This window comes from Primulina eburnea, chromosome 9 (genome assembly GCF_022965805.1).
Source record: "Primulina eburnea isolate SZY01 chromosome 9, ASM2296580v1, whole genome shotgun sequence".
Taxonomy (NCBI): domain Eukaryota; kingdom Viridiplantae; phylum Streptophyta; class Magnoliopsida; order Lamiales; family Gesneriaceae; genus Primulina; species Primulina eburnea.
The window spans coordinates 3,177,746-3,249,834 of NC_133109.1; the positions used below are offsets into that span (position 1 = coordinate 3,177,746).

At 40.9% G+C, this 72,089-nt stretch overlaps 2 protein-coding genes and 1 pseudogene across 2 annotated transcripts; 1 reads left to right on the forward strand and 2 right to left on the reverse strand.

Annotated features, from left to right (window-relative positions):
* LOC140842131 (rhicadhesin receptor-like) overlaps positions 1–2,065 on the reverse strand; it is a 3,542-nt pseudogene extending 1,477 nt beyond the window's left edge.
* Positions 2,066–7,403: 5,338 nt separating this feature from the next.
* LOC140842132 (uncharacterized) lies at positions 7,404–9,058 on the reverse strand. The gene is made up of 4 exons (XM_073209942.1): positions 9,048–9,058; positions 8,395–8,901; positions 7,982–8,318; positions 7,404–7,925 (listed from the first exon to the last, which is right to left on the reverse strand). Exons 1-4 carry the CDS (start codon positions 9,056–9,058, stop codon positions 7,404–7,406), a joined length of 1,377 nt encoding a protein of 458 aa, XP_073066043.1.
* Positions 9,059–26,464: 17,406 nt separating this feature from the next.
* Positions 26,465–38,801, forward strand: LOC140842133 (uncharacterized). The gene is made up of 5 exons (XM_073209943.1): positions 26,465–26,531; positions 27,070–27,466; positions 27,548–28,019; positions 38,068–38,523; positions 38,568–38,801. The coding sequence occupies exons 1-5, from the start codon at positions 26,465–26,467 to the stop codon at positions 38,799–38,801; spliced, it is 1,626 nt and encodes a 541-aa protein (XP_073066044.1).
* The last annotated feature ends 33,288 nt before the right edge of the window (positions 38,802–72,089 follow it).

Genomic DNA, 72,089 nt, shown 5'->3' on the forward strand with positions numbered 1-72,089 from the left:
TAAAATATACAAATAATTTCACAAAGTAAATTCAATAAACCACATATTATTAGTGCAACAAATTTTTTTTGGGTGCATGCAACTATTCAAGATGCATTATTGAGGAAGAATTGGCTCAATTATTCTGAATAATATAATGTTATGTTCCCTATTTAGGCAATAATTATATACTATATTTTATAAACAAATCGAGATGATGATTTATACCAGAGGCGAGATCAGCATCACATATATCTTGAAGCATGTCCGGGTCGGCAGAAACTCTTCCGGTGACCAAGATTATAGCTGATGTGATCCGGGTGAAATGGGTAAAAACTAAGTGGGCAATTTACCGAATCAGATCAATAATTTGTTATTTTAGGGAATTTGGGTGAAGATAGTGGCTTCAATCGTGACCTGCAAACAATGAAAGGAACTCGTGAATGGACGCCGGAGGAGTGTTCGGCGTAACCAGTCCGATGCTAAAGTCAGCAGGTTTTCAAATGAACACAAGCAATATTTAAGAGAAAATATGTAAATGCTTGAGAGTTCAAGGATTTCAGAATCTGTAAATGACATTAATACCTGCTATTTATAGTAGAAAATGGGGTAGGTACCTTGTTTCTAGCACCACCTACTAAATATGATAAGTCGGCTGCCCATACTATAGCTTCTGATGACTTTTAGAACACTCCAACTCCAAGTTGTTCTGACAGATTAGACAGTCCGTATCAATCACACTCGAGTGTAATGCAATTTTCGAGGTGGCTCGAGTGGCAAGGAACCCGGGTATTATCTTGAGAGCCGGGGCTACTAATAATGATTCCCGGTAAGAGAAGTGCCCATGTGATAGTATGGGGGCCCGGGTTATGTCCTGCCCAGGAAGAGAAGAAAAGGCCCGGGCTATGGGAAAGGTACCCGGCCTATTAGCTCTTATATGGGCTACCCAATTAATGTCCCGGGTCGATCCATGATCCGTATCCTTATGAGGGTATCACCACCCATCCATAAAATAGTCGGGCTAGAGTCTGACTCGCTGTGCCAATCAGTCATACTTGTTTTTCCATACATAATAATTTAAAATGCGTGGGAGCATCAAGGGCTTCAAATGTTCCAAAGATGAAATGATATGCCGGGTTCTAATATCGCCTGGGCTCAAGATAATATGCTGGGACCTCATATCTCCCGGTCTTAATATAAGATGCCAGGGCCTCATATCTCCCGGGCTTAAGACAAGATGTCGGGGCCTCATATCTCCCGGGCTTAAGAACTTTGTCGTTTAGTATTCTCGGGTAATAATACCATGCAATAATGATGTGTGCCCTTTTATTCTAACGGTCGAAAACGTTTCGCATTCCGAGAAGCCGATAAGGCTGACACTTTAATAATTGTGTGTGTCCTTTCGTATTCCCGAACAACTTCATAGATCCATCCTAGTCATCCAATTTGATTTAGATCAACGGTGGAGATTGATTCCCACCCTTTATAAATAGTAGCTAACCTATTTTCAAAAAACCACATACAAAGTCAAATCTTCGGCGAAGCCCTTGCAATTTGTTTTCTCGAAGCTCCGACGCACAAAATCCCCTTCTCCGGCAAACTCCAAGTTCCTATCCACCCCCTACTACCGTTCTTCTTCAAAACTCGTACGTTTTCTATTCATCAGAATGTCTAATTCAACTTCTTCTACTTCCGGAGCAAATGCACGATGCTCGCCTAGCGACGAGTCTACCGCGATGCGCTCCGACTCTCCCTCCTCTCCTCCTCGCCATTCTATCACCCAACCTTCCAAAAAGCCATTGGCCTACCAAACAAAACCCTTTTCTTCAAAACCCTCTTATGCTGGCCCTTCCCGAGCTCTTGCAAAGAGCAAGGGCAAGGGCAAAGCCCGGGCTCTGAGGTTCTGGGATCTATCCCTTCCAATTTTTCCATTCTGATCCCCGATCCCTCTGATCGGGTGGATCACCCACCCACCGGCTATACTATCTTTTTCCGGGATCAAGTCAGAAATGGTCTCCGGTTCCCCCTTCCCTCTTTTTATATTGACGTCGCCAAATTTTTTGGTGTACCCATTAACCAACTTCATCTCAATTCTTTCAGGATTATAGCCTCGGCCTATGTCCTTTTCAAAATGAACAATCTTCTCATCAACCCTCTCATTTTGCACTATTACTTTTCTTGCCGCCTCGGGGATAACACATTTTCCCCGACTTCCCGGCTAAATGCCCGATTCTTTGATGATATCCCTTCCTCTCAGAAGGGTTGGAAAGGAAGATACTTTTATATTCAACTCCCGGGTCCTCTTCTCTGTCTCACCGGCTTCCTTCCCTCTCTTCCCCCATAACCTGCCCTTTCCTGGGCTTAAAATTTGAAGAGTTTTATACCCAAAGCCAAAACTTGGTAGAGCGCAAAAATATTCTTCTTCCATCCTTATCTCTCAGGAGAATTTATTTGCCTACCGGTTGAGTGCTCGGGCTGAGGACCCCTTGGACTGGGTGATTGATGAGGTGGCGGGCTCGGGCTCTCAACCTGGTAATTCTCTTCTCTGTCTCTTTAGTCTCTTAGTCTGCTCATTTTAATTTTTTCATAACCCTATCATCTTCTTTATGCAGATAACTCAGAGATACATGCAGCTTTTGCCAAGAAACAGGCAGCCGAGAAGGCAGCCCAAGAGTAGAAGATGGCAGCTCGCCGAGAAGCTGCTGAAGAAGAAAAAAGGCGGGCCGAGGAGGAGGCTGCCTTGCGACCTGAAACCGCCCGGGCTAATGTGTAACGTACCGTACTTTTCATACTTAAAATTTGCGGAAAAATTAAAAATTTTCTTGAATGTAAGAATGCTTTCAACGTCTGCCATAAAATAACTCAACCAAGTCCCCCATAAGACATGGTTGCTCAAAATAGCTTAAATAAAGTTTTCTCACGAAAGGTGTGCTCAAAGTATTTCTCTCGAAACAAGAAATCAGAGTAAATTATCATTTGCGTAAAAACACAAACTTTGCGGTCCTCGGGTTAGCCTCCCGCTCAGTCCAAGCCTGCCCCTTGGTCGCCACCTCCTGTCTCCACATCAACATACTCACCTGCATCGATCAAGTATAGTGAGTCTAAAGACTCAACACGTATAAACTGGAATAACGAGTACTATGTAATAAAATCGCATGCAACTTTAAAATAGGACATACATAACTTGAAACTTGAACTTGCATAATAAACTTGAACATACGTACGTACATAACTAGACGTGCCATCAACATAAACTTTCATAAACATACTGCATACTTGAACATACATAACTTCATCATTTTGCGTAGAGGCATGTTTCAAAGAAAGTGACCCATAACATAATAAATGCCTAATCAGACAAACCACAGTACTGGGCAGACAGGGACGTATCCACTGCCACATACATGAGATCCCCGTTCATAATTTAACGGGCTGGTTGGTCCCCGTTCATAATTTAACGCTTTCTAACCTTGATCTAACCCATTAATAATTTAACGGGCGGATTGGTCCCCATTCATAATTTAACGCTTTCCAATCCTAACATAAATTGGTCAAAAGACATTTAGCATACCTCCAAAAACTTAAAATATTTTCTTTGCACGTCATCATACTTACTTGGCGTTGAGGGATTCGTTGGATCTCGTTTGGGGCCGCTACTGCACATACTAACATGAATTTAAAAACTTAACTTGCATGTCTTAGACGTAGGTACTCGAGCTCACCACCAAAGTGAATAAATAGCTTATGACATTCTAGTTCGCTCCGGACTTGATCTCGTTTAATCATTGTACTAAACCATGACATGAAAACCCAAAACAAATCCTATATTTTTATATATATAAATTTTAACCATCATACTAAGCCATGATATAGAACCCCGAAGAAAATCCCTAAGGAAATTTTTTTTAAGAGGGGTACACGGACCCCGTGTAGGGGTCCGTGTACGGGTCCGGGTAGGCTCCGGAAATTCGTATTTTTGAAGGAAAAAGGACACGGACTCCGTGCCGGGGTCCGGGAAAGGGTCGGGGTACCCTCTGTCTTTGCAAATTCACGAAAACCCACTAACATAATCTTTCACCCCTTTCAATCCAAGCCTAAAGACCATGAACCAACACCTCGAGACTCATCTAGGATGTTATTACATTGATTCAAACCCGTAAAAACGCCCCAAACGTCCCTAAGCATCAACAATTAATTCCAACACAACAATAACCCGTAATTAGGCATCGTTTCGCTTCCTACGACTTCTATTACATCCCAAGCCAATCACGACCCAAACGAACCACCAAATAACACCTAAATACATCTCGTAACATATCTAAATGCAGTAGCACAAGCCCGGCGATGTCCAACGAAGCCTGCAACAAATAAACTTCAAGAACACAATTTTCGTAAAAATCGCAGTTTGAGCAGTCCCACGAAAAACGCCATAACTCACTCAATTTTCATCCAAAAATCTCGAATTTTATATCAAATCGAAAAATCAAATATTTCTACAATTTCTTTGTTGAAAGTTTTCTCAAAATCTCGACTCAAAATTCGCAGTTTCAACAAGAACAGTAAAAACGTAAATTTCAGATCTAAAAAGGGTTTAAAAAGCGATTTAAACATGATTGCTCAAACTTCTACACAACATACACATGGTTTTACGCATAAATAACAACGCACGCATAATATGACATGATCGATGCATCAAGAACAGAATATATGTGCCTTTTGATGATAAACTTTACCGAAACGACGATACCGATGCGGGAACGGAGCGAGGCATGATCCGGGACGAACGTGAAACGATTTCTTTGAAGAAAACTCAACATAACTTTGCTGGAAATTTAGAGGGTAAGGGGCGGCTGCTTATGCTTGAGGAACCCTAGGTTTTTCTCTTCTAAAAATTATGAGAATGAATGTGTGTGGGTGTGAAATATCGTGTATTGTGTGGGTGTAAGTGGTGTGCGTGTGTTTGGGTAGATGATTAGGGCCAAAATTGTTCTTAGTTAACCATTAACAAGGTAAATAAAAAGGCTAATTAAAATGTCACTTAAAAATGTTAATTAAAATGCTAATGAAATGCTAACTCACTATAATTTTTACAAAATCTCTTAAATAAAATAAACACACACTAATTTTTATAAAATTCTCTAATTAGCACAATGAAATACACAATGCTAATTTTAAAAGCTTTTAAATTCTAAAATCACTAAATACATAAATTAGGCTTCTAAAATGCTAAAAATTTAAATAACTCTTTTAAAATGCCCCAACCATAACATAAAATAAAATACCATATTTTAAAAATGCCACAATCGTCGTCGATCTCTTTTCCTCGTTCCCGAGTCGAATCATCGCCTGAAACATGAAACTCAAGGAAAACGTTTTAATATGCACCCACTAAACACATAATAATTTAAAATAATGAAAATTCATAAATCATGAATTAAAACACAATTTAATGAGATAAACATGCATTAAACTCATTTAATTAAATACGTGAGGAATTTAATAACTTGCACGCACGTGTTCATGTGGACCTCAAATTTTCGGGACGTCACATAATGCCTCCCGAGATCAAGAAGAGCCCGGTTCTCGGGTGGTGACTGAGACTTCGGAAGATGCTGAAGACTTGGTTCCTCTCAGACAGAGGAAATAAAAAGCTGTCACCGAACCGGACCTGGTTATTCTTGAGGCCTCACCGGAGGGTGGCCAGGGCACTTCTCGGTCCTCCCAGCCACATTCCCTCCACCAACAATCCACTGAAGAACCCGGTCAGGAGCTCCCTCAAACTGATCAGTCTTCTCAGGCTAATATATTTTTTGAGGGGGCTACTGCTACTGGAATTAAGCGCCTTAAGCAGATACTCATCCCTGCTGAGGAAGAATTCTTGAAAAGCACTCCTGTGAGTACCCGATTTCTGGAAGGTTCAAACCGGCTCCTGTGTGTAAGTTTCTTCTTTTCTTCTCTCTCTTTTTTTAACTCTTTTTGTAAAGGCTGCCCAGATGATAGTCTCGGCTTTCGAGGAGGTGGCTGCAGTGACCATGAAAAAAGGTCAGTAGGCCCGGGCGGCTCAAGAAATTCATGACCAACTACAACGAGAGATTGCCCGAGCTCAAAACTTCACGAGGAGAAAACCGTCGGTCTGCAGGCTTCCTTGGATATGGCCAATCAACAATTGGCCTCAACTCAGATTGCCCGGGATGAAGGCCTGGCCCGGGAGGAGGCCTCTCAGAGGCAGATTGCCTTCCTGGACTCACGAGTTTGCTATCTCGAGGATGAAGCCAGCACGCAGCAACATTGGGCCGTTATGGCTGAGGATAAGCTCGGGCTCTTGCAGCTGTCTCAAGAAGAGTGGCGGACAGTCTTCCTCCAATCATCAGAATTTCAAGAGGCTGTTGAAAACAAGTCTTACAAATACTTCAAAGTCGTCTTTGAAAAATGCCAGGAACAATTTGAGGAAGAGGGCCTAATCCCGGTAGGCGAAGAGGGCTTCCCGGACATAGACAAAGCCATCGACTATCTTCCTAAGGACGATGCTGTTGACAAGGAGGTTGAGAAGGCTCCTGAAGAGGCCGAGGAGCAATCCATTCCAGTAGATTTAGAATAGGATTGTAATTTTTGTTTTTTTTTCTTCTGTAATTCTTGGCCTCCGGGCTTTCTTTAATGAAATTTTCTTTTCCTTCCACTGACCCTTAATAATGTATTGATAAATCTTCCAAAACCCGGTAATATGATTATTTAAAAAAACAGAAATTTTTCGAAGTGTTGAGAACTAACCGGGAACCTTATTGAGTAACCGGGCTAATAAGCTTTTGAATCCAAATAACAATCCTTGTATTTTAATAAGTGCCCGAGGTATAGGCCCTTTAAGTCAAGGCACAAAGACTTGCATTGTATGATCGGCTAGAATAGAGAAACCATGGGCCGGGAATTGTGTCTCGGGACTTGGAAGTGGTCGGGTTAGAGTACCCAGAGCCAGTGTATTTGTGCCCTGGGCTTTCAATTGATCGAGGCGTGTTTCCCCGACACCATGGACTTTTGATTGATCGAGGTGTGGTTTCCCGAGCCAGGGTGTTTGTGCCCTGGGCTTTTGATTGATCGAGGTGTGGTTCCCCGAGCTAGGGTGTTTGTGCCCTGTGGTTCCCCGAGCCAGGGTGTTTGTGCCCTGGGCTTTTGATTGATCGAGGTGTGGTTCCATGAGCCAGGGTGTTCGTGCCCTGGGCTTTTGATTTGTCTGGGGCTTCGTATCTCCCGGGTGAAGACATAATAAATAAAGAATCAATGCTTTTCTGAGGGAATAGATATTTCATTATATATTCCAATAAATCACTGTTACGTGTAATACTTCTTTAAATGAAATACATTCCAAGGCCTTTTGATAGAATGTCCTTGAGCATCCTCTAGATAAAAAGATCCTGAGCTAACCCTCCGGGTTATTCTGTAAGTTCCTTCCCACCGAGCTTCCAGTTTTCCGACATCCCAGCTTGATTGACTTTTTTCATGACTAGATCCCCTACTTGAAAATCTCGGACTCGGACTTTCTTGTTGTACATTTTCATAACCCAGCTTCTGTATGCTTCTATTCGAATCATTGCTCGATCTCTCCTTTCTTCTACCAAATCCAACTCCATGGCCCGGTTCTGTTCATTGCTTTCCGGGTACGATTCTACCCGGGAAGAAGTTTGTCCGATCTCAACTTGTAAGACTGCTTCAGAACCGTATACCAAGCTGAAGGGTGTTTCTTGAGTACGTGCCCGGGGAGTTGTTCTATATGCCCAGAGAATACTGGGCAATTCTTCCACCCAGTCCTTTCTTTTGCCTTGTAGCTGGGTTTTCAATGCTTGTACAATAATTCTATTGACAACTTCTGTTTGGCCATTACTTTGAGGGTAGGCAACAAAAGTAAAAGATTGAGTAATCTTTATTTCCTGGCACCAAGATGTAATCTCCCTTCCCTGGAATTGTCTCCATTATCTCAAATCAGCCTTATGGGTACTCCAAACCGGCATACTATGTTCTTCCACAAAAACTTTAAAACTTCTTGTTCAGTGATCTTAGCCAATGGCTCAGCTTCTACCCATTTAGAAAAATAGTCCACAGCCACCAGCAAGAATTTCTTCTGACCCCGGGCAATAGGAAAAGGGCCAACAATGTCCATATCCCATTGGTCAAAAGGACAAGATGCCCAGATAGACTTCATAGCCTTCGCAGGTATGGACCACTCGGGCAGCATCTTGGCTAAGAGTTGGCCACAAGAACCCGACAAGCATTGTCGTCCGGGCCAAAGATATTCCTCCGATATGCTCAGCGCAACACTCTTCATGAATCTCCTGGAGGACATACTCCACCTATCCCTCAGATAAACATTTCAATAAAGGCCACTAAAATGATCTCATTTACAAAACATTGTTTAAGAGAACAAACCTGGGAGCTTGTCTCTTGATTTTTTGAGCTCGGGCTTTGTCTTCTGGTAATTCATTTGTTGTAATGAATTTGATTAAGGATGTCAACCAGGAGTCTTCAGGTGCTGGTATTGTCTCTTCATATGTGGAGAGAATTAACCGAGAAACATGTAGCAATTCCCGGGTACTGGCTTCTGATATAGAAGGAGCAATTTTAGCCAAAGAATCTGCTTCATTATTCTCCTCCCGGGGTATTTGTTCCATACCCCAATCCATAAAAACTTCTAATTTGGTTTTGATGAGTTGTAGATATTTGTGCATCCTGTCATCCTTAGCTTCATACACACCCTTGATCTGCTGGGTAATTAATTGGGAATCAGAATACAAGATAATCCGGGAAGCTCCAACCTCACGAGCAGCTTGGATACCAGCAAGGACAGCTTCATACTCGGCCTCATTATTGGTTACCCGAGAATCAATCCTTAAAGCAATCTTAATTTTTTCTCCTGGGGGGATATTATCACAACCCCTACTCCACACCCAGCAAGGTTAGACGCCCCATCCACAAACACTCTCCATACTTCCTCTTCATCGGGCTGGACCATCTCGGATAAAAAATCTGACAAAGCCTGTACTTTGATGGCCACCCGGGGTTTGTACTTGATATCATATTACCCTAATTCCATCGCCCACTTGATCATCCGCCCGGCTACCTCTGAATGAGTCATAATTCTCTCCAAAGGGCTATTAGTGAGTACTATGATCTGATGAGATAGGAAGTATGGTCGCAGCTTCCTGGCGGTCACAACCAAGGCCAGTTCAATCTTCTCTACTTCACTGTATCAAAGCTCGGGGCTTCTGAGAGCATTACTGACATAGTAGACAGGCCTCTGGTCAGGGCCTTCTTCTTTCATTAGTACCGAGCTGACATCATACTCTGTGGTAGATAAATAAACAAACAGCTTTTCCTCGAGCTCGGGCTTTACCAAGACAGGGAGCTCGGCCAGATGCTTCTTCAAGTCTTGGAATGCTTTCTCATATTTGTCATCCCATCCAAATTGCTGAGCCTTCCTCAGGACTTGAAAGAAAGGATAACTTCTGTGTGCTGACCGGGATACAAATCGTGACAAGGAAGCAATCCTCCCGGTCAGCTTCTGTACTTCTTTGATAGATCGGGGAGATGACATGCTTAACACAGACTTGATTTTTTCCTGATTTACTTCAATCCCTCGGTCTGTCACTATGAACCCCAAGAACTTGCCACTCTTTACACCAAAGATACATTTGGCAGGATTGAGCTTGATCCCATAATGCCTTAGAGTGGCAAAAGTCTCTTCCAAATCAGCAATGAAGTCTGCAACCTCTTTAGATTTACCCAGGATATCATCCACATATACCTCCACATTCCGGCCTAGTTTCTTCTCAAATACTATGTTCATGAGACGTTGGTAATTAGCCCCTACATTCTTCAACCCAAAAGGCATTACAATATAACAAAATATACCTCTCGAGGTGATGAAGCTGGCTTTATCTTGATCATTCTTGGTCAAGAGGATTTGATGATACCCCTGGTAAGCGTCCATGAAACTCAGCAGTTCAAAGCCCGAGATGGAATCCACCAGTGGTCAATCCTCGGCAAAGGATAATGATCCTTAGGACATGCTTTGTTGAGATCACGGAAGTCCACGTACATCCTCCATTTCCCAGTGGATTTAGGCACCAAAACCACATTCGAGAGCCATGTAGGAAATTGGATTTCCCGAATGTGGCCGGCCTTTAACAGATCTTTCACCTGTTCATTAATAACTTTGTCATTTTCAGGACCAAAATGCCTCTTCTTTTGTTTCACCGGGTGAGATCCCGGGAGAATATTCAGTTGATGCTCAGATATCAGGGGTGAAATCCTTGTCAACTCCTGTTGGGACCAGGAAAACACATGAATATTAGCTTTTAACCAATTAATTAAACTGACCCGGGTGGATGGATTGAGGTCTCGAGCCACCCGGATCTGCTGGCCTGGTCCAACTTCTACAGCTTCCGGTTCTTCCTCGGCCACAAAATGTACATCTGCCTTCTCCACTACTCTGCCTCCTACTTCCCGAATTCTTGCCCTCTTCCCCTCCCTCCTGGTTTTTAGTGCCCAAATTCAGTACACGTATAACCCATGCATTTATTTAATTATTGAAGCATGTATTTAATTTTAAAGCGAGTCCTACTAGTGCATGATTTATGAAAATGCATTATTTTAAATTATTCATATTTATGTGATGCACATTAAAATATTTTTCGAGTTTCATGTTTCAGGCGATTATTCGAGGCGGGAGTGAGGAAAAGACCCGGTGACGATTTTTGGCAATTTAAAGGATGTTATTTTATTTTAAGTTGAGGATGAGACATTTTAAATAACTTATTAGCTTTTAGCATTTTAAAGCCTAAGTTATTTATTTCAGTGAGTTTAGAATTTTAAAACTTTTAAATTTTAGCAAGTGTGCTTTTTATTTTAAATAGGGACTTGGCTTGTGGTGAGGTTTAACATTTCAATTAGCCTTTTTATTAGCACTTTTAATTAATATTTTTAATTGTGTAATTAAGCCATTTAATTCCCTAATTAAACACAAAAACTCACGCACACACACTTTTACACACACTAAATAGCGGCTAACACAAACACACAAAAGTTTTCAATTTAGTTTTTATATTTTTGAGAAGAGAAATATTAGGGTTCTTAGTCCATAGAGCATCCGCCCCCTCCCTCTGAAATTCCAGTAAATTTTTGTTGGTTTCTTTCAAAGAAAATCGAGCCATTATCGTTCCGGATCAAGCCTCGCGCCGTCTCCGCTTCGATATCGCCGTTTCGGTAAAGTTTATCATCAAAAGGCATGTATAATCTCTCTTTTGCTGCGTCGATCATGTCATATTATGTGTTGCGTTATTTTATGCGTAAAATTCATGTATGATGTTCATAGTTTGAGCGGATAATTGATTGGGTCGATTTTGAAGGAAAATTTTTAGATCTAAATCATGTTTTTACTGTTCTTATTAAAACTGTGAATTTTCGGTCGAGATTTTGAGAAAACTTTCAACGGCAAAATTGTAGAACATTTTGATACTTCGATTCGATATAAAATTCGAAATATTTGGATAAAAATTGAGTGAGTTATGATGTTTTTCGTGGGACTGCTCAAACTGCGTTTTCAGAAACTATTGATGTTGATGCGTTCTTGAGATTTTATTGTTGCAGGCTTCGTTGGGGATCGAAGGATGATCGTGGCTGCGTCTAGGTATGCTTAGTATGATGTTGGGTTGTTATTTGATAGGACGTGTAGTGTCGATAGGCAATTGAATCAATTTAAGTCGTAGGAAATGTTTCGGTGTCAATTGCCACGTTTTTCTTTGAATTGTATGTGTCGTAGGGTGAACATCGTTGCTTTGGGTGTTTGTACGATATTGGTTTGATGTTATGGCATGCTAGGATGGTTCTCGAGGTGTCGATTTATGGTACGTGCAATCGAGTCTAGGATGATAAGCATTGCGTGTTCAGAATTTTTGTGAATTTCAGATTTGCGTGGGTACACGGATTCTTACCCAGACCTCTACACGGGGTTCGTGCCTTTGTTCTTCCGGAGTGCCTTTTTCCAGAGTCTACACGGACCCCTACACGGACCTAAGCACGGGGTCCGTGTCTCCCCTTTTCTGCACACACATTGTTCAGTACCTACACGGACCCGGAGCCGGACCTGGGCACGGGGTCCTGTACTTCATGTTTTTGGGAAATTTTTATAGTATGCTTTGAGGTTTGATGTTATGATTTAGTAAAATGATTTACAAGGTCGAGTAATGGGAATTTTAGAACGTCCTAAGGAGTTGAATGAACTTGTAAGTAAGTATGATTAATACGTCTAAGTTATGCAAGTTAAGCATGTAAATATATGAATAGTATGTGCAGCAATGGCCCCGATCGAAGTCCAACGAATCCCTCAATGCCAAGTAAGTATATTGACGTGCAAGAAAATATTTTAAGTTTTTTAGGTATGCTAAATGTCTTGTGACCAAATTATGTTTAGGATTGAAAAGCGTTAAATTATGAACGGGGACCAATCCGCCCGTTAAATTATGAGCGGGTTAGATCGAGGTTGGAAAGCGTTAAATTATGAACGGGGATCAACCAGCCCGTTAAATTATGAATGGGGATCTCATGTATGTGACAGTGGATACGTCTCTGTCAGCCCAGTACTGTGGTTTGTTTGATCAGACATTTATTATGTTATGGGTCACTTGCTTTGAAACATGCCTCTACGCAAAATAAAGTCATGTATGTTTAAGTACGTTTAGTTATGCAAGCATGTTTATGAAAGCTTTCAAGTTAGAGCACGTCTATGTATATACGTATGTTCAAGTTACGTTATGCAAGTTCAAGTTTTAGTATATACGCTCTATTTTAAAGTTGCATGTGGTTTTATTACGTAATACTCGTTATTTCGGTTTATACGTGTTGAGTCTTTAGACTCAGTAGACTTGATCGATGCAGGTGAGTATGTTGATGAGGAGACAGGAGGTGGCAACCAAGGGGCAGGCTTGGACTGAGCAGGAGGCTAACCCGAGGACCGCAATGTTTATGTTTTTATGCAAATGTTGATTTACTCTTATTTCATGTTTTGAGGAAAACACTTTGAGCAAACCTTTTGTGAGCAAATTTTATTGTAGTTATTTTGAACAACCATGTCTTATGGGGGACTTGGTTGAGATATTTTATGGTAAACTTTGAAGGTTATTTTATGTTTAAGAAAATTTTAATTTTTCCGCAAATTTTGAGTGGTAAAAGTATGGTACGTTACAGTTGGTATCAGAGCTGTGTTCTTGTAAAGGGTTACACCTACCGCCAGTCGCAAGAAGCTCACGAAGTCACACCTCAAGTCTGTAAGTTTTAAAGTTTTGAATTATGTGATGTAGTAAGCATCAAATCATGTTTTCATCATGCTTACATGTAAAGTTCAAAGTACGTGCATCTTATGTTTTTGTACTACATTCATGCATGTTGGGTTTACGTGTTGGGTAATTTACTGGAACAGTATGCCTCCTTGACGTGTGATTAACCGGGAAGCCAGGGAGGAGGACAGAGAGCCTCGAGTTGAGGAGAGGGCCAATCCTCCACCACCTCCACCTCCAGATATGCAGGCGCAGATGCTTGTGGGTATGGCGCACCTCTTCGCACAGTTTGCGGGGAACCAGGCTGCAGCAGAAGGTGCAGGGGCGAGGCCCCAGCCAGAGGCGGTGTATGAACGGTTTAGGAGGATGAGCCCAAAGGAGTTTGCGGGTACCACTGACCCGATGGTAGCTGAGGGATGGATCAAGTCCATCGAGGTAATTTTCGACTTTATGGAGCTGACAGATGCTGACAAGGTCTGTTGTGCCACTTTCTTATTGACTGGAGACGCTAGACTATGGTGGGAGAGTGCGTCAGTGGCAGTCAATTTGCAGGTGCTGCCTTGGAATGGTTTCAAGGAGGTCTTCTACTCCAAGTACTTCACGGAAGAGATACGATCCCGATTGACTAGAGAATTCTTGACGTTGCGTCAAGGAGACAGCAGCGTGGCAGAATTCGTCATGAAGTTTGAGAGGTGGTGTTACTTTGTACCCCTGATTTCGAATGATGCCCAGGAAAACCTGAGGCATTTTATGGATGGTTTGCGGCCGATCTTGCGCCGTGATGTGAGGGTAGCTGGCCCTACTACATATGCAATTGCCGTTTCTAGGGCTTTGGTGATAGAGCAAGACCAGCGAGATATCGAGGCGGACAGGTTGGGCAAGAGGCCCTACCAGACACCACCGCAGCCGCAGCATCAGCATCAGCGACCGCAGCACAAGAGGCCTTACCAGGGGCCACCAGGGAAGAAACCTTACCAGGGACCGCCGAAGGGCAAGGGTCCAATTCAGCAGCAAGGAGCACCTCAGAAGCCCGTTATTTTCACAGTGTGTCCTAAGTGCAAACGCTAGCACCCAGGGCAATGCTTATATGGATCAGGCAAGTGCTTCAAGTGTGGAGCTAGTGACCACATGCTAAAGCAGCGCCCACAGTGGCAGCAGCCGACTCAGGGCAGAGTATTCGCCATGCATACGCAGGAGGCAAATCCAGACACGACCTTACTGATCGGTAAACTTTTCTACCTAAGCCCAGTATTATTTTGCCTTGCATGTGGAATTTTTATTTGGGATTATTAGTGTGCTAGTGATATTTTGTGTGACTTGGGATATTGAGTTCTATTATGCTTTAGGTTACTGTTTGAATGTTGGGGATATAAGTTTTGTGTTGTGCTAACGCATCTCAGGAAACATTTTTATTAAGAGATTAACCACAACCGCACTGTTAGACTCAGGAGCCACTCACTCCTTCGTATTGGAGACTTTTGCTAATCATTTGGACCTCAAATCCATTGACCTAGACATGAATTTTTCAGTGACAGTCCCATCAGGGGAAGAGTTAGCTATCAGTGTGGTCAGAGATATCGATTTAGAACTACATGGCCACCTAGTATATGCAGATTTAATCATATTGCCGATGCCAGAATTCGACATCATATTGGGAATGGACTGGCTGACTAAGAACATAGTTCTTATTGACTTTCAGAAGAGATCAGTGCTAGTCAGACCATTGGGCATGGAGCAGTTTCTTTTTGAGCCAGCCAGATTGAGGAGTTTCCCGCGAGTGATCTCTTGCATGCAGGCACGGAGACTCATTTCGAAGGGGTGTCAGGCCTTCTTGGCCAGCGTCATCTCAGCACCGGACGTGCCCACTCTTTCTATATCAGGGGTGCCAGTAGTCAGAGATTTCCCAGACGTCTTTCCAGACGACGTCGCAGGCCTTCCACCAGATAGAGAGGTGGAATTTGCAATCGATCTCGTACCAGGCATCGTGCCAATCTCTAACGCACCGTACAGATTAGCTCCAGCAGAAATGTTAGAACTCAAGCAGCAGATTCAGGAGCTCTTAGACAAGGAGTTTATCCGCCCGAGTTTCTCACCGTGGGGCGCACCAGTGCTCTTTGTGAAAAAGAAAGACGGAAGCATGAGACTGTGCATCGATTATCGTGAGCTGAACAAGGTAACGATCAAGAATAAGTACCCGTTGCCTAGAATCGAAGACTTGTTTGATCAGTTGCAGGGAGCTACCGTGTTCTCTAAGATAGATCTTCGATCAGGATATCATCAGCTGAAAGTGAAAGATGCAGATGTCCACAAGACAGCTTTCAGGACCCGATATGGACATTACGAGTTCTTGGTGATGCCATTTGGGTTGACAAATGCTCCAGCAATTTTCATGGATCTCATGAACTGAGTATTTCAGCCGTTCCTCGATCAGTTCTTCATAGTATTCATTGACGACATCCTTATATACTTGAAGAGCCATGAGGAGCACAGCCAGCACTTGAGGACAGTTTTACAGGTTTTGCAGAGTCACAAGTTATTTGCGAAGTTCAGTAAGTACGAGTTTTGGTTGCAGAAGGTAGCGTTTTTGGGGCTTATAGTAACTAGCAGTGGCATCGAAATGGATCCAGCAAAGGTAGCAGCCGTTAAGGAATGGGTTGAACCAAAGAATGCATCATAAATCCGCAGTTTTCTGGGTTTAGCCGGTTACTACCGTAAGTTCATTCAGGGATTTTCATCCATAGCAGTGCCACTCACTTCACTAACCAAGAAAAATGCTAAGTTTGTGTGGAGTGAAGACTGTCAGAAGATCTTCGATACTTTGAAGCAATCTCTTATTTCAGCACCAGTGTTAGCCATGCCGACAGGACAAGGTGATATTGTGCTATATACCGATGCATCTAAGCTCGGGCTAGACGCAGTGTTGATGCAGCAGGGTCGAGTTATAGCTTATGCTTCCAGGCAGTTGAAGGTGCATGAGAAGAATTACCCGACACATGATTTGGAATTAGCCACAGTCGCCTCTGCGTTGAAGATTTGGAGACACTATCTATACGGTAAGAAATGTCAGATTTTCACCGACCACAAGAGTCTCAAATATTTCTTCACGCAGAAAGAGCTGAATATGAGACAGAGACGGTGGTTGGAACTTTTGAAAGATTACGACTGCGAAATTAGCTACCATCCGGGGAAGGCTAATGTTGTCGCAGACGCTTTGAGCATAAAAGTGGCAGTTGTCGCTCAGTTGTCAGCTCAGAGACCGCTTCAGTCGGAGATTCAGAGATTTGGTCTAGATATTTATCGTGAGGGCAAAGCTCCTAAACTGTCTAATCTGATAGTCAAATCTGGGTTGCTAGACCGTATCCGAGCAGGTCAGTCTTCAGATGAGCAGTTACAGAAATGGAGACTGAAAGATGAATCCAAGGGCAGTGTTTTGTACACGGTTTCAGACGGCATTGTGAGATACAGAGGTAGAATGTGGGTGCCTAGTGTTGGTTCGATCAGACATGATATTTTAACAGAGGCACACACATCTCCGTATTCCATTCACCCAGGAGGCACCAAGATGTACAAAGACCTACAGATATTATATTGGTGGCTAGGGATGAAGCGAGACACTCGTAGATTCGTATCAGAATGTCTCACTTGCCAGCAAGTAAAAGCTGAACATCAGAGGCCAGCAGGATTGGTTAAGCCACTCCCCATTCCCGAGTGGAAGTGGGAGAACATTACTATGGATTTTGTGGTTGGGTTGCCGAGATCAGTCAGAGGATCGAATTCTATTTGGGTTATAGTGGACCGACTCACTAAATCAGCGCATTTTCTACCAGTGAAGACGACTTTCTCCATGACGCAGTATGCAGAGCTTTATATCAGGGAGATAGTCCGTCTGCATGGGTTCCCAGTCTCGATTGTGTCCGACAGGGACACGAGGTTCACCTCGTCCTTCTGGAAGAGCTTACACGCAGCCATGGGAACGAAGTTGCTTTTCAGTACAGCTTTTCACCCGCAGACAGACGGTCAGTCTGAGCGAGTGATTCAGATTTTAGAGGATTTGCTGAGAGCTTGCATGATTGATTTTCAAGGAACTTGGGATTCTAGAATACCTCTAGTGGAGTTCACATACAACAACAGCTTCCAAGCATCTATTGTTATGGCTCCCTATGAGGCGTTGTACGGGAGGAAGTGCAGATCACCAGTTCATTGGGATGAAGTTGGTGAGAGAGCAGAACTTGGTCCAGAGATAGTTCAACAGACTGCAGACGTGATGGTCAAGATTCGTGACAGAATGAAGACTGTCCAAAGCCGTCAAAAGAGCTATGCCGATAAAAGGAGAAGAGATCTCGAGTTTGCCGTAGGAGATCACGTTTTTATAAAGATAGCACCTATGAAGGGTGTTATGAGATTTGGGAAAAGAGGCAAGCTAAGTCCGAGGTTCATTTGACCGTTTGAGATTCTTGACAGAGTTGGGACACTAGCCTATCGTGTAGCCCTTCCGCCGAATCTGGCCGGGGTACACCATGTGTTCCACGTCTCAATGCTGAGGAAATATCTAGCCAATCCTTCGCATATTCTGAGCTATGAGCCGTTGCAGCTCTCTCCAGACCTGTCTTATGAGGAGAAACCGATTCAAATCCTAGACAGGCAAGAGCGTAGGCTCCAGAACAAAGTTACTAAGCTAGTCAAAGTTCGGTGGCTAAACCAATCAGTGGAAGAAGCCACATGGGAGTCAGAGGCAGATATGAGACTTCGCTACCGGAGTTGTTCGGTAAGACTTAATTTCGAGGACGAAATTTTTATAAGTGGAGGAGGAACTGTAGTGCCCAAATTCAGCACACGTATAACCCATGCATTTATTTAATTGTTGAAGCATGTATTTAATTTTAAAGCGAGTCCTAGTAGTGCATGATTTATGAAAATACATTATTTTAAATTATTCATGTTTATGTGATGCACATTAAAATATTTTTCGAGTTTCATGTTTCAGGCGATTATTCGAGGCGGGAGTGATGAAAAGACCCGGTGACGATTTTTGGCAATTTAAAGGATGGTATTTTATTTTAAGTTGAGGATGTGGTATTTTAAATTACTTATTAGCTTTTAGCATTTTAAAGCCTAAGTTATTTATTTGAGTGAGTTTAGAATTTTAAAAGTTTAGCAAGTGTGCTTTTTATTTTAAATTAGAGACTTGGCTTGTGGTGAGGTTTAACATTTTAATTAGCCTTTTTATAGCACTTTTAATTAATATTTTTAATTGTGTAATTAAGCTATTTAATTCCCTAATTAAACACAAAAACTCACGCACACACACTTTTACACACACTAAATAGCTGCTTACACACACACACAAGTTTTCAATTCAGTTTTTATATTTTTGAGAAGAGAAATATTAGGGTTCTTAGTCCATAGAGCAGCCGCCCCCTCCCTCTGAAATTCTAACAAATTTTCGTTGGTTTCTTTCAAAGAAAATCGAGCCACCATCGTCTCGGATCAAGCCTCACGCCGCCGCTTCGATAACGCCATTTCGTTAAAGTTTATCATCAAAAGGCACGTATAATTTCTCTTTTGCTGTGTCAATCATGTCATATTATTTGTTGCGTTATTTTATGCGTAAAATTCATGTATGATGTTCATAGTTTGAGTGGATAATTGATTGGGTCGATTTTGAAGGAAAGTTTTTATATCTAAATCACGTTTTTATTGTTCTTATTAAAATTGCGAATTTTCGGTCGAGATTTTGAGAAAACTTTCAACGGCAAAATTGTAGAACATTTTGATACTTCGATTCGATATAAAATTCGAAATATTTGGATAAAAATTGAGTGAGTTATGATGTTTTTCGTGGTTCTGCTCAAACTGCGTTTTTCAGAAACTATTGATGTTGATGCGTTCTTGAGATTTTATTGTTGCAGGCTTCGTTGGGATCGACGGATGATCGTGGCTGCGTCTAGGTATGCTTAGTATGATGTTGGGTTGTTATTTGATAGGACGTGTAGTGTCGATAGGCAATTGAATCAATTTAAGTCGTAGGAAACGTTTCGGTGCCAATTGCCACGTTTTTCTTTGAATTATATGTGTCGTAGGGTGAACATCGTTGCTTTGAGTGTTTGTACGATTTTGGTTTGATTTTATGGCATGCTAGGATGGGTCTCGGGATGTCGATTCATGGTACGTGCAATCGAGTCTAGGATGATAAGCATTGCGTGTTCAGAATTTTCGTGAATTTCAGATTTACGCGGGTACATGGACCCTTACCCAGACCTCTACACGGGGTCCGTGCCTTTGTTCTTCCGGAGTGCCTTTTTTCAGAGTCTACACGATCCCTACACGGACCTAAGCACGGGGTCCGTGTCTCCCTTTTTCTGCACACACATTGTTCAGTACCTACACGGACCCGGAGCCGGACCTGGGCACGGGGTCCGTGTACTTCATGTTTTTGGGAAAAATTTTTATAGTATGCTTTGAGGTTTGATGTCATGGTTTAGTACAATGATTTACAAGGTCGAGTCATGGGAATTTTAGAACGTCCTAAGGAGTTGAATGAACTTGTAAGTAAGTATGATTAATACGTCTAAGTTATGCAAGTTAAGCATGTAAATTTCTGAATAGTATGTGCAGCAATGGCCCCGATCGAAGTCCAACGAATCCCTCAACGCCAAGTAAGTATGTTGACGTGCAAGAAAATATTTTAAGGTTTTGAGGTATGCTAAATGTCTTGTGACCAAATTATGTTTAGGATTGGAAAGCGTTAAATTATGAACGGGGACCAATCCGCCCGTTAAATTATGAGCGGGTTAGATCGAGGTTGGAAAGCGTTAATTTATGAACGGGGACCAACCAGCCCGTTAAATTATGAATGGGGATCTCATGTATGTGGCAGTGGATACGTCCCTGTCAGCCCAGTACAGTGGTTTGTCTGATCAGGCGTTTATTATGTTATGAGTCATTTGCTTTGAAACATGGCTCTACGCAAAATAAAGTCTTGTATGTTTAAGTACGTTGAAACATGCCTCTACGCAAAATAAAGTCTTGTATGTTTAAGTACGTTTAGTTATGCAAGAATGTTTATGAAAGCTTTCAAGTTATAGCACGTCTATGTATGTACGTATGTTCAAGTTACGTTATGCAAGTTCAAGTTTTAGTATGTACGTTCTATTTTAAAGTTGCATGTGGTTTTATTATGTAATACTCGTTATTCCGGTTTATACGTGTTGAGTCTTTAGACTCACTAGACTTGATCGATGCATGTGAGTATGTTGATGAGGAGACAGGAGGTGGCGACCAAGGGGCAGGCTTGGACTGAGTGGGAGGCTAACCCGAGGACCGCAATGTTTATTTTTTTATGCAAATGTTAATTTACTCTGATTTCATGTTTTGAGGGAAACACTTTGAGCAAACCTTTTGTAAGAAAATTTTATTGTAGTTATTTTGAACAACCATGTCTTATGGGGGACTTGGTTGAGATATTTTATGGCAAACTTTGAAGGTTATTTTATGTTTAAGAAAATTTTAATTTTTTCGCAAATTTTGAGTGGTAAAAGTATGGTACGTTACATGGTTTTTCTTTGATCAGCCCGAACTGCTTCCACATAGCATTTTTGCGAGGAGGGCTGATCTCCCCGGACTCCCATAGGAAATTTGATCTTTTGATGGTAGCTGGATGCCACGGCCCTCAATTCATTCATAGCCGGCCTCACTAAAATGATGTTATACGATGACGGGGAGTCCATTACAGTGAATGAGGTCATCACTATCCTTTTAAGATCTTGGGAGCCCAAAGTTAATGGCAAAACAATCTCTCCTTCCGGGTAAACCACATGGCCAGCAAAGACAAAAAAAGACAGTCTCTATAGCTTTCAAATGATAACCCTGCAAATCCATCTGCATAAAGGCATCTTTAAAAGTAACATTGACAGAACTGCCCGAGTCCACGAAGACTCTCAGAATATCGTAATTGGCTACCCTAGCTTGGATAACCAGGGCGTCATTATGGGGTAGATTCACCCCCTTTAAATCTTCCGGGCCAAAACTGATTATCACCTCATTTCTCCTCGCCCCTTCCACTTCCATACAGTCCCTCCTACTCATTGACTTCCTCGCCCAATTGGAGTCTCTATCAGTGGAGCCTCTTGATATCATTTTAATCAATTCCATGGCAGGGGACGAATTCTTCTTTCTCTCGGGCTCTTGCTCTCTCTTTTTTCCGAGATCATTTCTCGGGGCTTCCCTTGAATCTTCCCGGGCACTGGGTCCTGGTTGCTGAGGTGTCCAAGGTGGACCTCTCGACCTTTTACTAGACTGATTATGCCCCGGGATGGTAGGAGGAACATAATATCTATTCAAAGTCTTTCACTCCCTGGTATTATGAAAACAGACTCCATGAAGAGTACAGAACCCATTCTTCTCGAGCATAGTGAACTGCTGTGATGGCGGCAAATCTCTGCTACACTCCTGGATCTCCCGATCCCGGCTGATCTTCAAGGGCACGTGCTGAGAAAAATGCCCCTTATTACTCCTCCTATGTCCCCTCTCCTCGGGCTTTACCACCCGGTCTCTCCTCTCCTTCCTTCCCGCTTCACTCTTCTGTTTTTGGAATTCCTCCATGTTAATATATTTTTCTACCCGGGATAACAAGTCTTCGAAATCCCCGGGCACTTTTTGGTCAAAGATCTGAAAAACTCACCCTCCCTCGAGCCTTGAGTGAAGACAGTTGTCTTGGTTTCGGTGGCACAAGTAGGAAAATCCAAAGCCACTCTATTAAATCTTCTTATATAAGCCCTCAAACTCTTTTCCGAGCTTTGCTTGACCTGAAAAAGACTAGATGCAGTCTTCTTGTATTTCTTGCTGCTGCTAAAATGGTGTGAGAACAGCTTCTGGAATTCTTTGTAGGAATTGATACTTTGAGGGGCCTACCCCTCAAACCATCTCTGAGCAGAATCCACCAGTGTTTTCAGGAACACCTTACACTTGATTCGATCAATGTAACAGTGTAACATGGCTATATTTTCAAATTTGGCCAAGCGCTCGTCCGGGTCTGCATTTCCATCGTAATCCTTTACTTTGGCTGACTTGAAGCTCCCGGGAAGAGGTTCCCGGACAATGGCTTCAGTAAATGGGCATCCCTTAGCAACTGCTCGAGAAGTACTCCGGCTTTCCAATTTCCCTTCCAAGACTTTCATCTTCTGTCTCAATTCCAACAGCTCTTCCACTATAGTTGGGGATTTAGACCCGACACTAGATTCATCATCCTCCTCTCTCACTTCTTCCTCCTCCCTTGGATGTGAGGCCGAGTGAGAAGAATCTCTCCGGGTCCTGGCTTTATCCACCGCCTCGGATATCATTCTAGCCAACTCATCCGGGGACATGGTGATGAGATTGGGTCCCGTGGGAGGAGCACTACCACCTTGTCCTGAAGTACCGGCATCATCCCTAGGAGCCCAGAAATTATTCTGGTTAGTCCTTCTTGTTGGAGCCATATCAACGCCTTAGTCTCAATTTCCCACAGACGGCGCCAATGATGTGATCCGGGTGAAATGGGTAAGAACTAAGTGGGCAATTTACCGAATCAGATCAATAATTTGATATTTTAGGGAAATTGGGTGAAGATAGTGGCTTCAATCGTGACCAGCAAACAATGAAAGGAACTGGTGAATGGGCGCCGGAAGAGTGTCCGGCGTAACCAGTCCGATGCTAAAGTCAGCAGGTTTTCAGATGAACACAAGCAATATTTAAGAGAAAATATGTAAATGCTTGAGAGTTCCAGGATTTCAGAATCTGTAAATGACATTAATACCTGCTATTTATAGTAGAAAATGGGGTAGGTATCTTGTTTCTAGCGCCACCTAATAAATATGGTAAGTCGGCTGCCCATACTATAGCTTCTGATGACTTTTAGAACACTCCAACTCCATGTTGTTCTGACAGATTAGACATCCTGTATCAATCACACTCGAGTGTAATGCAAATTTCGAGGTGGCTCAAGTGGCAAGGAACCCGGGTATTATCTTGAGAGCCCGGGCTATTAATAATTATTCCCGGTAAGAGACGTGCCGGGGTAATAGTATGGGGGCCCGGGTTATGTCCTGCCTAGGAAGAGAAGAAAAGGCCCGGGCTATGAGAAAGGTACCCGGCCTATAAGCTCTGAGATCGGCTACCCAATTAATGTTCCGGGTCGATCCATGACCCGTATCCTTATGGGGGTATCAATAGCCATTATTGCTAGCATTCTACAGGCGGCGGCGACGGCCATGGTGAAAGAGATGAAGTGGGATATATTAGTTGGGAAGATTAAGGATGTTTGAAAAGCTGAGAAGTGGATGAGATTATTTATAGGTGGGAGGAGGTTTAAAGTCTTCCTGAGGTCCTATTTTAAGAATTTTGATTTTTCATGTCTAAATGTATTTTATATCGTTAAATTGAATTAAATAAACTCTTTTTCTTTTTCTTTTTAATCGGACATAATTTTAATATAATTGGATGTACAAAGTTTTTGACTTTTTTTTCTATTTTTAATTATATCAATTTAGTTAATTTTATGAGAGAGTAAGTTTCCATTGAGGTGGTCTCACATATATCACTACAAAAAAAAAAGAGAGGCTAACGACGGTTTAGTGGCCCGTAACTGGAGGTCGCGTCGCCTTCTATCACCGACGATTTTTCAATAACCGATATAAATTAACGACGGTTTTGTTGAAAAATTCCATAGCTAATTTAGAGACTGTTATATACAAACCGTCGCTAATTTAAGCGACGGTTTAGTTAAACCGTCGCTGATGGAAAGCGATGATTTTTGAAAAAACTGTCGCTTAAAGAAGCGACGGTTTTTAATCAACCGCTAAAATTCATAAATAAAATACTACGCTAAAATTCATAAATAAAATACTACGCAAAAATTAAAATTAAATATTAAATTTTCTGTAAAAAAAAACGCTTTAAAAACCTAACATGCGCGAAGATATGCAGATCCACGTAACGCTGGAAGATCACACCAACGAGCAAATCTACAAATTAATACGAAAAAATATTAGCACAAAGTAAAAAAAAATCGAAATTGCGAAAAAATTGATAGAGTTTCGCTACTACTAGAGAAGAAAGGCGAAATTCGCTGAAGAAAATATTCGCGAACCTCGGTATATACAGAATCATAGCAACGGTTTTTACTACTAGAGAAGAAAGGCGAAAATCGCTGAAGAAAATGTTCGCGAACCTCGGTATATACAGAATCATAGCGATGGTTTTTAGTCAAACCGTTGCTAATAGCGACGGTTTGTGCACAACCGTCGCCGATCTAGATATGCGATGGTAGTCGAAAATCGTCGCTGAATATTGTGACGGTCTTGTATTATACCATTGCACATGGCGACGAGTAAAAAACACGTCGTCTAATATGGCGACGGACTTAAATATACACGTCGCCAAAGGCTAAGGTCGAAAAACTCGTCGCACAAAATGGCGACGGGTTTTTTCAAACAGTCGCAATGTTAGCGACGGTTTTTGATAAACCGTTGCTTACTTTAGTAGGCGACGATTTTATTAAAAACCGTCGCTACTAAAGAGAAGGTTTAACAAAAATCGTCGCTATAATTGCGATGGTTTATCCTATAACCGTCGCTAATCCAACCGTTTTTTTTTTGTAGTGTATATATCCCTATTCTCTGAGATGAAACCAATTGTCCATACTTGTCGTAGAAAATAATACTTTTAACATAAATAATAATAATTTTTTACGAGTCAAGTTGGGTTGGATATTATCTCACAGAATTAATTTGTAAGGTAATTTTATAAGAATTTTTTGTTCTTGTCTAAATAACCATTTGTTGAATTAAATATACGAATTTAAATTTTTCAATAATTGAATGTGGAAGTAAAATATATGGTAGACGTGTAGAAAATATATACTACGTTTTTGTTTTTATAATCGGAAAAAGCACGAAACTTGCCGTATTGACCCGAGAATCGGATCAAGTCCGAAAGAATAAAATGCGGAAGATTAATCAATCGTGGAACCTTCCATTTGAATTTCATTTGATTGCTTTACAAGAATTTACCAGATCCCATGTTGAAGTTTCCAATTATTTTTTCCTCACATAATAAATTTTTAAAATTTAATTATAATTTTATAAAAATATAAGTTCCAACCAATTAAATTTTTTAAAAATAATTTAAGGTAAATCCGAAGGAGATATTTTTTTGTGTACACTTCATTGGAATATGGAGAAATGCTTTTGTAGGACCGAGCGCTTGTCGCTTTATCAAAAGTTATAGCTAGTGGTAATGGTGCAACTCAAATCTTTTAAACCGCAAAGCAGCTCAAGCACCACGGTTCGATGGCTCTACCAAGCAGAGACAATTATTGTCCACAACAATCTATCCCTCAATAATTGCACTCTTTGCAGTCAATGAGAATATATCGAACCCGTAACCTAGCTTGGCTCGCATACCAATTGTAGTACCGCGTGCTTTCCGCTTTACCAAAAGTTATAGCTAGTGGTAATGGTGCAACTCAAATCTTTTAAATCGCTCAGCAGCTCAAGCACCACGGTTCGATCGCTCTACCAAACAGAAACAATTATTGCATCCAATAGCTTTGTATAATAGATGAAAATGCATGATTTCAGATTTTATTTTTTAAAAATAAAATCATAGATTCGACTCTGTCAAAATGTATATAAATTTAATAAATTTAATTAACTTGTGTGTTTTTTTATTTAATTAAAATAAAATAGATGATTTTTCAATTAACCTTCCAGCTTGCATTTGGAAGTCCAATAACATCTATATACGTAGATTAAATCAAATCATACTATATGTGAAAAAATACGAATGGTAATTAACATTCATTGAACGAGGGATTCAATTAATTACACGTTAAAAAAATAATAAAAGATAAAAATGGATTATTTATTGATCATCACTTTTATAAAATTCTGTTGGGAAAATTTTGACAAGTTATGATTCTTTTTAATCCAAACTGATGAAATTGTAATCTAATAGATAGAGGTCACTTTAGCGGCGTTCATATAGATGTTCATAATAGGTTCAATGAATATCAAAAACACGCACACACACACACACACACACACACACACACACACACATATATATATATATATATATATATATATATATATATATATAATTGGTTATTTTTAAATAATATGTGATAACCCATGGATGGACCCACTATCCCTGGCTCATCCCTAGCTCAAATGGAAGACACTCCCATCAAGGGCTCAGGTATTCTCCTATAAATATCAGGTTTGAGTGTTCAGTTGATTCATTTAATATATAATTTTCAGCAGCATCTTTAGCTGCTCCCCTCATATAACCTCAATCACTGACTTGAGCGTCGGAGGGGCTACGCCAGGACACCCTCCTGGCCCCCCTTCTAACGAACTTATTCGTAATTTCAGGCTCAAGGTAATTTCGGAACCTGCGTCTGGATTAGTGACACTTGCTGGGATCGGATCCTAAATTCTCCGTGAGTATCACTTGGCGCCGTCTGTGGGAAATCTTGAGTTGAGGCGTAGAGATGGTAGGCAAGAGAGGGAGTAGAAGAGCTAGCTCAGCATCATCGCGTCTTCAGAGGGGAATCGAACAATCTCATGTTGAGACAAGACATGAACAACCGCATCTTGAGACGAGACATGAACAACCTCGTCAAGAGACAAGAGCCGAGCAGCCCCTTCACGAGACAAGGGTCGAGCAAACCCGTCCCAATGAGAATGTGAGGAACTTGACCTAGAACAGTTGGGCCAATTTATCACCCGGACAGTGGATGAGGCCGCGAAGAGGAATCAAGAGTCTATGTTTGCAGACGAGCAGACCGCTCGCCAGGAGCGAAAGGTGAATGTGGAGGGCCACCAGAACCGGGTTGAAGAGACGCATCCCCTCCGAAGTGGGGAAGTTAGTGAGATAGGGGAGATGTGGAAGGAAATACAGATGTTGAGGCAATGGTTGGGAAGCAGAGCGCCGACACCCAAGAGAGAAAATCCTTTTTCACTAGCTATTTTAGAAGAAGGGCTTCCTCCAAATTTTCGACAGTCGAATGTGGGAGACTACGATGGACATACTGACCCCAAGGAACACTTGGGGAGGTTTGAGAATGCGGCCATGTTACATCAATATTCAGATGGGGTCAGGTGCAGGGTGTTTCTGGGCACGTTGATGAGGTCAGCTCAGCAATGATTTAACACCTTGCAGCCCAAATCCATATGATCTTTTGAGGATTTTTCCGCCATTTTCTTGCACAGATTCGCTAGCAGCAAAAAACACCAAAAAAACTATTTGAGCTTGTTCGTGGTGAAACAACAAGAAGCTGAAACTTTGCGAGAGTTTGTCCAGCGTTTCAACAACGCAGCGCTGGAGATACCAGCAGCCACTCCTGATATCATGACAAGTGTCTTTACCCAGGGACTTAGAGAAATAGAGTTCTTTAAATCGTTAGTGAAGAAACCTCCATCAAGTTATGATGATCTGTTATCTCGGGCGGAAAAATATGTAAATCTTGAAGATGCCCAACGGCATAAGAGGATGAAGCAGTGGCCTGGGGGAATTAGATTTGAGGGAGCGGAAAGAGGAGGTAGAAAGAGAGGCGAAGGCGAGAGGGAGGATGATAAGGCTAGGGGCAGAGGACTATTGTCATCCCATGTTCCTCTGGATGGGAGTCGTGACAAAGTGATGGAAGTGAGGGAGCCCGATGGGAGGTGGGAGAAGTCGCAAAGGGTTGAGTGCAGTGCTAGATTGACTTCGCGGGATAGATGTAAGGCTCGAGAATTATCAGTTCATTGATGTTAGACTTGTAGAGATAAGAATGCATGAATTATGAGATTTTGAGCAGCAGAGCCGAAGCCACACCGCACCCGCGGTACAAGAAGGACCGCACCCGCGGTGCATTGATAAAAATTGGTGAAATGTGCGAAGCAACACCGCACCCGCGGTGCGCACAAGACCGCACCCGCGGTGATGCAAGCGCCGCACCCACAGTGATCGAGATTCAGAAAATATTCTGGCTGCCGAGAGCTCAGCGCACCCGCGCTCTTACACTGCCGCACCCGCGGTGCTGCATGCGAAAATCCACCTTTGATTTTAATGTTGACACATGGCATGTATATATATATACCTAAGCTGCTGAGTCTTCATTCTTATTCAGATGGAGAGAGAGAGCCGAGAGCAAGCCTTGTTCCTTCAAGCTTTTTCATTGTAGATTTGAGATTGTGCAAGATTTGTTCATCTAATTTTAATTCCGAGCCCGGATTTGTGATCCTTGCATCGTTGGCTACGAAAGGATGTAAGTATATCTCATTTCCAGCATGTTTTGAAAATTATGTGTTGGAAGAATTCAGATTTGACATAGATTATGTGTTCTTGATATTTTAAGCGTCGTAGAAACGTAAACAGATCGAATTTCAGACGCCGTATGCTATTGGTTCGATTTTCAGCATGTATTATTGAAGAGTATGTCGATTTTCAGAGTTGGAAGGGATCATGTCATTGATATTGTGATATTGATGAGATTATGATATTGTATTATGTTGAGACTGAGTTGACCGGTACCGAGAATTACGCTGTTATGCCGTCAATTTGTATCGAGATTTATTATTGATTGGAATATGTGTTGCTTTGAGTTAGAGATTGATATTGTGTGTCTACATATTGCCATTTCAGATTTGAAGTGACAGGTTTGACATTTGATTCGAGATCTCGACAGACAGTGCGACAAGAAAGGTATAATTCATGTGGTCTTGGGATTGCACAACTCGATTCAGATTTGATACGAGTTTTCCTAAATCACATACTAGATTGTTATTACATTGATTATGTAATGTCTTGTTTATTGATTTATATTCGAGTCTTGAGATAGGAGATATTGGCAGATTTGCCAAAACTAGACGTTTCGGTGTATCGACGCATAGGAGCAGATTTGCTATATGTGTAGACCCTCGATACAGAGTTGACCGAAGTCTAGGAATAAGACGTACCGTTACCCCGAGTGGTTGGGTAGGTGACAGACCGTCTTATTCACACCGGGATCCCTAGATTAGAAATGAGTCGAGTCAAGAATTTTATGTGAATACAGATTTGTATTCCTTTGCATGTTTTAGATTTTAATTCATGTTATTCGATTTATGCTATGCTTTTGTACATGATTTATTACATTGGATGCATACATGTTTTATACTGGGATTTGTTCTCACCGGAGTTATCCGGCTGTTGTCGTGTCTGTATGTGTGCATGGCAACAGGTGGGGCAGGATCAGGGTCACGACGAGGAAGAGAGAGTTGATAGCGTGGAGATCTCGGGCGTGGAAGATTCCTAGTTCCTACTAGACTTGTAGCATTTATGTTTGTAGTTGTCATTAAACACTAGTGTATGTTTGTACGCACAGACTTGTATGTACATTACGTTGTTTAATTTCTATCGAGACATTTGATGCTTTCGTTAATACATTTGAATTAATGTTAAAAGCAAATTTTTGACCCACATTTTCGAACAAAGATCCAATTAAATCCCAAAAGAATTGGTTTAGAGCCCGGGTCCCCACAACAGGTGGTATCAGAGCAGTATGTTCTGTAGACTGAGATAGAGTAGAATGAGCGGGGTAGATTGAGTCATCTTCCTTGCTTATATCATGCTAGCATGTCATGATTTATTGATTTCCCTATTATATGTTGTTGTATTATCTGAATTGATTTACAGCATTTCAAGCTTGAATCAGAACCGATTCTCGATCAGAGTCTATGATCAGAGAAGGGCTGAGACAGATGATATTGATTGTGTACTAATCAGTTTGATAATCAGATTTATGCCGCCTAGACGTATACCACAGCCAGAGCAGGGTAGCACGTCTGGTGCACAGATGGATGTTACCGCTACGCCGATGGAGACCTTATTGAAGAGATTTCAGTCTTTTCATCCGCCTACCCTGAAGGGCACAGAGAGTGCAGTAGAGTGCGAGAGCTGGCTTGATGATATCGAGATGTTATTTGAGTCTTTGGCATATACCGATGAACGACGTGTGAAACTGATAGGGCATCAGATGCAAGAGGTTGCCAAGAGCTGGTGGTTGACGACGAAGAGAGCCTTGGAACACCGAGGCATTGATATCACGTGGAAAGTTTTCAAAGATGAGTTCTATCAGCGCTTCTTCCCCGTCTCTTACCGGAAAGATAAGGGAGCTGAATTTGCGAATCTTAGACAGGGACAGTGGAACATCGAGGAGTATGTCGCGAAATTTTCTGCCTTGCTACGATTTGCACCGCATGTGGCCGGGAACGACGAGGCAGTGGCCGATCAGTTCATCAACGGATTGAATCCGGATGTTTTTACGTTGGTGAACACGGGACGGCCTAACACTTTTTCAGAGGCACTGAACTGAGCGAAGGGAGCAGAGGCTGGCTTGATCAGGCAGCGAGGAGCTTCCTACGGTGTGCAGGGGCAGAGACCGCCACAGTCCACGACCGTACAGTTTCCACCACCTCCTCCTCGTTTTGACAGTGGAGCTAGTGGTAGTGGCAAGAAGGAATTTCTAAAGGCTAAGGGCAAACAGTTTAAGAAATCCGGGAGCAGCTCATCGAGTTCGAGTGGATCTCGACAGAGAGGTCAGGGTTCAGATTATAGTGGCGCATACTGTGGTTCGTGCGGAGGGCGACATACCACGGAGCAGTGTCAAGGAGTTCTGGGACGCTGCAACATCTGCAGACAGCAGGGGCATTTCGCCAGAGTGTGCCCACAGAGGAGTTCTCAGCGATTCCAGAGTGCAGGATCGTCTGCTGCAGTGCCACAGATGGAGAGACAGGCATCTTCTGTACACTCTTTTCAGCCACCCTCCACACAGACCCAGCAGAGACCAGGAGGTAGTCAGACTGTGATTCAGCCTCCCAGACAGCAGGCACGTGTTTTTGCCCTGACAGAGGAGCAGGCGCAGGAGGCGCCAGATGACGTCATTGCAGGTAGCTGTTTTCTTTGCGGTTATCCTGCATATGTGTTGATTGACACATGTGCATCTCATACATTCATATCTGAACATTTTGCTTTGAGACATTCATTGCCTGTTAAGTCGATGTCTACAGTAGTGTCTATAGCTTCTCCGTTGGGAAGTGGTTTGATATCTGTGACTACTGTTCGACACTGTATGCTTCAGTTTGAGGGGCATGAGATTGATCTTGATTGTGTAGTACTTGGTTTGGCTGATTTTGATTGTATAGTTGGCATAGATATGTTGACCAAGTACAGGGCCACTGTAGATTGTTTCCACAAGATTGTCAGATTCAGACCCGACATGACAGATGAGTGGAAATTCTACGGCAAGGGTTCCAGATCTCGGATTCCCTTAGTATCTGCTCTGACTATGAGTAGATTGCTTCAGAGAGGAGCAGAGGGATTTCTCGTATATTCAGTAGATCTACTGAAGTCGAGCCCAGCATTGGCAGATTTGCCAGTGGTTTGTGAGTTTGCAGATGTTTTTCCTGATGAGATTCCAGGGTTGCCTCCAATTCGAGAGGTTGATTTCAGCATAGATCTTATGCCCGGTTCTGTTCCTATTTCGAGAGCTCCGTATAGGATGGCGCCGATAGAGCTGAAAGAATTGAAAGCACAGTTGGAGGATCTTCTGTCCAAGGGATATATCAGACCCAGTGTATCTCCTTGGGGTGCTCCGGTGCTTTTCGTTCGAAAGAAAGATGGCTCGATGCGATTATGTATTGATTACAGACAGCTGAATAAGGCAACAGTGAAGAACAAGTATCCTTTGCCTCGCATCGACGACTTGTTTGATCAGCTACAGGGATCCTCGGTATACTCGAAGATTGATTTGAGATCAGGGTATCATCAGCTCAGAGTTAGAGACGTTGATATTCCGAAGACTGCATTCCGAACCAGGTATGGACATTACGAGTTTGTTGTTATGCCTTTCGGTTTGACGAATGCACCTGCGGTGTTTATGAGTTTGATGAACTGCATTTTTCAGAGATATTTAGATGATTTTGTGATTGTGTTTATTGACGACATTTTGGTGTATTCGAAGAGTTTGACTGAGCATGCAGATCACCTGAGGATTGTATTGAAGACTTTGAGAAATGAGCGGTTGTATGCCAAACTGTCCAAGTGTGAATTCTGGCTGCGACAGGTTGTCTTCTTGGGGCACATCATATCTGGAGATGGTATTGCGGTAGATCCGAGTAAAGTTGAGGCTGTTATCAGTTGGCCGAGACCGACTTCTGTGCCTGAGATACGCAGTTTCATGGGTCTAGCTGGGTATTATCGACGTTTTGTCCGAGATTTCTCCAGTATAGCGAAGCCTATCACCCAGTTGACACAGAAGAACATGCCATTTGTGTGGTCAGAAGATTGTGAAGCCAGTTTTGTAGAGCTGAAGAAGAGACTGACTAGTGCGCCTGTCTTGACGATTCCTTCAGGTACAGGTGAATTCGTTGTATATTGCGATGCATCTCACAGAGGGCTAGGATGTGTTCTTATGCAGCGAGGGCACGTGATAGCGTACGCATCTAGACAGTTGAAGCCGCACGAGACCCGTTATCCGATTCATGATCTTGAATTGGCGGCGATTGTTTTTACACTCAAGATCTGGCGTCATTATCTGTATGGCGAGAAGTTTGAGATTTATTCCGATCATAAGAGCCTGAAGTATCTCTTTTCTCAGTCAGAGTTGAATATGAGGCAGCGACGATGGCTTGATCTACTGAAAGATTTTGATTGCGAGATCAAGTACCATCCAGGAAAGTCAAATGCAGTGGCAGACGCCTTGAGTCGAAAGGTATGTGCTCTTTCCTTGTCGACTGTAGGTGTATCGAATTTAGTAGAAGATTGTTGCTTGTCCGGATTGACATTTGATACAGATAGTAGACCGTTGCGACTTGCTGCGATTCAGATTGAACCAGACTTGATTATAAGGAACAAAGAAGCACAGAGAACCGATCCGAGTGTGCAGAGATCGATTGATATGGTCAGAGCTGGACACATCTCAGAATATCAGGTTAGAAATTCTGTTCTGTATGTGAATAACCGTCTAGTGGTGCCAGATGTTCAGATTTGAAACGACAGATCATGTCAGAGGCACACTGTAGTCGGTTCAGCATTCATCCTGGAGGCAGGAAAATGTACAATGATTTGAAGACGCAATTCTGGTGGAAGCAGATGAAGACAGATATTGCAGAATTTTTGTCTAGATGTCTGAATTGCCAACAGGTGAAGGCCGAGAGGAAGAAGCCCGGAGGTTTACTTCAGAGTTTGTCTGTTCCTGAATGGAAATGGGACCACATTTCCATGGACTTCGTGACGAAGTTACCTCGATCTTCGCGGGGCTGTGATTCGATTTGGGTCATCATTGACAGACTGACCAAATCGGCTTGCTTTATTCCGTACAGAATGACCTATCGACACGATCAGATGGCAGAGTTGTATGTCAGAGAGGTCGTCAGACTGCACGGTGTGCCGAAGTCGATCGTATCAGATCGTGATCCACGATTCACTTCTCATTTTTGAGATCACCTGAGGATTGTATTGAAGACTTTGAGAAATGAGCGGTTGTATGCCAAACTGTCCAAGTGTGAATTCTGGCTGCGACAGGTTGTCTTCTTGGGGCACATCATATCTGGAGATGGTATTGCGGTAGATCCGAGTAAAGTTGAGGCTGTTATCAGTTGGCCGAGACCGACTTCTGTGCCTGAGATACGCAGTTTCATGGGTCTAGCTGGGTATTATCGACGTTTTGTCCGAGATTTCTCCAGTATAGCGAAGCCTATCACCCAGTTGACACAGAAGAACATGCCATTTGTGTGGTCAGAAGATTGTGAAGCCAGTTTTGTAGAGCTGAAGAAGAGACTGACTAGTGCGCCTGTCTTGACGATTCCTTCAGGTACAGGTGAATTCGTTGTATATTGCGATGCATCTCACAGAGGGCTAGGATGTGTTCTTATGCAGCGAGGGCACGTGATAGCGTACGCATCTAGACAGTTGAAGCCGCACGAGACCCGTTATCCGATTCATGATCTTGAATTGGCGGCGATTGTTTTTACACTCAAGATCTGGCGTCATTATCTGTATGGCGAGAAGTTTGAGATTTATTCCGATCATAAGAGCCTGAAGTATCTCTTTTCTCAGTCAGAGTTGAATATGAGGCAGCGACGATGGCTTGATCTACTGAAAGATTTTGATTGCGAGATCAAGTACCATCCAGGAAAGTCAAATGCAGTGGCAGACGCCTTGAGTCGAAAGGTATGTGCTCTTTCCTTGTCGACTGTAGGTGTATCGAATTTAGTAGAAGATTGTTGCTTGTCCGGATTGACATTTGATACAGATAGTAGACCGTTGCGACTTGCTGCGATTCAGATTGAACCAGACTTGATTATAAGGAACAAAGAAGCACAGAGAACCGATCCGAGTGTGCAGAGATCGATTGATATGGTCAGAGCTGGACACATCTCAGAATATCAGGTTAGAAATTCTGTTCTGTATGTGAATAACCGTCTAGTGGTGCCAGATGTTTCAGATTTGAAACGACAGATCATGTCAGAGGCACACTGTAGTCGGTTCAGCATTCATCCTGGAGGCAGGAAAATGTACAATGATTTGAAGACGCAATTCTGGTGGAAGCAGATGAAGACAGATATTGCAGAATTTTTGTCTAGATGTCTGAATTGCCAACAGGTGAAGGCCGAGAGGAAGAAGCCCGGAGGTTTACTTCAGAGTTTGTCTGTTCCTGAATGGAAATGGGACCACATTTCCATGGACTTCGTGACGAAGTTACCTCGATCTTCGCGGGGCTGTGATTCGATTTGGGTCATCATTGACAGACTGACCAAATCGGCTTGCTTTATTCCGTACAGAATGACCTATCGACACGATCAGATGGCAGAGTTGTATGTCAGAGAGGTCGTCAGACTGCACGGTGTGCCGAAGTCGATCGTATCAGATCGTGATCCACGATTCACTTCTCATTTTTGGAACAGTTTGCAGCTAGATTTGGGTACGACTTTACACCTGACCACTGCTTATCATCCCCAGACAGACGGACAGTCAGAGCGGACTATCCAGACTTTAGAGGACATGCTGAGAGCTGTAGTACTAGACTTTGGTACTAGTTGGCAAGATTCATTGCCGTTGTGTGAGTTTTCATACAACAACAGCTATCAGACTAGCATTGAGATGGCACCGTTCGAAGCGTTATACGGAAAGAAGTGCAGATCTCCGTTGTACTGGGATGATATTTCTGAGGTACCAGAGTTGGGGCCTGATATGATTCGTGATATGACTGAGAAAGTGAAGAACATTCAGAAGAGAATGAAGACGGCACAGGATAGGCAAGCGAAATACGCCAATATCAGACGCAGACCGTTAGTGTTTGATCAGGGAGACAGAGTATTTTTGAAGATTTCACCTTTCAGAGGCGTTGTCAGATTTGGCAAGCGTGGGAAGTTGTCTCCTAGATACGTCGGTCCGTACGAGATCCTTGAGAAGATTGGCGATCGAGCTTATAGACTTGCTCTTCCTCCTTCATTATCTGGCATTCACGATGTTTTTCATGTATCGATGTTGCGCAGATATGTGCCAGATGATTCTCATGTCATTCAACCTGACGAAGCCGAGTTAGATCATACTCTGAGCTATGTGGAAAAACCGATACAGATTCTGGATCGGAAAGAAAAGAAGCTTAGAACCAAGACCATTCCACTTGTGAAGGTTCAATGGAGTCGTCATGGCATCAAGGAAGCAACTTGGGAGACAGAGTCTGAGATGAGACAGAGGCATCCCGATCTATTTATATGATGTGAGTCTTTCTTCCCATTGTGACTTTACAGTTTCGTATATACTTGCATTATTATTTGCTCATGAGTTCGAGGACGAACTCTTGTCTAAGAGGGGGAGAAATGTAAGGCTCGAGAATTATCAGTTCATTGATGTTAGACTTGTAGAGATAAGAATGCATGAATTATGAGATTTTGAGCAGCAGGGCCGAAGCCACACCGCACCCGCGGTACAAGAAGGACCGCACCCGCGGTGCATTGATAAAAATTGGTGAAATGTGCGAAGCAACACCGCACCCGCGGTGCGCACAAGACCGCACCCGCGGTGGTGAGACCGCACCCGCGGTGATGCAAGCGCCGCACCCGCGGTGATCGAGATTCAGAAAATATTCTGGCTGCCGAGAGCTCAGCGCACCCGCGCTCTTACACTGCCGCACCCGCGGTGCTGCATGCGAAGTGCCACCTTTGATTTTAATGTTGACACATGGCATGTATATATATATACCTAAGCTGCTGAGTCTTCATTCTTATTCAGATGGAGAGAGAGAGCCGAGAGCAAGCCTTGTTCCTTCAAGCTTTTTCATTGTAGATTTGAGATTGTGCAAGATTTGTTCATCTAATTTTAATTCCGAGCCCGGATTTGTGATCCTTGCATCGTTGGCTACGAAAGGATGTAATTATATCTCATTTCCAGCATGTTTTGAAAATTATGTGTTGGAAGAATTCAGATTTGACATAGATTATGTGTTCTTGATATTTTAAGCGTCGTAGAAACGTAAACAGATCGAATTTCAGACGCCGTATGCTATTGGTTCGATTTTCAGCATGTATTATTGAAGAGTATGTCGATTTTCAGAGTTGGAAGGGATCATGTCATTGATATTGTGATATTGATGAGATTATGATATTGTATTATGTTGAGACTGAGTTGACCGGTACCGAGAATTACGCTGTTATGCCGTCAATTTGTATCGAGATTTATTATTGATTGGAATATGTGTTGCTTTGAGTTAGAGATTAATATTGTGTATCTACATATTGCCATTTCAGATTTGAAGTGACAGGTTTGACATTTGATTCGAGATCTCGACAGACAGTGCGACAAGAAAGGTATAATTCATGTGGTCTTGGGATTGCACAACTCGATTCAGATTTGATACGAGTTTCCCTAAATCACATACTAGATTGTTATTACATTGATTATGTAATGTCTTGTTTATTGATTTATATTCGAGTCTTGAGATAGGAGATATTGGCAGATTTGCCAAAACTAGACGTTTCGGTGTATCGACGCATAGGAGCAGATTTGCTATATGTGTAGACCCTCGATACAGAGTTGACAGGAATAAGACGTACCGTTACCCCGAGTGGTTGGGTAGGTGACAGACCGTCTTATTCACACCGGGATCCCTAGATTAGAAATGAGTCGAGTCAAGAATTTTATGTGAATACAGATTTGTATTCCTTTGCATGTTTTAGATTTTAATTCATGTTATTCGATTTATGCTATGCTTTTGTACATGATTTATTACATTGCATGCATACATGTTTTATACTGGGATTTGTTCTCACCGGAGTTATCCGGCTGTTGTCGTGTCTGTATGTGTGCATGGCAACATGTGGGGCAGGATCAGGGTCACGACGAGGAAGAGAGAGTTGATAGCGTGGAGATCTCGGGCGTGGAAGATTCCTAGTGTTTCCTACTAGACTTGTAGCATTTATGTTTGTAGTTGTCATTAAACACTAGTGTATGTTTGTACGCACAGACTTGTATGTACATTACGTTGTTTAATTTCTATCGAGACATTTGATGCTTTCGTTAATACATTTGAATTAATGTTAAAAGCAAATTTTTGACCCACATTTTCGAACAAAGATCCAATTAAATCCCAAAAGAATTGGTTTAGAGCCCGGGTCCCCACAATAGACGAGAAGGATCTTCATCCAGGAGTCGAGAGAGGTCTCGCTCGTTCCCTAAGTGTGTTCAAGGCCCTCCATGGATAAATCAGAGGATTGAGGAGCAGAGAGGGAAAGGTCGAGGTCAAGATATCCCTCAAGAGCCCGTCGAACCGAGGAGAAGAATGAATGAGGATAACCACCATACGAGAGGAATGATTCATATGATCTCGGGGGATGCTACTGATGGAGACTCTGGGCGAGCTCGGAAGACACATGGGAGAAGGTTGGAGAACTTTGAGATATCTAGGGGTGGAGACTTACCACAAGACCCCGTCATCAGCTTTGTGCCGGAAGACCTCCGAGGCATTGTGACTCCACATAACGATGCCTTGATGGTGACGGACACCATTAGCAATTATGATGTGGTGATGATATTTATTGATAATCAAAGCTCCATAAATGTCTTGTTCAAGAGCACGTTGGATCAAATGAAGGTGGAGGATTCGAGTTTGATCCGGTCTCCACCCCGCTGTATGGGTTTGCAGGACACGCCATCCCGCCTTTGGGTCAGATTTTTCTTTCCCTATCCTTGGGGACTGATCCTCATCAGGTAACAAAAATGATAGCCTTCACCATGGTGGATACTCCATCAGCGCATAATGAAATTCTAGGACGGCCAGCCCTGAATGATTTTAGAGCTCTAGCTTCCACTTGTCATCAGAAGCTTAAGTTTCCTGTGAGAAAAGGAGTTGGAGTCTTGTGCGGGGACCAAAAAGTCGAGTGTCGGTGTTATGAAGGGGTAGTGAGGGAGGAGGGAAAGGAATGCGCGTGGAGGTTAACATGATTAGAAATAGAAGAAGTGGGTGACTTGGTTCTGTTCAAGGTGCAAGAAGAGCAGATGGAAAGTTGGACCTAGAGTGGGAGGGTCTTTTCAGCTGGGTGACTTCTGTTCTGTTCAAGCTGCAAGAAGAGCCCCCGAGCGCTCGCCCAGATGGAAAGTTGGACCTACTTTCTCATCTTCGCTTTCACTTGAAGATTCTTCAGAAATGGATTTTTCAGATTCTGATTCAGCCCATTGGCCTTTATCTTCTTCTGCAACTAAGACTCGCTGACTTTTCTTTTTGATGAATCTTTTGTTGTCTTTACCTCGTCTTCTGTCACTCGATTTCTTTTCATCGTTTATTGGCCTGTTGCATTCTCCAATAAAGTGTCCTTTCTTTCCACAGTTAAAACAAGCTTGATCATCATCAGTATGGTCCTTGTTAAAACGAGGTTTATTCATTTATGATTGATTTTTCGCATAAATTTACTGAATTTTTTAACGAATAAAGACATGGCTTCATTACTTAATTGCTCTGCCGATTTCTTACTTGAGGAATCTTCGACCGGAAGAGTCACTATAGTAGCTGGCAATGCCTTCGTCTGTTGAGATGTGGATGGATCTTCTTCAGTTCGTATACCAAGTTCAAACTCATAGGCTTTAAGGTCAGCAAAGAGATCATGAAGTTCCAGTTTATTCAAGTCTTTGGATTCTCGCATTGCAGTAGTCTTTACGTCCCATTCTCTGGGAAGAGCTCGCATAACTTTTAGAGCAATTTCACGGTTAGAATACTCTTTTCCTAATGAAGTGAGTTCGATGATAATACTGCTGAACCGTTCGTCAAATTCTGCCAGAGTTTCTCCTGGCTTCATCTTTGCATTATCAAAATTTTGGATGGCAACGGTCAGCTTGTTTTATTTCGTTTGGTCGTTGCTTTCACATAGTTGAGTCAGCTTTTCCCATTTCCTTGGCAGTAGTGCATGTTTTGATCTTGGCAAACATATTTTTTTCCAAGGTTTTGTAGAGGATATCTTTTGCAACACTGTCCAGGTTTGCTTTCTTTTTATCCTCAGCTGTCCATTCAGATATGTGCTTTTCGACCATCTGAGTTACACCTTCGGTAGTGGCAGCAGCTGTGTTTCTTTCAAGATTTTCATTGGCCCATCAGTAATGATATACCACATGTCGTCATCTTGGGCTGCTAGATGTGCCTGCATACGAATCTTCCAATCATCATAATCTTCTTTAGAGAACATATGAATTTTATTGAAAGATGCTATAAGTGTTCAAAAGTTATCAATGTTTGAGAAAAACCCCGCTATGATATTACTTGTTAGGATCGGGAAAAATTTAGAGGGGGGTGAATGAACTCTTTCAAATTTTTGAATACGAGTTTGATTTCAACAGTTTTTAGGCGGTTGAAAACGTCTTCTCAAACGGTTGAGAATGTGAACCACTATTAAGTGCGGAAAACGATTCACAATCTTCTTTACAAATAAAAACACAATATCAGGCTTGAAGTAATGAATAAAGACTAGACAGATAAATGATTGCAGAAAGTAATATGACTCAGATTTGTTGTGGATGTTCGGAGAATGAATACTCCTACATCACCTCTTCTTCCTCCTTAGGAAGGATTTCACTAAAAGACTTTGACTTTACAAACTTCTTGTAACAACCCACTCAAATCAGGACTTATCACACAGCCTGTTTTGGAACTCTTAATGATCACTTTACACTTCTGGTTATTTAAGAACACCTAGTTCACCAGATATCAAAGCTGAAACAAATAACCAAAGGGTTAATGGTATGAGTAAAAGGTTTTGATTTAGAAGCACGAAAATGATCCTTAAATGATCAGATAAATTTCACTTTTTGTGTGTGCTGAATTAAGCGATGGAGTATATGAACTTTGAAGAGCGCTCTAAGATCTTTTTGAATATGCAAGCGAGTTGTGATGTTGCAGCTAAGAATCCCCGAGGTTTTAGCTAGCATATTCTTCCGTTAATATACACGATTTTTTAACGGTCGGAAAGGACATAACCAACGTTAACCTGATCTTCTGTTCAGACGTGTTATTGTCGATATGTTGTGTGAGAACCCAAATTTTTTGGCCCGTAATTAATTAAATATAGACATGTATAAGAATTTATTTTCGAGTTATAATAAATTCGAAAATATAAATAATACATGGAATTCAAAATTCAGTGTAAGATATACGATAAATAAGGCTGGATATCAATCAAATTTGGAAAGAAATTTTACATACAAAGTAGATTTTCTCAACATGGAAGCATATCAATATTTATGGAATGATTATTTCGAATTTATGGAAGGAGCATCTCCAAATTATGGAAAGATATCAATCAAATTATGGTAAGATTTTTACCACCCCTCTATAAATAGCAGGACCTCCATTCAAATTTCACACCTTAATTTTCGAGTTTTCTCTCTATATTTTCGAAATTCCTCTCCAAAATTCTGCAAGAGTCATCAAAGTTCTGTCCACGTTCAGAAATTCGTTTCTCTCGCTCGGTTGTTCGGAATCCGATCTCCACCGTTCAGAAGATGCTTCCATATGTTTGAATAACATATCCAAATTTCGTCCAAATCGAACGGTTAGTTTTTCATTTATAGCCTTCGTAAGAAAATTTCTCAGATTTTAGGCGAGAAACAACATACCTACGGTTTTTTCGTCCATAAGCAGGATAAAACGACTTCAAACTCGATCTCCACCGTTCATAACTTAACTAACGTACTTGATAACGTACTGTAAAAGTTTGAGCCCGATCCAATGGTTCAATAAGGTGCAAGGAATTTTACAAGATGGATGATTTTTCGGTAGAGGTTCTGTTGCGTTTTCGTAACATTATTCTTCTATGGTTTTTGAGTTCTTCACGTTTTCTTCAAGTCTAAGGTAAGTGGGCTGTTTTAAATCTTGAAATTTCGGTTTTATGCATATAAAAGTTCTGTTTTTGGTTTTAATATTCGGTCGAGCTCCGTCTCCCGTCTATACGTTTTCACGAAATTTGATACGTGTATGTGTTGACACTGTGAGGATTCCCTGAAAATGGATGGAATTCCAACATATGACCCTTAACGGTGGGATAGAACCATTTTATGGCATCGCCCCCTTAGAGGATTAAAACTTAGGGACTGACGTCAGTAAACCATGAAGGGTGAAAAATCGCAGTGTTGTTTATGATATGAGTATGATGTTACGATTATGCAAAAGTATTCTGTATTTATATGTGGTTTTCGAAAATGTTGTAAAATTGTTATGTTGTGTTCAATATCCCCCACTTGCTTAGTATTTCCCAAAATACTCACCCCTTACTCTACCCTCCCAGATAAATCAGAAGAAGAAATAGAGAAAGAAGAATCGAACGCAAGTTTTTGGACTGATAGTGGGTGCATGAAGAATTTTAATTAAGAATATATTATTGTTAGTTTCTAATCCAAGATATAAACGCTTCCGCAGATTTTTATCGTTTCAGATGTACTATTGTAAAAACGATTCCATTTTTATGGTATTTATGATGTATAAACTGGTTTTGGTGTATACTGTACTACGAGGCTTGTTTTTGAGCAATTATGTGATTGTTGAATAACGCCGGTGTTAAATAACCCCGGTCTCGGGGCGTGACATTTAAGTGGTATCAGAGCCGCCAGGTTCATAATCTAGTTGGGAAGAAAAAAAATCGATCAGATTATGGAAAAACGACGATGCAGTCCTCTCCGAAATGGCCCAACAAGTAATATTCACCACTTTCTCATGAGGCGTGGTTCGAAAACGTGAAAATCTTCGTTTAAGACCTCCGAAATCGCGTTTTTGCTGTTTTAGGAAAATTTCGTAGAACTCATAACTTTTCGTAAGAAACTCAGAATTTAATTCTGTCAACTGTTCTAGAATCCTCTCAACGTATTCTTTCTATCCATGGGTCAATGTACAAACTTTCTACTATTGTAAAATTTCTCGAAAAATCACGTTCAACATGTTTCTTGAAATACTTGTCGAAATTTTATGGAATTGTATTAGGGGGACAATTAGTATTTGTCTATATTTTTGGGAATCTACCTATCACAGATGATTTGAGTTAAGCTTCTGATTTAAGAAAATAAATTTGACTCGAGGATGATAAGTTATTTATGAAAACTAATATGAGAAAAATTGATATAAGAATTATATCATAAGTTTTGGGTATTGTACTATAGAAGTTGACTCTGTGTCGATAGTTAATTGTGTGAGCAATATGTTTGGGTTATTAAGAATATTAAGCGATAATTTTAAATATGTAGGACATTGGAATATCTTGTGAGAAAATATCTTCAGGTCAAGGAATTTATATTATTTTGGGATAACAAGTAGGCTACGACCTTACGTAAATAAAATAAGTTATGAGATATTGATGGGTATTAAGTAAATCATAGTACAATAAGTTTTGACTTTTATGGTACTAAGAATTATTCAAAGAGAATGACATTCAATGAAATCCTTTGTTTTAGAGTGTGATAGGCTCGTGATATTGATGAAAGTAAAATTTAGTAAAAATTATTATTATTATTATTTGAGGTAACAACTAGGTTATAATTTTCGGGATTTAAGTCAATAAGCTATAGATCGATACTGAGTTAAGTTCAATATTCTATATGGCTTTTAATTTTTGAGATAATGATCGTGATAATTTCAAGATAAGATAAAAATTAGTATAAATTAACATATGTTTAATGCCGACTTCATTCAACTCACTCCGGTAGATTTCGACGACATCTTAAGAATGAATCGGTTATCTAAGAGCCTTGCAAAATAGTAGATGGCCAGAGTAAGAATGTCAAAATCTGAACTCCGAACCAAGAAGAAATCAGGTACCATGGCGATACCAAGGAACATAAATACATTTTCGGTTACCCAGACTTGAAAAGTCATAATATTGGGAAAAGAAGTTTACTAGCAATGGTGAACAAAGTGCAAGAAGGAGATGAGCTGAAGTTGGAAGATATTCCAGTAATACGAAATATTTCGGACATTTTTCCAGAAAGGCTTCTTGGAATGTTCTCGGACTAAAAAGTATAGTTTGAGATAAATTTGGTACCGATGATGCACTATCTTCAATACACTATATCGAATGGCTCCAGATGAACTCAAGGAGCTAAAAATAACAACTTCAAGATTTGTTAGACAAAAAGCAGATTAGGCCAAGTGCATTCTCCTTGGGAGCTAAAGTCCTATTTGTAAGGAAGAAAGATGGAAGTATGAGATTGTGTATAGATTATCGAGAACTCTATAAGATCACAATCAAGAATAAATATATTCTTTCAATAATAGATGGTCTTTTTGATCAATTTAAATGAGCTATAGTCTTCTCCAAGCTTGACCTGAGGACTTGCTATCATCAACTATAGGTCATAGCAGAAGATATCCCCAAGACAGCCTTTCGAACCAGGTATGGGTATTATGAATTCACAGTGATGCCTTTTGGTCTGACCAACGCACCGGCAGCATTCATGGATCTGATGAACATGGTATTCAAGCCATTCTTGGATCAATTCATAGTGGTATTCATCGATGATATCCTCGTCTATTCCCCTGAAAAGACGAGCCATGAAGAGCACCTTCACCTTGCTCTGCAAATCTTGAGAGAGAATAAGCTCTATGCGAAGTTCAGCAAGTGTGAATTCTGGCTAAAGAGTATGTCATTTCTGGGACACATAATCTCGAGAGAAGGAGCGTCAGTGGATCCAAGGAAGGTAGAGGCGATTACTGAGTGGCCAAGACTGAAGAACGCCACCGATATCAGAAGCTTTCTTGGACTGGCAGGTTACTATCGGAAGTTTGTCGAAGGATTCTCCTCGATAGCCGTACCACTGACGAAGCTCACACAGAAGAATTCTAAATTCATCTGGAATGATGATTGTGAGAAGAGTTTCCAGACATTTGAAAGAGAAACTCACATCCACGCCAGTGTTGATCCTCCCCGCAGAGAATAAAGATTTCACTATCTACAGTGACGCCTCTAAGGACTGTCTAGGATGCGTACTCATGCAAGAAGGAAGGGTTATCGCTTACGCATCAAGGCAGTTGAAACCGTACGAGCAGAACAACCCTACTCATGATCTGGAACTAGCAGCGGTTGTCTTCGTCTTAAAGATATGGAGGCACTATCTCTATGGAGCTAAATGTGAAATCTTCACAGAACATCAGAGCCTCAAGTACTTGTTCACCCAAAAGGAGCTGAATATGAGGCAAAGGCGATGGATCGAACTTCTAAAGGACTATGACTTGACCATAAGCTACCATCCGGGTAAAGCAAACAAAGTGGCTGATGCGCTAAGTCGGAAGGGCCCAGGCAAGGTAACTCTAGCTTCCCTCTCGGCCAGCCATGTCTGCGGTAGACCGTCAAGTTAAACCAAGATCGAGACCCGGTATTGACTAAATTTAAAGAGCAAGTCAGAGAAGGGAAGTCTCAGGATCATCAGATTGATGACAAGGGAATCTTGTGGATGAAAGGAAGACTGTGTGTGCCCGACAGTGATAACCTTCGCCAAGAGATAATGGCAGGAGCGCACAAGTCAAAATTCTCAGTTCATCCAGGCAGTACAAAAATGTACAGGGACCTCAAGAATAGTTTCTGGTTGAATGGCATGAAAAGAGATGTAGCTGAATTCGTCTCCAGATGTCAGGTATGCCAGCAGGTCAAAGCAGAACACCAGCGACCTGGAGGATTACTGCAACCCCTGGAAATTCTCGAGTGGAAATGGGAGCATATTTCCATGGACTTTGTGGTAGGATTACCAAAGTCTAGGTCAAGCCACGACGGTATATGGGTGATTGTGGACAGACTCACAAAGACTACACACTTCCTACCCGTCCGCATGAATTACAATCTCGACAAGTTGGCTTCACTGTACATGGACAACATTGTGAGACTGCATGGAGTACCAGTGAGCATCTTATCTGATAGAGATCCAAGGTTCGTCTAGCGCTTTTGGAAGAGCTTTCAAGAGGCCATGGGAACGAAAGTGACCATAAGTACGGCCTATCATCCTCAAACTGATGGGCAAACGGAGAGAACATACAGGCCTTAGAAGATATGCTGCGAGCGTGCGCCTTGGAATTCAGTAGCAACTGGAGCATCATCTACCCTTAATTGAGTTTGCGTACAACAACAGCTATCACAACAGCATCGGAATGGCTCCATACGAAGCCCTTTATGGAAGAAAATGTCGATCACCAGTTTATTGGGATGAAGTGGGAGAGAAAGCTATAGTAGGACCTGAGCTAGTACAAATGACAGTGGACAAGGTTTAAATTGTCCGAGAAAAGCTCAAGGCAGCTCAAGACCGGCAGAAGAGCTGGGCAGATCTGAAAAGAAGGCCGGTAGAGTTCAACGTGGGCGAGAAAGCTTATCTGAAAGTCTCGCCTATGAGAGGAGTTGTCCGATTCAGTAAGGCCGGGAAACTGAACCCTCGATATGTTTGACCATTCGAAATCTTGGAGAAAGTGGGCACGCTAGCATGCAGACTAGCACTGCCACCAAACATGTCAAGGATCCACAGCGTGTTCCATGTGTTCCAACTGAGAAGGTACATTCCAGACCCAAGTCACGTTTTAGAAGTAGAACCACCCTTGACCGAAGGAAACTTGGGAGAAGGAATGAAATACGAAGAAATTCCTATCAGAATCGTGGACACCAAGGAACAAGACCTCAGACGATGCATCACTCCCTACGTCAAAGTGCAGTGGTCTAACCATACGGAGCGGGAAGCAACTTGGGAAGTGGAAGAGAAAATGCGAAAGGATTATCCCTACCTATGTGGAGACCAAGCCAACTCAAGTTTCGAGGACGAAACTTCCAGTAAGGAGGGAGGGATGTGAGAACCCAAATTTTTGGGCCCGTAATTAATTAAATATAGACATGTATAAGAATTTATTTTCGAGTTATAATAAATTCGAAAATATAAATAATACATGGAATTCAAAATTCAGTGTAAGATATACGATAAATAAGGCTGAATATCAATCAAATTTGGAAGGAAATATTACATACAAGGTAGATTTTCTCAACAAAGAAACATATCAATATTTATGGAATGATTATCTCGAATTTATGGAAGGAGAATCTCCAAATTATGGAAATATATCAATCAAATTATGGTAAGATTTTTACCACCCCTCTATAAATAGGAGGACCTCCCATTCAAACTTCACACCTTAATTTTCGAGTTTTCTCTCTATATTTTCGAAATTCCTCTCCAAAATTTTGCACGAGTCATCAAAGTTCTGTCAATGTTCATTCGTTTCTCTCACTCGGATGCTCGGAATCCGATCTGCACCGTTTCCAATATACTTCCATATGTTTTGCATAACATATCCAAATTTCGTCCAAATCGAACGGTTAGTTTTTCGTTTATAGCCTTCGCAAGTAAACTGTTCAGAATTTAGGTGAGAAACAATATACCTACGGTTTGTTCGCCCATAAGCAGGATAAAACGACATCAAACTCGATCTCCACCGTTCATAACTTAACTAACGTACTTGGTAACGTACTGTAAAAGTTTGAGCCCGATCCAACAGTTCAATAAGGTGCAAGGAATTTTACAAGACGGATGATTTTTCGGTAGAGGTGCTGTTGCGTTTTCGAAGCATGATTCTTCTATGGTTTTTGAGTTTTTCACGTTTTCTTCCAGTCTAAGGTAAGTGGGCTGTTTTAAATCTTGAAGTTTCGGTTTTATGCATATGAAAGTTCTGTTTTTGGTTTTAATATTCGGTCGAGCTCCGTCTCCCGTCTATACGTTTTTACGAAATTTGATACGTGTATGTGTTGTTATGATATGAGTATGATGTTACGATTATGCAAAAGTATGCTGTATTTATATGTGGTTTTCGAAAATGTTGTAAAATTGTTATCTTGTGTTCAATATCTCCCACTTGCTGAGTATTTCCCAAAATACTCACCCCTTACTCTACTCTCTCAGATAAATCAGAAGAAGAAATAGAGAAAGAAGAATCGGACACAAGTTTTTTGACTGATAGTGGACGCATGAAGAATTTTAATTAAGAATATGTTATTGTGAGTTTCTAATCCAAGATATAAACGCTTTCGCAGATTTTTATTGTTTCAGATGTACTTTTGTAAAGACGATTCCATTTTTATGGTATTTATGATATAAACTGGTTTTGGTGTATACTGTACTACGAGGCTTGTTGTTTAGCAATTATGTGATTGTTGAATAACGCCGATGTCAAATAACCCTGGTCTCGGGGCGTGACATGTTGAGCATTAAATGATCTTTGATAAGCGCATTTAATGTTCCTCTTGCAAATCATTATTCTGAATCGCTTTTCTTTGAGGAGTTCCTTTTCAGGAAACTGTTTTGAACAGCAGAGCTTTAAGTCAATGCATGGTCTTTTTTTTTCTGGGAAAGATAATTAAATGCAGATCAATCTTGGAACTGATGTATGTATTTGTTGATTTCAAAGCGGTGTAATGCTTGAATGTTTTGATCCGGTTAGAGAATGTCTTTGAGCAATAAATAGTTCTCTTTAATGTTCTGGTTCTGATAAACACGGTCTGAAGTGACCAGTTGAACTACTTCGAGCTTTGATTAGTTAGAGAAATCCACCAGATGATAAACTAAGCGGTTTGAACTGTTGCATATCTGATATACGAACTGCAGCTGAGAATTTGTTTTTGTCAAACACCAAAATTCTTGGGAATAATATTTTCTTAACAGTTTCCCCATTTTTGGTGATGACAAAACTTAGCTGTATGTCTTAGGAAACATTAAGATATTGACGAAGATATATAAGAGCGAAAATTTTGTATTTCATTAACAATAAACAGAGTAACTTGCTCGCTGTATTTTGCAAGAAAAGTTGCTATAGACCTTTTACTTTGTTTCACTGTTTTTCTCCTCATTTCCTTTTTCTTTTGATTTGTGCAATTCCTTCAAGATCGATATTTCTGCATCTTGAATTGCCTTTTGACGCTCTCTTTCTCTCTTTTTGACATCACCGTGTACGAGGAAAGTCATGATTTCTGCAAGCTGAGCACCTTGGGCATCCAATCAGTGTTCTAATTTTGTCTAAAGACTGGTCATTTGCTCCGAGAGACCAAGGCACATGTTAATATGTTTAGCGTTATGTTGAACTTGCTTGATTGAGAACCCTGTTTCCATCGTGGAGATATCGTTTCGGAGAGCCAACTTGACTGATCGAAGATCTTCCTTCAGATCAAGTTGTTTTTGAGTGAGTGCCAGAATTGATTGATCCATAGAAGTCAATTTAGTCAAAATTTGTTGTTGGCGACTTTCTTCTATATCTTCTTCTTCCTCAAATTGCCCCTCTTCGGATAGTACATTGTCTTTGAGAATAACCATGTCAAAGGAGGAGTGCTTCTCAGCAATGTTTGATTTGTCTGGCTCAGTAAGTTCAGCAGTGATGTCCTCGATGATTTTGTCAATATCATCATTGGAGGGCAAGGTTTTAGAGCTGGTTACAAATGGTTCCTCAGGTTGCGTTGACGGAGGAGTGGTTGGAGGAGATTTAGCAGGTAATGGAAATGTGATCATCTCAGTGTCCTGTACTTCTTTTGGAGAAGTCAATGATTGTTCCGGAAGGATTGTTGAATCATTTTTGGTGGGAGAGTTTGGTGGAGTAACTGTTTTATCTTGAAAGATGACAACATGATCAAAGTTGGATAGAAACGTTTCTGCCTCATCAGTAAAAACAGTTTGAGCAGCTGAAAAATCAGGCTGAGGCAGTTGGGTGGACAACTCCATGACATGGACTATTGGAGACTTAGATGGAACGAGTGTCAATCAGATGGTTCTTTAATTCAGTGCTTAATAAGTCTTCAGACGTAATTTTATCAGAAGGAGCTGCAATGGTATCTTCATTAACCGGTTGAGCTGACATTGGAAGTATTGGTGAAGGAGGTTTTGAACTGGGAGAGGTAGATGAAGGACTCTTTTTGGAAGAGACGGTTCGAATCTGTTCTAAACTTAATGCTTCAGCAATTTCCATCACATATTCAAACTTGCCCTGTTCTGCAGTGGCTGGAAGGTCGAGATCCTAACGCATTTGTGCGACTCTCATAGCAAGTCCCAAAGCGTCCATCTCAATTTGAGATATTACGACAGAATCATCCATGGCAGTGGGACTTATAGGATCAAAATTTAGCCTTTTCCGCTGAATAATGAGTCGTAGAGTGCTTTCCTTCATTTGAAGTTCCAGAAAGTCTCGTCGACGAAGTGCGGTTTGAATATCAGCTGTTTCTACCCATTCCAAAATGGACCGTTCAAGCTTAGCGTCTGCTTTTATTTTACCGGTTTCAAGTAATGAATCAAAAGTCACAGTCGTCCGATACTGAACCCACTTATCAAACATCTTGATCTTTCTCTGTACTGCCTCATTTACATGTTCGCTTGCGAGTACTATTGTTTTATGAACTGCATTGTTTTGCGGTGGATTTTCAATCATGACTTGTTTTCCCTTATCTGAGGATAGCATGATTGGAACTCCAGAATAAGATGAGTGAATTTCTGGTTCTACAATTTGAATTCCCTTCAGTTTAGTGATTGCAGGGATTGGAGCAGGAACAAGTTGGTCAAAGTTCGGTGGCTAAATCAATCCGTGGAGGAAGCCACTTGGGAGTCAGAAGCGGACATGAGGATTTGCTACCCGGAATTGTTCGGTAAGATTTAATTTCGAGGACAAAATTTATATAAGTGGGGGAGGAACTGTAGTGCCCAAAATTCAGTACACGTATAACCCATTCATTTATTTAAATTTTCAAACCATTTATTTAATTTTAAACGAGTCTTATTTGTGCATGCTTTATTTAAATGAGGTATTTTAAATTATTTATGTCTATGTGATGCACGTTAAAATGTTTCTTTCAAGTTTCTTGTTTCAGGCGATTATTCAAGGCGGCATCGAGGAAAAGACCGGTGACGAGTTTGGCAATTTTTTTAGCATGATATTTTTATTTTAAGTTGAGGTTGGGGAATTTTAAATAGTTTATTAAGTTTAGCATTTGATAGCCTAATTTAATTATTAGATGATTTTAAGATTTTAAAAGTTTAAAATTAGTGTGTACTTGTTTTTAATTGATGAGTTTGATTAAATTAGTGAGAGTTAACTTTTGTTAGCATTTTTAATTAGTTAAATTAGCACCAATTACTCCTAATTAAAACACACACACACGTTACACACACTCACACACACTTACACGTTTTCACACACACACACACCTACACATTTTATTTCAGATTTCTATTATTTTGAGAGGAGAGAAAAACCTAGGGTTCTTCCCCAAGTGAGCAGCCGCCCCTCCCCTTCAGTTCCAGCATAGTTTTGTTGAATTTTCTTCAAATAAAATCGTGCCACGTTCGTCCCGGATCGACCCTCACTCTCGTTTCCGCTGCGGTATCGTCGTTACGGTATTTTTAAATATCAAAAGGCACGTATATTCTGTTATTTCTGCATCGATCTCGTCATATTATGTGTTGTGTTATTTTTATGCGTAAAACTTTATGTATGACGTTCGTCGTTTGAGCAGATATGATTTGGATCAGTTTTGAAATAATTTTTAGATCTGAAAACTCGTTTTTGCTGTCTTTTTAAATACTGCGACTTTTCGATCGTGATTCTGAGAAAAATTTCAACACAAAAATTGTAGAACTTTTCGATACCTTAGATTTGACATTAAATTTGAAATATTTGGGTAAAAATTGAGCGAGTTATGAAGTTTTTCGTGGGACTCCTCAAACTACGTTTTTCAGAAAATTATGTATTGATGTGTTCTCGAGATTTTATTGTTGAAGGCTTCATTGGGAATCGACGGGTGATCGTTGCTACGCCTAAGTCTGCTTAGCATGATGATGGGTTGTTATTTGACGTGTCGTTTAGTGTCGATAGGCATTCGAATACACTAGAAGCCGTAGGAAATATTTTGGTGTCAAAATTTGAGTTTACGAATTTGTTGCCCGTTTGGAGTGCGTTGACGTCTGGGACATTTTTATGGTGTCGAGCATGGATTATAGTGTCCTAGGATGAGTCTCGAGGCGTTAATCACTGTATGTGTAATCGAAATTGGAGAGTATAAGTTTTAAGTCGCGGAGTCCAGTTAGTTCGGCACCCGAGCGGTAACTTTTTGCCGCCCGAGCGCCATTCTTTCTGTCCAAGTGTTTTTCCATGTAACCTCGGTGCTTGAGCGGAAATTTGTTACCGCCCGAGCGTGGACCCTGGCGCCCGAGCGGTAAAATTTTACCGCCCGAGCGCCACCCCTTCTGTCCAAATATTTTGTTCTTGCTTATTTTCAAGATTTAATAGTAAGTGTATGTCATTTAATTTTTGGGAAATGTTCACACTTCTTTTAGAGATTGTTCAGGGTTCAATGTCGTGGGTTAGTACGATGATTTAATGAGGTCAAGTCGCGAGAGATCTAGAATGTCATAAGATGTTTAATTATTTCGGTGGTGAGCACGAGTACCTACGTCTAAGCTATGAAATGTAAGTTCATGTAATTACGTTAGTATGTGCAGCAGCGACCCCAATCGAAGTCCAACGAATCCCTCAACGCCAAGTAAGTATGTTCAATGTGCAAAGAAAATATTTTTTCAAGTTTTTGAGTTATGTTAAATGTCTTGTGACCAATTTATGTATGGGGTTGGAAAGCGTTATGTAACGTACCATACTTTTACCGTTCAAAATTTGCGGAAAAATTTAAAATTTTCTTAAACATAACATAACCTTCAAAGTTTGTCATAAAATATCTCAACCAAGTCCCCCATAAGACATGGTTGCTCAAAATAACTTAAATAAAATTTGCTCACAAAAGGTTTGCTCAACGTGTTTCTCTCAAAACATGAAATCAGAGTAAATTAACATTTGCATAAAAACATAAACATTGCGGTCCTCGGGTTAGCCTCCCGCTCAGTCCAAGCCTGCCCCTTGGTCGCCACCTCCTGTCTCCTCATCAACATACTCACCTGCATCGATCAAGTCTAGTGAGTCTAAAGACTCAACACGTATAAACTGGCAAATAACGAATACTACATAGTACAACCGCATGCAACTTTAAAAATAGAACATACATACTTGAACTTGAATTTAACATGCTTGAAACTTGAACATCGTGAGCTTAACTTAGATGTGCCATCAACGTGAGCTTTTCTTAAACATTCTCGTAACATAAACTTGAGCGTATAAAGCATAATTTTGCGTAGAGGCATATTTCAAAGTAAGTGACCCATAACATAATAAGGCCTGATCAGACACACCACAGTACTGGGCTGACAGGGACGTATCCACTGCCGCATACATAAGATCCCCGTTCATAAGTTTAACGGGTGTATTGGTCCATGTTCATAAGTTTAACGTTTTCCAATCCCTATCTGAACCCGTTCATAAGTTTAACGGGGCGGAAAGGTCCTCGGCCACGTTCACCAACTTCAAAAGCCATTCATACATTTGGTCACAAAGCAATTAGCATACCTCAAAACTTTAAAATATTTTCTTTTGCACTTCATCATACTTACTTTGCGTTGAGGGATTTGTTGGACTTCGATTGGGGTCGTTGCTGCACATACTAACATGAATTTAAATACTTAACTTGCATGTCTTAGATGTAGGTATACGAGCTCACACCAAAGTGAATAAGTAGCTTATGACATTCTAGTTCGCTCCGGACTTGACCTCGTTTAATCATCGTACTAAGCCATGATATAGAACCCCAAAACAAATCCTATAATTTTACATAAATAATTTTTATCTTTCATACTAAACCATGATATAGAACCCCGAAGAAAATCAAAAAAATTAAATAATTTTTTTTAAAAATTTTTTTAAAGAGGGGTTACACCTACATGGGGTCCGTGTACGGGTCCGGGTAGGGTCTGGAATTTCGTATTTTTGAAAGAAAATGGACACGGACTCCGTGTAGGGGTCCGGGTAGGACTGGACTTGCAAACTCACGAAAATTCACTAACTTATTCATTCACCCTTTCAATCCAAGCCTAAAGACCATGAATCAACACCTCAAGACTCATCCTAGGATGTTATTACATTGATTCATACCCATACAAACACCCCGAATGTTCCCAAACATCGAAAAGTAACTTCAATACAACAATAACCCGCAATTCGGCATCGTTTCGCTTCCTACGACTTCTATTACATCTCAAGCCAATCCCGACCCAAACGAACCACCAAATAACACCTAAATACATCTCATAACATATCTAAATGCAGTAGCACAAGCCCGTCGATGCCCAACGAAGACTGCAACAAATAACTTCAAGAACATATCACTAACATAATTTTCAGGAAACGCAATTTGACCAGTCCCACGAAAACGGTCATAAATCACTCAATTTTTATCCAAATATTTCTAATTTTATATCAAATCAAAGGTATCAAAAAGTTATACAATTTTCTTGTTAAAAGTTTTCTCATAATCACGATCGAAAAATCGCAGTTTTAAAAATGATAGCAAAAACGAGTTTTCAGATCTAAAATTATCTCAAAACTGATACGAACCGTTTTCTGCTCAAACGACGAACGTCACACATATATTTTTACGCATAAAAAAATGCAACACATAATATGACATGATCGATGCAGCAAAAGAAATATTATACGTGCCTTTTGATGATAAACTTTACCGACACGGCGATACCGAAGCGGAGAAAGAAGCGAGGTTGATCCGAGACGCTGGTGGCTCGATTATCTTGCAATAAAATCGCCGAAAACTTGCTGGAAAATAGAAGGGAAGGGGGCGGCTGCTTGTTCTCTCAAGAACCCTAAGTTTTCTTTCTTTAAAAATCTGAAAATGAATGTGTAGGTGTGTTGTGTGTTTTAGTGTGTGTAAAAACATGTAAGTGTGTGTGAGTGTGTGTAACGTGTGTGTGGGTTTTTAATTAGGAGAAATTAGTGCTAAATTAACTAACTAAAATACTAACTAAAGGTTGACACACACTAATTTAATCAAACTCCTCCTTTAAAATAATTACACCCTAATTTTAAAAGTTCTGAACTCTTAAATTACTAAATACATAAATAAGGCTTTTAAAATAATAAAAACTTAATAAATTATTTAAAATGCCTCATCTTAAACTTAAAATAAAAAACCGCACTTTAAATTGCTAAAAATCGTCACCGGTCTTTTCCTCGATCCCGTCTCGAGTAATCGCCTGAACATGAAACTAAAAAAAAAATATTTTAACGTGCATCAATTAAACATAAATATTAAAATAATGCAAATTCTTAAATCGTGAACTAAAACCCAAATCAATGAATTAAACATGCATTAAAATCATTTAATAAAATATATAAAGAATTTAATAACTTGCACGCACGTGGTTCATGTGGATCTCAAATTTTCGGGACGTCACACGTTAAATCATGAACGGGGACCAACCCACCCCGTTAAATTATGAACGGGTTTAGATCAGGATTGAAAATCATTAAATCATGAACGGGGACCAATCCACCCGTTAAAGCATGAACGGGGATCTCATGTATGTGGCAGTGGATACGTCCCTGTCATCCCAGTACTGTGGTTTAGTCTGATCAGCCGATTACGTTATGGGTCACTTGCTTTGAAACATGCCTCTACGCAAAATGATGAAGCTATGTATGTTTAAGTATGTTCAAGTATGCAAGCATGTTTAAGAAAAGTTTATGTGATGTCATGTCTAAGTATGTACGGTGTTCAGTTTTTAATATGCAAGTTCAAGTTTAAAGTATGTATATTCTATTTTAAAGTTGTATGTGGATTTTATTACGTAGTACTCGTTATCTCCAGTTTATACGTGTTGAGTCTTTAGACTCACTAGACTTGATCGATGCAGGTGAGGATGTTTATGAGGAGACTGATGGTGGGGACCAAGGAGCAGGCTTGGACTGAGCGGGAGGCTAAACCCGAGGACCGCCATGTTTTAAGTTTATGAAAACATTTTATACTTTTGTGAAACTTTAAATTTCAAATCTTTTTGTTGCAACAACTTGTGAGACGTACATTTTATCTCTTTTATCGAAATTTGAATGATCACGTTTATTTAAGAAAATTTTTAATTTTTCCGCAAATTTTGAAATAGTAAAGTACGGTACGTTACAGTTGGTATCAGAGCCGTGTTCTTTTAAAGGGTTACGCCTACTGCTAGTCGCAAGAAGCTCACGAAGTCAAACCTCAAGTCTGTAAGTTTTAAAGTTTTAAATTTATGTTATGTAGTAAGCATGAAGTTAGTATTTCAGCATGTGCATATTTTGAAATTCAAGTACGTGCATCTTATGTTGTCTATATCATGTTCATGCATGTGGGATTTACGTGTTGGATAATTTATTGGAACAGTATGCCTCCTAGACTTGTGATCGACCGTGAAGCAAGGGATGGTGATAGGGAGGCTCGAGAGGAGAGGAGAGACGCTCCTCCTCCTCCACCTCCAGATATGCAGGCACAGATGCCTGCAAGAATGACTCAGTTCTTCGCACAGTTTGCGGGGAACCAGGCTGCAATGGATGCAGGGGCAAGGCCTGACCTGAGGCAGTGTACGAAAGATTCAGGAGGATGAATCCTAAGTAGTTTTCGGTTACCACTGACCCGATGATAGTTGAGGGATGGATTCAGTCCATCGAGGTAATCTTTGATTTTATGGAACTGACCGATGTAGATAGAGTCAGGTGTGCCACGTTCCTTCTGACAGGGGACGCTAGACTATGGTGGGAGAGTGCGTCAGTGGCACTCAACTTGCAGGTGCTGCCTTGGAATGGGTTCAAAGAGGTTTTCTACTCTAAGTACTTCACTGAGGAGGTACGCTCCCTTCTAACCAGGGAGTTCATGACGTTGCGTCAGGGGGATAGCAGAGTGGCGGAGTTTGTGAGGAAGTTCGAAAGGGGGTGTCATTTTGTGTCCCTAATAGCTAATGATGCCAGAGTAAACTGAGGCATTTCATGGATGGATTGAGGCCGATCTTGCGCCATGATGTCCGAGTTGCTGGTCTGACTAGCTATGCACTTTTCGTGTTTAGAGCATTGGCGGCAGAGCAGGATCAGAGGGATATCGAGTTGGACAGGCAGGGCAAGAGGCCCTATCAGGCACCAATGCAACACCAGCAGCAGCAGCATCAGAGGCCCCAGTTTAAGAAACCTTATCAGGGGCTACCAGGGAAGAAGCCTTATCAGGGACCGCAAAGAGGCAATGGTCCAATTCAGTAGCAGGGCGCGCCTCAGAAACCCGGAAATTTCCCAGTGTGGCCTAAGTGCAACCGCCGACATCTGGGGCAGCGCTTGTATGAGTCAGGCAAGTGTTTTAAATGTGGAGCTACTGACCACATGCTGAAAGAGTGCCCACAGTGGAAGCAGCCATCTCAGGGCAGAGTGTTCGCAATGCCTGCACAGGAGGCAAACCCAGACACGAAATTACTGACCGATAAACTTTTCTACCTAAGCTCAGTATAATTTTGCCTTGCATGTGGAATTTTATTTGGGATTATTATTGTGCCAGTGTTATTTTGAGTAACTTGGAGTATTGATTTCTACTATGCTTGAGGTTAAATGTTAGTAATTTGGGATATAAGTTGTGCTCTGCTAACGTCTCCCAGGAAATATTTTCATTAAGAGAATAGCCACTCAGGCCTTGATAGATTCAGGAGCCACGCATTCATTTATCTCGGAAACTTTCGCTAGTCACTTGGATATCAAGAGCATTGGACTCGACGTGAATTATTCAGTGACAGTCCCATTAAAGGAAGAATTATCAGCTACTAATGTGGTCAAAGACATTGATCTAGAATTAAACGGCCACCTAGTGTATGCCGACTTGATCATCTTACCAATGCCAAAGTTTGATATCATTCTGGGAATGGACTGGCTGACAAGGAACAGAGTCTTGATCGATTTTCAGAAGAGATCAGTGTTGGTTAGACCCGTGGGCATGGAGCAGTTCCTGTTTGAACCAGCCAGATGGAGAAGTTTCCCTCGCATGATCTCTTACATGCAGGCTCGGAGATTTATTTCTAAGGGGTGTCAGGCCTTCTTGGCCATCGTTATTTTCGTACCTGACATACCCACTATGTCAGAACCACATGTGCCAGTAGTCAGAGACTTCTCATACGTCTTTCCTGACGACGTCACAGGTCTTCCACCAGAGAGAGAGAGGTGGAGTTCGCAATTGAGCTCATTCCAGGCACAGTGCCAATCTCTAAGGAACTGTACCGATTAGCTCCAGCTGAGATGTTATAACTCAAGCAACATATTCAGAAGCTTCTCGACAAGGAATTCATCCGCCCCAGTTTCTCACCGTGGGGCGCACCAGTACTTTTTGTAAAGAAGAAAGAAGGGAGTATGAGGCGGTGCATCGATTACCGAGAGTTGAACAAGGTAACGATAAATAATAAGTACCCACTCCCTAGGATCGAAGACTTGTTTGATCAACTGCAAGGAGCCACGGTGTTCTCTAAGATAGATCATCGATCGGGGTATCACCAGCTGAAGGTGAAAGATGCCGATGTTCAGAAGACAGCTTTCAGAACCAGATATGGGCATTACGAGTTCTTAGTAATGCCGTTTGGACTGACGAATGCTCCAGCTATTTTCATGGACTTGATGAACCGATTATTCCAGCCCTACTTAGACCAATTCTTCATAGTGTTCATTGACGATATTCTTATTTACTCGAAGAGTCACGAGGAGCACAGTCAGCACTTTAAGACAGTTTTGCAGACCTTGCAGAGTCGCGAGTTATTTTTGAAGTTCAGTAAGTGTGAATTCTGGTTGGAGAAAGTAGCATTTTTGGGGCATATAATATCTAGCGATGGAATTGAGGTGGATCCAGCCAAGGTAGCAGCCGTTAGTTGAACCGAAGAAAGCATCAGAAATCCGCAGTTTTTTGGGTTTAGCCGGTTACTACCGTAAGTTTATTCAAGGGTTTTTGTCGATAGCAGTGCCACTCACTTAACTGACCAAGAAGAATGCTAAGTTCGTGTGGAGTGGAGAGTGCCAAAAGAGCTTCGATACTTTGAATCAAGCTCTTATTTCAGCGCCAGTGTTAGCCATGCCAACAGGGCAAGGTGATTTTGTGCTATACACCGATGCATCTAAGCTCGGGTTAGGCGCAGTGTTGATGCAGCACGATCGGGTTATAGCTTATGCCTCCAGACAGTTGAAAGTGCACGAGAAGAAATACCCGACTCATGATCTTGAGCCAGCCGCTGTCGTCTTTGCGTTGAAGATTTGGAGACACTACTTGTATGGCGAGAAGTGTCAGATATTTACCGATCACAAGAGTCTAAAGTATTTCTTCATGCAGAAGGAACTGAACATGAGACAGAGACGGTGGTTAGAGTTGGTAAAAGACTACGACTGCGATATTAGCTACCATCCGGGAAAGGATAATGTCGCCGCAGACGCCTTGAGCAAGAAAGTGGCAGTTGTAACATAGTTTTCAGTGCAAAAACCTCTTCATTCTGAGATTAAGAGGTTTGATTTAGAAGTTTACCGCAAGTGCAGAGCTCCAAGGTTGTCTAATCTGACAGTCCAATCTTCCTTGCTAGATCGTATTCGTGCGGGCCAGCCTTCAGACGAGCAGTTGCAGAAGTGGAGGCTGAAGGATGAGGCCAAGGGTAGTGTACTCTACACAGTGTCAGATGGTATTGTGAGATACAGAGACATAATGTGGGTGCCTAGAGTTGATTCGATCAGAGAAGATATTCTGATAGAGGCGCACGCATCTCCGTATTCCATTCACCCAGGAGGTACCAAGATGTACAAAGACCTGCAGATTTTGTATTGGTGGCCAGGGATGAAGCGAGACATCCGCAGATTTGTGTCTGAATGCCTCACTTGTCAGCAGGTGAAAGCAGAGCATCAGAGGCCAGCAGGAATGCTTAAGACACTCTCCATCCCAGAGTGGAAATGGGAGAATATTGCAATTGACTTTGTGATTGGTTTGCCAAGGTCAGTCAGGGGTTCCAATTCTATATGTGTTATAGTTGATCGACTCACTAAGTCGACACACTTCTTGCCAGTGAAGACGACTTTCTCCGTGACGTAGTATGCGGAGCTCTATATCAAGGAGATAGTTCGGTTGAATGGAATCCCAGTTTCAATTGTGTCCGACAGGGACCCGAGGTTTACATCGTCCTTTTGGAAGAGCTTACATGCAGCCATGGGGACGAAATTGCTTTTCAGTACAGCTTTTCACCCGCAGACAGATGGCCAGTCTGAGCGAGTGATCCAGATTTTGGAGGACTTATTGCGAGCCTGTATGATCGATTTCCAGGGGACTTGGGAATCAAATATACCTCTAGTGGAGTTTACCCACAATAACAGTTTCCAATCATCGATAGTTATGGCTCCCTACAAGGCGTTGTATGGAAGGAAGTGCCGATCACCGGTTCATTGGGATGAGGTTGGTGAAAGAGCAGAACTTGGCCCAGAGTTATTTCAGTAGACTGCAGATGTGGTGGTCAAGATTCGAGACAGAATGAAGACCGCCCAGAGTCTCCAAAAGAGCTATGCCGATAAGAGGAGAAGAGATCTTTAGTTTTCCGTAGGTGATCAAATTTTTATAAAGATAGCGCCCATGAAGGGTGTTATGAGATTTGAGTAAAGAGGCAAGCTGAGTCCGAGGTTTATCGGGCCGTTTGAGATTCTTGACAGAGTTGGGACACTAGCATATAGTGTGGCCCTTCCGCCAATCTGGCCGGGGTACACAATGTGTTCCACGTCTCGATGTTGAGGAAGTACCTAGCTAATCGTTCGCACGTGTTGAGCTATGAACCGTTACAGTTGGCTCCAGACCTGTCTTGTGAGGAGAGACCTGTCCAAATCCTAGACAGACAAGAGCGTAGACTTCGGAACAAAGTGACCAAGTTTTCAAAGTTCGGTGGCTAAATCAATTCGTGGAGGAAGCCACTTGGGAGTCAGAAGCGGACATGAGGATTCGCTACTCCGAATTGTTCGGTAAGATTTAATTTCGAGGGCGAAATTTATATAATCAGGGGAGGAACTGTAGTGCCCAAAATTCAGTACACGTATAACCCATGTATTTATTTAAATTGTCAAAGAATTTATTTAGTAGTGCATGCTTTATTTAAATGCGGTATTTTAAATTATTTATGTCTATGTGATGCACGTTAAAATGTTTCTTTCGGGTTTCTTGTTTCAGACGATTATTCGAGGCGGGATCGAGGAAAAGACCGGTGACGAGTTTGGCAATATTTTTAGCATGGTATTTTTATTTTAAGTTGAAGTTGGGGAATTTTAAATAGTTTATTAAGTTTAGCATTTGATAGCCTAATTTAATTATTAGATGATTTTAAGATTTTAGAAGTTTAAAATTAGCGTGTACTTGTTTTTAATTGAGAAGTTTGATTAAATTAGAGTAAGTTAACTTTTGTCAGTATTTTTAATTAGTTAAATTAGCACAAATTACTCCTAATTAAAACACACACACACACACATGTTACACACACTCTCACACACTTACATGTTTTTACACACACCAAAACACACAACACAAACACCTACACATTTTATTTCAGATTTCTTTTATTTTGATAGGAGAGAAAAACCTAGGGTTCTTTCCCAAGTGAGCAGCCGCCCCTCCCCTTCAGTTCCAGCATAGTTTTGTTGAATTTTATTCAAAGAAAATCGCGCCACGTTCGTCCCGGATCGACCCTCACTCCGTTTCCGCTTCGGTATCGTCGTTACGGTATTTTTAAATAACAAAGGGCACGTATATTCTGTTATTTTTGCATCGATCTCGTCATATTATATGTTGTGTTATTTTTATGCGTAAAAATTTATGTATGACGTTCGTCGTTTGAGCAGATATGATTTGGATCAGTTTTGAAATAATTTTTAGATCTGAAAACTCGTTTTTGCTGTCTTTTTAAATACTGCGAATTTTTTATCGTGATTCTGAGAAAACTTTCCACACAAAAATTGTAGAACTCTTCGATACCTTGGATTTGACAGTAAATTCAAAATATTTGGGTAAAAATTGAGTGAATTATGACGTTTTTCGTGGGACTGCTCAAACTACGTTTTTCAGAAAATTATGTATTGATGTGTTCTCGAGATTTTATTGTTGCAGGGTTCTTTGAGAATCAACGGATGATCGTTGTTGCGTCTAGGTATTCTTAGTATGATGATGGGTTGTTATTTGACATGTCGTTTAGTGTCGATAGGCACTCAAATACACTAGAAGCCGTAGGAAGTATTTTGGTGTCAAAATTTGAGTTTACGAATTTGTTGCTCGTTTGGAGTGCATTGACGTTTGGGACATTTTTATGGTGTCGAGCATGGATCACAGTGTCCTAGGATGAGTCTCGAGACGTATATCACTGTATATGTAATCGAAATTGGAGAGTATAAGTTTTAAGTCGCGGAGTCCAGTTGGTTCGGCGCCCGAGCGGTAACTTTTTTCCGCCCGGGCGCCATTCTTTTTGTCCGAGTGTTTTTCCCAGTAACCTCGGCGCTTGAGCGGAAATTTGTTACCGCCCGAGCGCGGAACCTGGCGCCCAAGCGGTAAATTTTTACCCCCGAGCGCCACCCCTTCTGTCCAAATATTTTGTTCTTGCTTCTTTTCTAGATTTAATAGTAAGTGTATGTCTTTTATTTTTGCGAAATGTTCACACATCTTTTAGAGATTAATCGGGGTTCAATGTCTTGGGTTAGTACGATGATTTAATGAGGTCAAGTCGCGAGAGATCTAGAATGTCATAAGATGTTTAATTAATTCGGTGGAGAGCACGAGTACCTACGTCTAAGCTATGAAATGTAAGTGCATGTAATTACGTTAGTATGTGCAGCAACGGCCACATTCGAAGTCCAAAGAATCCCTCAACGCCAAGTAAGTATGTTCGATGATATAGGTGGATTTTACTTGTTTTTTATGTCATGTTTTGTCCCACTTTGTTGCATTTATAGTTTAGATTTCATGCATTTTGTCACATTTTAGTTTATATTATGTTTTATTATTAATCATATGTCTCGGTATGAAAATGCAGGAGATTCATGCAAAAATGAAGGAAAAAAAGAACTGTTTTGCGAAGGACTTCCACCCGGGCGTACATTGATGTCCGCCCGGGCGCCTGAGAGCCAAAAAATTAACAGTTTTGCAAAGATCATCCGCCCGGGCAGAAACTTACATCCGCCCAGGTGCGCCGAAGGAAAACTGAAATGTTATAATCTGCGTAGACCATCCGCCCGGGCGGAAACTTATGTCCGCCCGAGCGCATTTTTATTTTTGGAAAAAATAGTGGACAATTCTTTACCTTAATTCTGAAAGGTGGATGATATGGTAGGGTGAGAAGGCACGAAATAAAACATTCTGGACGACGATTGAGAGCCGCCACAAGCTTGGAGAGCCTTTTGCGCTTGGATTGAAGATTTGAAGATTTCCGGGCATCGATCTTCGTTTTTTTCGTCAACTCTAGTATTTCTTATTTAGTTTTTATCACTTGAACTTAGTTTTGTTGATTTCAATCATGAATTCTAGTAGCTAAACTTAACTATTTGTTGGGATTTAAGGGGATCCTACCCCAAACTTTGATATAATTAATTTACACCTCGATTTCTGATTTATTCTTGATTAGACTATTGTTTTATTGTGTTGTTAGAGCGTAGCTAAATTTAACAACGTTTTTGTATTGCGAGTGAGTTCGAGAGAATAACTTGTGATAGGAACGAGTAGTATAATCCGTGGATCTACAATTAAATAGACATATGAAATTGGATACGCACCGATAGTCATAGTCCTGAGGGTCGAGAACTAGGGGATTTCATAGATCGAAACGCAATTCACTCTTGATAAATAATTAAAGATATTTAATTACTTCATTGAGTCGAATTAGTTTGGAATAGCTCGAGAGAGAGTGTTCAATTAAATAGGAAATCATGTCGGAAGCATACGATTATTATCGAATAAATTAATTAATTAACGAGGGGTAGGTGAACCGATATTCCCAACAAAGCCATTTCTTATTGAATTTTATTCAACCATTTTGGATACTATCTCTGATTATTAATTTAGTTTTGAATCACTTATTATTTGTTTAATTATTTAAGAACAATAGTGTTAAAACAATCAAATCAATTTTCGTTGCTAAATGTTCAATAACTGAAAATAATAATTGTTAAATACAGTCTCCAGTGGAACGATACTTGTACTCACGTACACTATACTATTACTTGACATCGTGCACTTGCGATTAATTTTTGAGCATACAAAACCATAATTTTATTGAGGATTCCATTGTGCAAGTTTTGCTCGATCAAGTTTTTGGCGTCGTTGCCGGGGACTGTTAATCTACAATTTTATTTTTTGTTATTTTTTTTAGTGTTATTTTATTTTTCTTGAGCTAACACTCCATATTTTATTCCAGATATCTTGTCTAGTGCATGCCAAAGTCACTTGACGTGGAGCTTGAGTTTGATCCTGAAATTGAAAGAACTTTCCGCAGGAGAAGACATCAGTAGAGACTAAAAGAACTGATGGAGAGGCAGTTGAATGATCAAGAGGAGGAACGTCGTGAAGATATACATGTGGAGATGTCGCGCCGCATAACAATGCTAGAGTATGCCCAACCTTCTTTGGAGGGTGCACGCCCAAGCATAGTGCGACCAACTGTCAGGGCAAACCAGTTTGAGATCAAGCCAGCAATAATTCAAATGATCCAGAACACTGTCCAATTCGGGGGAAATGCGCTAGATGATCCGAACACTCACATCTCCGACTTCTTAGAAATCTGCGATACTTTTAAGTTTAATGGAGTTTCAGATGACGCCATCAGACTGTGTTTATTTCCGTTTTCTTTGCGTGATAAAGCTAAATCTTGGTTGAATTGTTTGCATGTAGGTTCAATCACTACTTGGGAAGATATGGCCAAGGCATTCCTTTTGAAATACTTTCCGCCATCAAAAACCATGAAGCTGCGAGCGGACATAACCACCTTCTCTCAATTTGAGCAGGAGTCACTTTACGATGCTTGGGAGCGCTACAAGGACTTATTGCGAAGATGCCCACACCATGAGTTGCCTCTTGGGTTAGTTATCCAAAATTTTTACTATGGTTTAACTTCCTCTAATCGTACTATGATAGATGTTGCTGCTTGTGGAAACCTACTGAGAAAAACTGCTGAAGAAGGATACGAGTTACTGGAAGAGATGGCTGCTAGCAGCTATCATCCTCAATCTGAAAGAAACAACCATCGGAGGAGTCCAGGAGTTCATCAAGTAACTGATTTTTCTGCTATTACTGCACAACTTGATGCTTTAAACGGGAAACTAGACAGCTTGAATATGGGTGGCACGGCGATGCGTCTTCAAGAGATATTCTGTGAAAAGTGTGGAAAGGAACACTATGTGAAGGACTGTCAAGATGACAATCCATTTTATGTTCAAGAAGGGGCACCAATAAATCAAGTAGGGGTCCAAAACCGCCCAAGGAATGACCCTTATTCGAACACATACAATCCGAGGTGGAGGCAACATCCAAACTTCTCATGGGGTGGTCAAAACAGCCAGAATAGACCACAAGAAGGACAATCATATGGGAAACTACCGATGTACAGATCTGATCCTCCTAGAGAAAAGAAGTCCAATTTGGAGCAGATGATGTCTAAGTTCATCTCGTCTACCGAGACTAGACTATAGAATCAGGATGCATCGATAAAAGGGCTTGAGAATCAGATTGGGCAGTTGGCAAAAATGATCACGAGCAGAGAGCCGGGCACCTTGCCAAATAACACAGAGACAAATCCAAAAGAGCAAGTGAAGGCCATCGAGTTGAAGAGTGGAAAAGTTTTAGAGTCAAGAGAAAAAGAAAGAACTCAAAAATCGGATGAGAACCCTGAAACATCAAAAGGTAAGTCCTCTAACTCTACACCATCACCCACTGCACAACCTAAAATTGTTATTCCCCCACCTTTTCCTGCAGCACTGAAAAAAGCAATACTAGATGCACATTTCGGTAAGTTTCTTGAGGTATTCAAAAAATTGCATATCAATATTCCTTTTGCCGATGCCTTGATGAAAATGCCTAGTTATGCTAAATTTTTTAAAGATATATTGGCAAATAAGAGGAAGTTGGAGGATCACATGACGGTGAATCTTACTGAAAATTGCTCTCCTTTGGTGCAAAACAAGATCCCACCGAAACTTAAGGATCCAGGGAGTTTTTCTATTCCTTGCATGATTCGAGATGTTGTTTTTCATAAAGCGTTATGTGATCTTGGTGCAAGTATTAACCTGATGCATATTTCTGTGTTTAGGAAACTTGGATTGGGAGAACCTAAGCCAACGCAGATGTCTTTACAACTAGCTGACAGATTTGTCAAGTACCCCCGCGGAGTGATTGAGGATGTGCTAGTGAAAGTGGACAAATTTATTTTCCCTGCGGATTTTGTGGTACTTGACATGGAGGAAGACATGGAGATGCCCTTGATTTTGGGGAGACCATTCCTTGCAACTGGCAAGGCTCTGATTGATGTTCAAGAAGGGAAGTTGAGATTAAGAGTGGGAGAGGAAGAGATCACTTTTGATGTTTTTAATGCACTTAAGCACACACTGAACTCTGATAGTTGTTATAGAATTGATGCTCTCGTTTCTAACTATGTGCAGGATGCTCTTGGGGACCCTTTGGAAGCCAACCTCACAATTGAATTGGAGGATGACGACTTGGACGAAGAAAAAGCTGAAATAGTGGCATACTTCAATGCCAACCCTCCATGGAGAAGGCCGATGAGGATGAGACGGGAAGATCTGGGGGATCAAAGAGATTTGACCCCTCCCAAGCCGAGCATCGAGGACCCACCGACGCTTGAGCTCAAACCATTGCCTCCGCACCTAAAATACGTATACCTAGGTGAGAATAACACTTTATCTGTCATTATTTCTGCTACTTTGACATATGCTATGGAGGACAAATTGTTGCAAGTTCTCAAAGAGCACAAAAGGGCATTCGCTTGGAAGGTGACAGACATCAAGGGAATCAGTCCATCGATATGTGTAAGGCCCAAGAAATTTATCCTTTTAATCTGAAAGGATTTGGCGATAATTATTATAATCTGAAATGCATTATTTATTAATTGAGATGATTATAGACGGAACAGATCAAATCGGGAGAGCCGAAAGAAGATTATATATGAGGTGCAAGGAAGGGTCCCCGCGCACATGCGTGACATGTATGGGCGCACATGCGCGAGGAAGTCAGAAGCATGCACGCACATGCGCGGCTTGAATGCGCGCACATGCGCAGAACGTCCAGAATGATCGGCGCATATGCGCGACGTAGATGGCGCATATGCGCGAGCCAACAATGGATGCTGGTCGAACTACCGGCGTAGATGCGCGCAACGTGCAGAACACGCACAACGCCACTTGCCCTTGTATCATGCAACATATGAGTTGTGGTATTATATATGTGATGTTCAGATTGACGGGGTTATTCAGATTGTATTGTTATGCCGTCGAAACATCAGCTGATTGACAATTAACCAGATTTGATATTGATTGAGATTTCATCGTTATATCGTTGACATTGATTCGATTGTGGTTTGAATTGAGTATTGATCAGAACAGATTTTGAATTGAATTATTTACTGATATTGTACCTATTAGATTATTATTACCAGACTGGGTATGGACAGAATTGAATTCGAGACTTCGTCTTCATCAGAGCGAGAAGATAAAGGTATAAATAAATGTTGATTCGGGATTTTACAACTCGAGTTAGGTTTGACTTGAGTTTTCCCTAAATCACATACTTTATTTTATTGCATTGATATTTGCAATTATCAGATTGATATGTTTACTTTGTTGAATGTTAGCAGAGCCAGAGTTGAGTCTAGGACAGACCAGCCTAGCTAGGGCAGAACCGCCGAGTCTTTGACAGAACAGCGAAGACTCAAGACTTGTGGTATATCGATGTGCTTAGATGTAGATCGACTTCTATTGTAGACACTCGATATAGCGTGCCCAAGTCTAAGTCTTTGACAGAACATCGAAGACTCTAGACTTGTGGTATATCGATGAGCTTAGAAGTAGATCGACCTCTATTGTAGATATTCGATATAGCAAATGCCCAAGTATAAATTAGATCGGGATCCCTAGATTAGAAATAAGATAAGATTATGTAACGAGGCATTGATCCATGTAGTCAGATTAGATATATGTTTTGATGTTTGTTTATGCTTTTATATATATATGTTTTATATGATTGCATGTATACATTGTTTATACTGGGATATTTATATCTCACCCGAGTTATCCGGCTGTTGTCTTGTTTTGTAAGTGTGCATGACAACAGGTGGGACAAGATCGGGGTCAAGAAGATGATGAGAGAAGACGAGTTTAGAGTGGTGATTCTGGAATTATTATAGACCTGGTTTAATACTTGAAATTAGTAGTTGAGCCTTAGACTAGTTTGAATAATTGTTGTACAAAATTGTATTATTATACTGATTGTATAATAGATTGATTCCATTACCTTCCACACTCACATTTGAAAAAGAAAAATTTTTAGACCATGTTTATCTTAATTGATAATTAAATCCCAAAGATGATTAAGAAGATGATTAGCGTCCGGGTCCCCACAACAGGTGGCTGAAATTCTTTCAACTTTATTTCCATCTGAGTTTCTGATACATCTATAGTTGGGAATGATGAAGCCGTAGCGAATCAGTTCGTCACAGGATTGAATTCAGAGATAGTTGCATTGATGAATATACAACAATCACCTCTCCGATTTGATCGCGACAGCACGAGTGGAAAGCAAGATTTGCTGAAAGCTCGAAAGAAGTCATTCAAGAAGTTAGGGAGTGGTTCCTCTAGTTCCAGTAGTTCCAGCCCAAATTATACTGGAGTGTATTACAGGATTTACAGAGGGAGACATTCCAGAGAGCAATGCCAGGGAGTGATTGGTAGTTGTCGTATCTGCCGACAGCCGGGACATTTTGCAAGAGTTTGTCCACAGAGAGGTTCCCGCAGATTTCAGGGAGCTGGATCATCTGGGTGTGGTGATCGAGGAACAGACCCAGGGCACACTTGATGATATAGTGACAAGTACTGTTCTTTTATGATTAGATTGCATATGTATTGATACATACTAATGCATTCTCTACGATTATTTTGATTGAGTTGCATTGAGATATGTTGTATCTGTTGGGTCTGTTTATACGGCAGTATTGATATTCTGACCTTTTGGGGGGAGATGTTAATATCAGATATTTCTGTGAAATATTGTATTCTACAGTAAGATGAGAATGAGATTGAGTTAAAGTATGATGTACTTGTGTTTACTGATTTGACTGCATTATTGATGTTCATGTGCTGAACAAGTACAGAATTATTGTAGATTTCTTTTAGGAGAATATAAGATTCAGACCAGATATGGCTGATGAGTAGAGATTTCACGGTAAGGATTCTAGATTAGAATTCCTTTGATATCTGTGTTGTCTGTGACTCGATTTGTACAGAAAAGAACAGATGGTATCCTTATGTACTCAGTCGATGTACTGAAGTCGAGCCTAACAGTGGCAGATTCGCCAATGATGTACGAGTTGGCAGATGTGTGCCCATATAAGATTTCAGATTTGTCTTGTATCAGAAAGATAAATTTCAGAATTGAATTGATATCAGGTACTGTTTGTTGTTTTAGAATTCAGTACAGAAGGATATTGAATGTACAGAATGAATGGAAAGAATTGAAAGATCAGTAGAAGAGTACCGACCAGGAGTTACATCTGATTTAGTGTTTCTCTTTGGCATGTTTCAGTATGTTCAGAGATATTCTGTTGATTAATGCTTGTTGTATTTATGATATTTTGATATATTTGCAGCGTCTTATTGATTGAATCGAATATCTGAAGATTGTATTGAATACTCTGAGAACTGTGATTATTGTATACAGAAATTGTTCAGATAAGAATCCTGTTTGAAACAGATTGTATTCAGAGTATGCGATATCTGAAGTTAGTATACTGATTGAATTTGACACAGTTGAGATTGTGATCAGTGGCTGAGAATGATACCGATATCAGAAAGATCAAAAAGAGCAGAAATGTCAGAAATTTATTTTTGGTCTGAATTGACAGATTATCATATACGATTGTTGTTTTGTGTCTGCATGAGTATTGTTATATTTCTACAGCCGTATTTGATACAGATCATTGTGAACCGTTGAGATTATATACATTTCAATCCGAATCAGAGTTGAATTCGAGAATTTCGGTGATTCAGAAATGTGATCAAAATGTTCAGAACTAGATTTCGATAATCAGAACAGAGCATCGATCAGAGTGACAGATATGAGATTCGTACTGTATGAGAATGAGTATCAGTGATGTCAAATGTTTCAGAATTGTACAGAAGAATTTGATATCGATAGTCAGAACCGAATACCAAGTAGGTATTTTTCCTTAATTTATATTATTAACTGATTTATTTGTACCAAATAGTTTGAATCTGAAATGACAGATAGTGTCAGAAACTCACAGTAGTGGATTCAGTTTTCTTTGTGATGACTGAGAATGTATAATATTCGGACAGACAGTTTTGATATAGACAGATTAAATCAGTTACGGCAGAATTTATGCTGAAATGTTGGTAGAATTGGTACTGAAATGTCTGAATCGCCAATAAAAGAAGATAGAAAGATAGAGATCAGAAGATTTATTACAAAATTTGTATATTTCTGACTAGGCATGGGGAGTATATTTCAATGAATTTCTTAATGAGACTACTGCAATACTTTCCAGATTGTGATATAATATGATTGTGATTGACAGATTGTTCAATCTATTTCTATTAGTTTGTAAAAGATGACGTACAAACATGACCAGATGACAAAGATCGATGTCAAAGAGATGGTTAGATTGACCAGAATGTAGAAGTAGAGTATATCAGATTGTGATTTTTATTGATTTTGTACTTGTGGCAGAATATATCATAAGCTTTCTCATATATTATCCACCGACTTACAGATAGCCAGAGTGTACTATCCAGATATTGGAAGATATCCACGGAGCTGTAGTGCTGGATGCTAGCACTAGTTAATAGGGCATATTGTCACTATATAAATTAGTGTATATTGATAGCTATCAAACGAGTATTGAGATAGCTACAGATGAGACATTGTACAGTGAGTACTGCAGATTTCCTTTGGTATAAGAATAATATCTCGGAGATACCTGAGATAGGATCTGATACGGTCAGAGATATGACCAAGCAAAATGTAGCTAATTCAGAAAAAAAATGAAGATAGCTCAGACCAGACAGATTTAATATGCCAACGTCGGATGGTGACGATTGGTATTTGAAGCTGGAGATTTAATATATCCTTGAATGGGATAAACAAACTTGATAACAGCTGATGGTAGTGATTTATTAAGAGCTGTGGTTTGGTATATACGGATGTTATATAGCCAGTATTGCGAGATTGATTTTGTCAGAGCTATTTTTAGAAATAGAATCTATTATAAGATTGAGATTTCAGAATAGATTCATTGAGATGAGTTTCGGATTTAAACTCTGTATACATTTCTTCTGATATATCTGAATTGATTACTTGCGAGTTCGAGGACGAACTAAGATCTAAGAGGGGGAGAAATGTAAGGCCCAACAAATTTATAATTTTAATCTGAAAGGATTTGGTGATAATTATTATAATATGAAATGCATTATTTGAGATGATTATAGACGGAACGGATCAAACCGGGAGAGCCGAAAGAAGATTTTATATGAGGTGCAAGGAAGGGTCCCCGCGCACATGCGCGACATGTATGGGCGCACATGCACAAGGAAGTCAGAAACATTCGCGCACATGCGCGGCTTGAATGCGCGGACGTAGACGGCGCATATGCGCGAGCCAACAATGGATGCTGGTCGAACTACCGACGCATATGCGCGACTTTGTGCGCGCAGCAGAACACGCACAACGCCACTTGCCCTTGTATCATGCAACATATGTGTATATATATATATATATATATATATATATATATATATATATATATATATATATATATATATATATATATATATATATATATATATATATATATGTATACCTGATTCCTTTCTTCAGAATAAGAAAGAGAAAGGAAAAAGGAAACCGAGGGAAGATTTGGAGATTGTGAACGATCCGCCCGTCTGATTTTGAATCCGACTTCGGTATCGTGTCTCTAGCAACGACAGCTACAACTGCACGTAAGTTTTGTTACGTTTTGACATGCTTTGAAATTACGATATTGTCAGAAGTTGATAAGAATCATATATGGTGTTTCTGATACAAGAGACATCGT

Coding starts and splice junctions, on each gene's coding strand:
- LOC140842132 (XM_073209942.1), bottom strand. Junction 8,319..8,394: donor ATCAAGAGACAAGCTCCCAG/GTTTGTTCTCTT, acceptor TCTGAGGGATAG/GTGGAGTATGTCCTCCAGGA. Junction 7,926..7,981: donor AGTTTTTGTGGAAGAACATA/GTATGCCGGTTT, acceptor AGACAATTCCAG/GGAAGGGAGATTACATCTTG.
- LOC140842133 (XM_073209943.1), top strand. CDS start 26,465: ATGGATGGACCCACTATCCCTGGCTCATCCCTAGCTCAAATGGAAGAC. Junction 27,467..27,547: donor TTTCTGGGCACGTTGATGAG/GTCAGCTCAGCA, acceptor TTTCTTGCACAG/ATTCGCTAGCAGCAAAAAAC. Junction 38,524..38,567: donor ACACGCCATCCCGCCTTTGG/GTCAGATTTTTC, acceptor GATCCTCATCAG/GTAACAAAAATGATAGCCTT.